The following is a 72089-nucleotide window of genomic DNA, read 5'->3' on the forward strand; positions in this document are numbered from 1 at the left end:
GGCATCAGATTGATCCGAAATCCACCATCCACTATGACGCCTGAGAATTGATGCCCAAGAATAGACACAGTGAGACGAGGACTTTTGTAGTCGGTGAGGGGAGCAGTTGGATATGAAATCATGTAGGACTCCAAGGGCTGCACAGGTAGGTGCCCGCCACTAGGCCCTGCACCACGGTACAGAGACTAGATGATGGAAAGGGTGTCACTTCTAAAATTTGCATCAAGTCGAAGCATGTCGTACAGTGACACTTGCTGAAAAGTGTTTTTCAAGATAGACTTTGTTGTGGGCTTGTTTCCTTTGATTAGAGCTTGCTTTTGTATCTTAAGCTTCTGCAAGTCCTCTACTGCTTCGATGAAAGCACCATAAATATCTGATAGAAGCGAGGTAGGTTGGCTCTTGACACTACCTGCTGGTTTGTCAGCTACTACTGGAGTTTGACTCATTTGTTGACAGGAGATGGAAAGATTGGACCGCCAGGGAGGCTGAGGCCAAGAGCAGCTCTATGTGCCCGTGTGAGCACCCCAGCCGGCTCTTCCACTTGCTTCAACCCTTCTTGAGAGGCAACTACAAGAGTGGAAGGTGGTGCCTGTGGAATGGAGCTTACTGTGATGAGGTTAAGCTTTGGAAATGTAAACTCCTGCTCGTTCTGGCTTGTGCTTGCAGATGTGGACGCTCGTTGTTTTGGAAAATCCTTACTATAGTGATTCCTTAGCTTCAGGGCAATGTCGGCAAGGAGGGGACCCTTTTGGTAAGGGACATTTGCTCTGATAGTGTCCATACTCCCCGCACCTGTAGCACAAAATTGGCCTATTTTGAGGGGCGAGGTGGTCTCGGCCCTTGCTGCATTCGACCGGATGTTGAGGTGTAGAAGCTTTGGGGAACTGAAGGAGTACTAGCATGATAAAAGTTGGGGGATGTAAAGTTGTTGTGCATACCTTGCATAGGAGGTGTTGTCAGCAGAGGTGGCATCGAGTTCTGATGGCTATATGGTGACACCAGGTTTGATGCAGGTGTAAGCCCTTGTTGGAGAGAAGGACCTAGACTTTGATGTATCTGCCGTAATCCCTTGATATAGTAGCAATCCTTGTCTTCATGCCCAGACTTCTCGCAGAAGTGGCAATAAGCCCGAAGGGGACAGTCCTGTGGAGGATGTCCTAGAGAGCGACATGAGTTGCACCATACCATAGCCTTAGTCTCTTGTTGAGACCGAAGCTCTTCTAGCTCTCTCTTGATTTGATCCAAAGCCTCAAGATGTGGGGGTTTCTCCTGACGAATCGAAGAGAGATATTTTTCTCCTCTTGAAGAGCGCGTTGTAGTTTTAGGGCTTCAAGTTCTCTACGTAAAGAAGTCAATGGATCAGCAGAACTTTTCGAAAACACAGAGGGGGTCTCTATGTGAGGGGAGTTGTTGAACAGCTTCCTAGCCCCCTCTATCCTAGGAGCAGCTGCGATGAACTCCTCCAAAGTGGCGTCGGGTCGGAGACTCTCCTGGAGTTTTTGTTGAGAAGTTTTTGGAAGCGCCTTCTCCACCCACTTCTTCACCATGAATTCACCGGGTTGCTGAGGAACCTTGGCAACCAGAGACTTGGTCTTAGTCATAAGCTCTGCAAAAGTCTCCTCTGGCTGGAGCACCATGTTGGCTAACTCATCCAACACCTTCTCCTTGTAGTCACCGGGCCTGAAAGCTGCACAAAACTGTTGCCTTAAGGCTGCCCAGGTTGCAAAATGGTTCTCTGTAAACTGGCTATACCATTTGTCTGCTAAGCTATCTAAGGTGGATGGAAAGAGTACCAAATAAGCATCTTCCCTGTTAAGACCACGACCCCTACAGAGAGATACAAACCTCCTTGCATGGTCGTAAGCATCTTTTGAAGAGAGTCCTTTGAATGTAGGGAACTTGATGTTTCCTTAGCCAAAATGCTAGCCAACGGCTCCATGGCCCCTTGCTGAGCCTGAGCCTGTTGCTCAGTAACCTGCTGTAGCGAAATACGAGAGAGCTTTATTGGAGAAGGTGATCTGGAAGATGTGGAACCGGATGAAAGAATGGGTGATGTATGTGAAGGTATAGGTAATGAGGTTGATGGACTTCTACTAGGTATCAAAGGTCGTCTTCTGATATAGTACTTCAGAGGGCTTCGTAGTGCGCTTTGACGCTCGACTGACCGTCTTGTATGTGTCATGCAGTGGCTGAAGACTGGTCTAGACTCTACTAGACCAGGCTGGACAGGGACGAGGACTAGACCGGGGTCGGGGAGTTCTAGACCAGGGACGAGGACAGGTGGGACCAAGGCCAGAGAACAGTTGGACCAGGCGAGAGGAGAACAATGCAAGGCAAGGTTTGCAAAGCTAGGCGAAGCTAGATAGACCCAACTAACTTCAAGATTTCCACCTCACAGAGTGAGATTTCAATTGAGGTCCCACCATGATCGTCAAAATGAGAGCACCTGTAGCGCAGATAATGTGTCGTGCTCTCTATAATGGGTGGTCCTCAGTGGAATGTGCGTGACAATCTCACTCAAACAGACTGAATAGAAAGGAAACAATAGACATCAACAGAGCTCACAAAGACACAACAACAGACCAGAACATATGACTCGCCTATCTCAAAGACTGATACAAACTCTGGCGTGGCAACACACTCGGCTCCAGCCCAGGACTCATAGTTACAATGGGGGTGTCGAGACTCAGATGTGCCGGGATGGTGAAGACGTGCTCTATGTATAGACTCACTCTAGACGACTACGTACAAGATAATACTAATGGCCCAAAACGACTACTCATATGTACAACCATAAAGAGCCACCAACGGCTCATAAATATCCAATCAGCTAAGTCTATCTCCAAACTGAGTGGTGGTGGTGACCTGGCCACGATGTCCACTAGACCACCGTCGGTACCCTGCCACGTGTCACTCCCCAACCCAGAGGGTCCGTCCAGTGTGAACCAGACCAACTGTAACTAACTGTCTGTCTGTCCTGTTAAGTGACACTGTAGCCCTACTACACTTGTCGTAAGAACAAGAGTGGGGGCATGCTTGCACTACGGACACAAGCAAAAATTGTAGCATTGTAAGATGGTTGCAACCACCATCTTGGCCCCAATATTGGCAAACTAATGGCCTATGCAATTTCATGGCCCAACTCGGGCACTTTGCAAGTCTTTGAAATGCCCTCTTCAAATCGCTTAGGATGTACTGTCTCCCCCAATTTTATGTCAGTGTCTACCTGCTTGGACACTACCACAACTTAAGGGTACAATGTTGAGGTTTCGTTCATAACCATACCTACCTGCAAAAGAGTAACAACAAGACTGAGCATTTCCTGTGACCCAAACAAAGGTCACTTTATATTCCTACCGTGCACACGGAGACCATAAACAATGCACAAACGCACATGGCTTGCTCTTGTACAAAAGCTAGTGACATTAAGTTTCATCGCGTGGGCTTCGATATTGCTTGGAGACTGACAAGTTTCATATGGTTCAGTGATTCTGGTGTTGGCAGCTCCATCTTTCTGCAAACCTCAACAATCTCCTCTCTTAGGTGTTCTTGCCAATCTGGATGGTTTGCAAGCAGCAGAAACATGAAACTCAAGAGAGTAGCTGTTGTCTCATTTCTTGCAATAAGGAAGGTCTTGCACTCATCAAGTCCCATGCCTAGGTTCCTTTGGTTTCCATGCAGCTCCCCTTTGTTGGTTGCCAGTATTAAACCAAGCAGCAGTTGGAAAAACCTGCACCATAGATTCTCACGATCAATATGGACTCACTTCAACCCTCATGAAAATTCCAACAAGGCAATAATGTGATTTGGTAGTCGCATTCAGCTTAGAAACTAATACTTGCTTCTTGCATTGCAAATCAAGCACTACCTTGCCTTCTGCAAAACTACTTCCAAATGCTTTGTGGATAATAATGTTAGTTGGCACAGTCCTAAACACTTTAACAGCATTGATCCTTTGCTTCAACTCGAGATTCCTGTCTCTTTGTCATCCCAACCGTTAATGATCCCAATAATTATTGGGGCCATGGCCTAAAGTTGCAAAGAACAACATGGCATTATCCTTAGCATGGCAATATAAAAAACAAATTAACTTGAACAGATTTAGGCCGCACTTGGCTTGCAACATGTTTGTGACGGCTTTGAGGATTGCAGAGCTAAGGCACAAAGAAGAGTTGAAGGTTGAGGAGGTTGTTGAGCAAAGGGCGGAGGGAGAGAGCGAGGAGGAGGTTGAGCACAGGCACTTTGTGGAGGGTGCTGCAGCAGGTGCGTGGGGTGGAGGCCACGTAACAGAGGGCAGTAAATAATAAGTAATGCATGCGACCTCTCTCTCTTGAAAGACAAGGCTTTCCATCATGAAATATACAATTAAACAAGCACGTGAGATGCAGGCACTCACTCCTAGAGTACTATATTCTATTTAAATTGTATGCTTGTTGTTTTGTTTTGTGATCAAAAGTTCTAGTGCTCAATTAATATCCGCACCAACTACAGGAATTTTCTTTGCAGTAATTACCGATCACTAGCTGCAAAGTCAAAGATATCACGTACCCTAATCCCAGGGGCAACAAGCCGAACACTTGGTAAAATCTCTGCAAGACTAGTCCCATTCCGTAACCTTGGCTCCTCATCATTTGTTGATAATTATGCTCCGCGGTTGTACTGGTGCCAACGAATGCTTCGTTCACGTCTCGTCTACTCCACGCAAGCCTGCGGCCCCGTCATTAAACTATATGGCATATATAGCAGGAATGCAAGAGTTTTAACTTCCCATCAACATTAAAGATGAACTTGCTAAAAGCTAGCCGTGTGTGTTGGAAGCATTGATCAAGAGGTAGTTAGTTGGAGACCGACTTCGAGCCGGATAATTACTAATTTCTTCACACAATATTAATAATTTGATTCCTAAGTGCTGACATATTATAATATGCTGTGAGGATAGATAATAAAGGTGGACTGATACCCTGGAAGTGGAGAGTGCACTTCTTTCCAAACTGTGTAATAGCTCCACCCAATTTGTTGGAGTAGCTGATGAGCTTCTAGCTGCTCATGAGCAGAGATGATCAATGGGAGATCAAAGCTGGCCGTTGCAAGACGATGATCGTTCGGACCAAACGCAGGGGAATCATGTTGGTGGTTGAAGGGATCCCCTGTCACCTTCTCCTTGGGCACATGTGTGTGTGTGTGTGTGTGTGTGAGAGAGAGAGAGAGAGAGAGAGAGAGAGAGAGAGAGAGAGAGAGCTTTCCTTCCAAGCTCGATACATGAGCGATTCCAACTTTTTTGAAAAGAGTGCATGCATACTTATAAATCATTCCCTTTACTCGGAGTCTCTCTCTCTCTCTCTACCATATCTACACCAATAGCAGAATATCTAATTTTGGGCAGATAAATAAAAACAAAACTTCTATTTTTCATTAGCAAAAAGAGAAACCATCACTAAGGCCTCACCTCTTTGGGACATGCCAAAAATTGTGTTTTTTGATAAAAAAAATCTATAGCATTCAACCTCTAAAGCTTTGAGCGTTTCGAGCTTTCAAAGGCAGCTCAAAATCCTTTCCTTGGTAAATGAACATACACTTCATAATTCAAACTCAAGACCTATCCGTCATTAGATTTTAACACTGTACATTTAAATGAGTGCCCACTATCTTATTTCAACCAATCACCATTTTTGGCCTATCAAAAAATGTTTGAAAATACAACTCATTCTTTTTTCTTTTCAACCAGAAGGTATCTCTATAGCCTTTGCCCTTTGCATAGGCCCAAAAAAAAAAAGCCCATTGTGACGGCAGTTGGGCCAAGTGATACGCGATCACGCACCCCCGGGGACAAGTGGCGACTAGTGTAAGAGTTTGCCAACACATCGTTGTGAAGCTCTCCACTCGTGAGAAGACGATGATGGTCGCGATGATGATGGTGGTCGCAGCCGCAGCAGTGGGATGGGGGTGGTGGCTCAGCTTCTGGAAGCCGTCGCAGCTGTTATACGCATGCACAAGACAAGGCATCTGCGGCTTCACCCTCTCTCCCCTTCAGGTACCACCAGAGAGAGAGAGAGAGAGAGAGAGAGAGAGAGAGAGAGAGGAGTTTCGTCTTTGAAGGTCAATTATGATGATCCATGGAACCAAATGAAACACGTCGTTCAGCTGATCAATGATTCTCTACTCTCAAACACTGTGGATATGAGGGTGCAATCTCGAGTCCACTAAGTGGCTTGGAGAGAAGTGTATATAGGGAGCGGTCATCGCTGAAAATCTGTGGAAAGCAGCTCAGCACTCGAGTAGAGTAAGATGTTTAGACTTTTGCAATAGGGACATAGTGTGCATATTGGAAGGAACTCTTCCCCGACCGAAGCTAAGCCAAGTAGTTTCTATGGCGTGGATGAGGATAAGGGGATAGGCCCAAGCATGTACGAGTGAGTTCTCGTAACTCGGAGCATAACTTCGTTTTGTAATAGGGGGTGATGTGATCGGTGTAATGAATAAAGTGCGAGCCTCCAAGTTTTTTTTTTTCATGCCATAATACATCGGCATTGTAGGAAAGCCTCATTCACTGTAGGGTCTAGTGATGCATCATGAAGCAAGCCTGCTGTAGTCCATCATCCAAACCCGAGCTCATTTCTTTGTTTCCATGAGTGGAACTTTTTTACTTAGCTCTCATGACATGGTAAGCTTTGGTGCATCTTTATCATGTACTCCACAACTCTCTTCATGCCCATAACCTTAATTGAAAGTGCTGAAGCAAAAGGAGCATGTAATGTGTTTGTATTTCACCTGGCAAAAGCTTGTCTGAAAATGTGTTTAAACAATTTTCTAGATGCTAAATGTTTTTACCCCGTACTTCAACCCCATAAAGAAGTATTTCTTGAGAACCCAGCATTTGATCTCCCCTTGCTGACACATGATTTTAAATGCATAGTAGGCTCTTTTCTTGGCTTCAAGACGACGCATAAGACATGAGAGAGAGAGAGAGAGAGAGAGAGAGAGAGAGAGAGAGACCCGTGATAGCAGCATCGAGTTGTGATTGTTGCTCTACAAAGAGGTGCAAAAGCTGCTCAATCTGGCAAATCTCCAGTCTAGGTTGACGGGCTGGTTTGTCTTTCTTTCTGCCTTTTTGTTTCGATTTGTTTTGTTTTTTTCCCTTGCTTTGGTTTTGTGTGTGTGTGTGTGTAGAGTCTGGTTTTTGCAAGTTTTGTTTCCCTTATGCTCTGGAAAAAGGCTTTGTGTGTGCGCGCGTGTGTGTGTGAAGTCTGATGTTTCTTGTTTGATTTCATTCGTTCTTTATTTTCTGTTTTCATCATTGTGTTTTTTGCCTTTGTAGATTTCTTGTATTCTCTGCATTGAATTGTTTGGGTTGCTGCTGTCGACTTGTTGCTCTGCTCTCTACTTGCTCTACTAGGTTTCTACATTAGGTCTCCAAAGGTCATCTTTAGAGTCTCCTTCACTATCTTCTTGGAGTTCCCTCCCCAACTTTGGGTCTTCAAGAGCCACCTTCAGCAAGTGGACTGGTTTCTATTTTGGCTGATAGCTCTTTGTCATCTCCAATGTAATTCTTTGTTGCTCATCTTCTGGCATTCTCCTACACTTTCTTGGTGATTTCAGTTGCTCATCTTCATCAATGACTGCTTTCCCCTTTTGTTTATCCATTATCTTCGGCGGTCAGATTTTACCAATTTGCGGGCATTGCCCAATGTTCGAATTCTTGCAGATGTTCCTTGTCCTTCTCACTGCTGGTGGCTTTTGGTGGTCTAGGTTTTTGATATGCAATAGCAGAGTACGCTTTTGGTGAAAGTGCCTATTTTTTAGATGCAATTGTTATCCTCTCTCCACTTAGCTTGCTAGCAAACTTTTTACTCTCTTTAGGAGAGGTTTTTTAACCCTGACGTTTAGTTTTTTCTACATTTTGCCATGTAGCTAGTTGTATCTTGTTTTACAGTTTCAAGTTTGTTGCCTTTGGGCCACTTTGTAATCAGTGATATACTTGCCCTCATAATTGTCACCATTTGGGCGTTCTGAGGGATTTTCCAAGTAATAGAAACTAGCCTCTTTATTTCTTTATTTCTTGGGAGAGAGAGAGAGAGAGAGAGAGAGAGAGAGAGAGAGAGAGAGAGAGAGAGAGAGAGAGAGAGAGAGAGAGAGAGAGAGAGAGAGAGAGAGAGAGAGAGAGAGAGGAAATGAAATGAAATGTTTATATTAACGTCTTCAAAAGGCCAGAATGACCTATGAGACCAAACTGATACAAAAGTGGTGAATCTGTTACAATGTCTGGGTACCTTAGTACTAAAGTACTAAGTGTGAAAAGTGTGAAAGTGTGAAAATAAATGTGAAAAACTAAATACAAAGTATTAAATAAACTTCTTAGGAGCATTCTGGATGTCTGGCTAGAATGCTTCTAATCCTTTGTTGTAGTCTCCTCCGGTGAAGTGTGCTTCTGCATCTCGGTTGTGGTCGTCTCTATTTCCTAAGCTCAATCGCCTTGTCAATGAGGGTGCCTTTGGTATGAATGTGGGTACTCCTTTGTGCTGGCTGCTGGCCTCTTGCTTCTCCTTCCACTCCTGCTTCTCTCGATCCGAAGAAATCTGTGATCTGCCTCTGAGGCTGTAGTGCTCTTTGTCTTCTCATTAGATTATCCCTGTGCCGATGTAGTTCCAGTAGGTACAAGCCTAAGCATCTTTGATCTTGGTATTGCATGACTCTATCTAGAGGTCCAAAGCCTTCTTTAAATAGGCAATGGAAATGCCCACATATCTCATAGTATACGGTGCAATGGCATATGTAGTGTAATTTTGTCTCCGGCTTCATTCTGCATAACTTGCAAATTCTGCTCTCAGGTGGGATTCCCCTAAATCTGCCAAATTCAATTTCCAGTTGGTGTGAGGATGTACAAATCTGACCAATAGCACATCTCAAACCATGAGACAGGTGGGTATCCATGTAGCTCGGGCGAATCACAAATCCATCTTCAGATAGCTGTAGGAAGTTTTCTTTATAGTCGGCCATCTTCGTGCCCAATTCTTGTGTAGGGTCTACCCATGTCCTCTTAGTATCCAACTGTATAAGATCCTGACGGATGATTTTATTAATCTCCGTTCGTGTAATTGCTAGTGATGGAGCCTCAAGAGAGTATTGGAAGGGGAGTAATCTTTCCATACCGAACCCGTGTCTCTGAAACCACGAGGACAGTTGCGCATACCAGCATGATGTATCCCCTTTCATTGCTAATTGTCGAGAGGATTCGATGGCCAGTCTAGTATATCGGCAATTATTTGTATCCCACAAACCATGTATAAAGGACACTGATCTTGTAAGAGCTTCAATTTCTATCGGAGGGGCAGCTAGTTCTGCTCGGGTAATCGCGTGTGGTACGGAGGCCTTGGCTCTAATCATTCTGGAAATCATAGATACCAAAGGTCTCTCCATTGACTTCCAATTATCCTGATCCACAGATGGTCCCCAAATCTGGACCCCATAAAGCACAGCCGAAGCCACCACAGTATCAAAGAGCCAAAGTTTTGTTCGTGGTTCCTGAAACTGCACTTGTGAACACATCCTCTCCAACCCTCCCAAGGCCGCAGAGGCTCTGGACAATCTAGCATCCGCTGCTTTCTTAAGAGTAAACTTCGGTCCTGCAAATACCACACCAAGGTATGTGTATGCATCTGTGTACTCTACCGTATCCTGGCCATATGCAAACGTAGGTGCCGATCTCCTAACCCACTGCGGTGTGGTGTTAAACACCATAACTTTGGTTTTACCCAAGTTTACCTACAGTCCACTGTCCTCTTTATGTAATGCATCTAGCTGCCTCTGCATTCCATCTGGTGATTTTGCTATCAATACAATATCATCTGCATACAACAACAAAGGGATCCATGACCCTGCAAGTTGAGCACCTCTGTCACCCTCTCTATCAATGTAATCCGATACCTCATCTATGTACATACCAAATAAAGTAGGGGGCAGTGGGCATCCTTGCTTTACTCCAAACGGTGGAATGAACAATGTCGGAATCCCCTTCTGGAGTACGTACATAACTAGTTACTGACCCATATAAGGCCATGATCCCCCAAATAATCTCTTTGGGGACCCCTAACTTTTGCATCCTACGCATCAATCTGGCCCTTTGTACTGTATCAAAAGCTTTCCGAAAATCCACAAAGCAACAATACATCCTTCTCCCGCTTGCTCTTCCTTCCTCAATAATGGCTGTGAGCGTAAGAATATGATCTAAAGTGGAATAACCCCTCCTGAATCCAGCTTGTCTTGTTGCCCTTATGCCCTCATTCTCTGCCCATCTACTCAATTTTTTTTCAAGAATGGATGCGTACAGTCGGGTCAATGTGTGACCTACCATAATGGTACGGTAGTTCCCGGGTATCATAGGATCCCCTGACTTGAAAATAGGTACGATAGTAGATAATTTCCAAGATTGAGGTAATCCTTCACACATGATTCGATTAAACAGACGAACAAGGACTTCTGAAAGTAGATCCCTGGCATGGATCAGATGTTCTGCTACTAAACCATCATGATCATATGCTCTTCTTGTCTTCATCTTATCAATGGCTTTTTTCACCATTTCCGTAGTAAAGAAAGTACTAGTAGCAAGGCATGGCTCTAGCGGATCTGGTAATGGAGGTTGTCCAGATACCATATATAATGATGTTACATATTGACCCCAAATCTCGGGAGAAGTAATCGTCGGAGGCGGTGAGTGCTCGTGAAATAAACACCAGGCCTCATGTGAGTCCTGACTCAAGAAAAGCTGATATAAATCCTTCTCCAGTTTGGCTAAAAATGCCCTTTTCTTGCGACGTACTATACGTCGAAGAGCAATCCGAGACTGCTTATATGTGATGATCCCAAGTGTAAGCTCTTTCTGGACCTGGGTTCTCGTCTCTCTGCATTCCTCGTCATACCAACTGTGTTCCCAAATCCTCTCTTCTGATCAGGTTGAGTATGTGGGTAAAGAGAGCAAACCTTGTAGCTGTGTATTCTCGGAACCCTAACCTCACAAAGACAAAGATATCCTTCATATGGGGTACTAAAGAGAAGGAAGCTTTTGAAAAGCTTAAGTTCCTTACAAAGACAAATATCCTTTATATGGGGTATTAAACAAAAGGAAGCTTTTGAAAAGTTTAAGTACCTTCTTACACATGGACCCATTATACCTAATCTACAAAGACCTTTCTAAGTACAATGTGATGCTTTAGGAGATTGTATTGGTGTTGTGCTTAACCAAGAAGGTCATGCGATAGCTTACAAGAGCAAGTGATGCGAAACTTCTTGCTTTAGTCTATGAAAAAGAACTCTTGGAGCAGACTTTATAATCAAGACAGATTATCAAAGCCTTAGATTTTTCCTCTCACAACGCAAGCTTTCTGAGAAACAGACGAGATGGGCCAATTTTCTCTCTATGTTTCACTTCCAAATCTTACACACTTCTAGAAGTAAAAATGTAGTTGCAGACACTCTTCCTTAACGATCTCAAGTAAATGCCCCGTGAATGACTAGTAACATTTGGAGAGCACTTTTTACGAATTAGAAACCAAGCTTAACATTTCTTCAATTTATTATTCTTAGATAGAGGGACAAAGCGAAATCATTAATTCTATAGTCTTAGGTATCTTAAATGCTATGGTTTAGACAATTAACGACAATGGGAAAAGTATCTACTTTTAGTAGAATTGGCCTATAATAACACTGTGCATTCCTGTATTGGAAAAGCTCCTTTTGAGGTTGATTTACGGCAAACCACATCTTCCTCCAATCCTTCTCACCAAGGATGAGATATTCACAGCTCATGAAGCTGTACGCGATCTTGATACTACATTCAGGTAAAATACGCTATCACTAGATCTCAAGAGAAACATACCAAAGCAACATACATACATTGTCGTGAACTCTATTAAAGTTTCACGGTGGTGACTTTAGTATCTCCTAGGAGCAGGTCAAGGAGTGAGGGTTTTTTTGTGGCTCTGCCCGACTGTACTCGAGATGGACATTCTTTCTTGGCGGTGCATTCCACGGTGTTTCCCACCCACCCGATAGGATGGCATGAGGCGAGACCCCTATTCCTAGGGATGTCGGGACAGAGTTTGGAGTGTTATGCAATTTCTCTGCTAAAATGTGAGCAATATGTCACTTTTAGTTGCTCCTATATATGCGGGGCCCTGGTGGTTGTATATGATCAAAGCTTCCTGCCTTAGCGCCAACACTCTCTGTCACAAACGGGAGCGCATAACAATATAAAATACATTCGGATAAATAGGATTTATCACTTATTACTGAAGCCAGAGGATATAGAGAGAAATAAATAGAGAGAGAGATAGAGAGTGAGAAGATCGACACAGTACTAGGGACCAGAAGATGGGCTGGTCCCCCCCCGTAATAGTATCTTTATTACTGAGGAGAAGTCTATACAAGCACTTGAACTGAACGTATTACCACGTTCGTTCTAGAATAAGACTTGATGGTTACCGGAAGCCTCAGCTTCCGATTCCTAGGGCAAAACCCTATTCCAAGGAACTTCCGTTCCTTATTCCAATTCCTCGAGAATCAAGGTTCTCGCCTCTGGATCTCACCTTCCAGACTCGGGGCATGGCATCCCTGCAACTCTTTTCCAACTCTCTTTCCAGAGTCCTCTTCCCGCAGAACAACTCTGCTTTCTCGGACACGAAGTCCTTACTTGGGAATCCCAACTTCCGGAGCACAACTTGAGAGACTACCTCTCTCCGATCCGTGGATCTACTTCCCAAACTCGGGTACGAAACCCTTGGGCTGATCTGGCTCTAGTTCCTCAGAGCGCTTTTCCCCTGCAGAGGCTCATGCCTTCCTCGGCTCCTACTCCCTCACGAAGAGGAAGTACACCTGCAATCAAATACTCAAAGATCAGAACATGAAAATCGTTACCTTCAAAGTCTCGACGCTCGAAACGCAACTCGATTCTCGAAAAGCAATTCCTCGGAAGAGATCTCTCCATAGAAAATCCTCTCTTCCAATTCTACACACAAAAGAGGTGTGTTCTCGGGTTCCTTCTCGTAAATCAGCCCTGTCTACGACGTTTATGGGCTGGAAACAGAGAAAAACAGCAACTTGTCGCGATGGAAACACGCTTCGTAGGCACTTCTTCGCGAGGGAACTCGCGCACTGGGTCTTGGCGACATCTGGTACACTTGGGGCAGCCATGGGCATCACCGGCAACGTCTTCTTTACGGCTGAAATCTGCAGTAGCATCTCCTCCTTGCAAAGATTGGTCCTCCCCTCTGAGTGAGGGCATGTGATGCTTTTATAGCTCCTAGCCACTAGCACAAATAGCTGCTCGCGTAGAGATCGCGGCATTTTTTTTTTTTAATATATTTTTTTTTCTGTTCTGCCAGAAAAAGAGAGAGAGAAAACGCTGGCTGATCTGTTGCCTTATTTATCAGATGGCTGCCCACTTATTAAGTGGGCGGCCGGCGTATTTTAAAAAATAGTCTGAACTTGCCCAAAAACTCAATAAAACCTATAAGTTAAAAACAATGCTTTCACAGCACTTCTCAGGCGTCCCTGGATGCAATCACATGCACAGTTGCAATGCAGACATAGACTTCCTCGCGGGAAAGCATCTGCTTTCCCGAAAAGCAATCCCGCTTTCTCAAAAAGCATCTGTTTTTCGTCAAAGTTTCCTCTGAACCCATCTTCATTCAAGTGCTTGCTTTTTTTCCTTGTGCACAATACTAACACAGTTCGGAATTTTCTCCCGACTATGGATATTCCCTTTCCGATGCACCCGTCACCCACCTTGTGACGCATCAGGAATACCCATCACCTAGTCCTTTCCTACCGAACTTACGATACAATCTCCTTCACGATGCTCTATGTCACCGATCCTATGATGCATCAGAGATGTCCGTTCCCGGATGGTCGGATACTTCTTTCTGATGCTCCCTGTCACCCATCCGATGTGATGCATCAGAAGTACCCGTTCCTGGTAGCCTTACAGATATTCCCGTTCTCAGTGCTCCCGTCATTACTTTGAATGACACACTAGGAATACTCTGTACTCAGGTGTCTCCAGTGAGAAAAGCCCTCTCACTTAAAATTCCAATAATTCATTTAGAATTATTTTTCCTTGGTGTTCCAAGCGAGAAAACCCTCTCACTTATAAATCCAATAATTCATTTAGAATTATTTTTTTGTAAGATAAAGCCAATTTAGCAACATCCCTCTCACTTATAAACAGTTGTCCTCAACTGTAGAGGTCCAACTGAACTGCCGGGGAGAAACCGGAAAGATTCCAAATCTTGCTCAATGGTGAGTTGAGCTAGTTCTTTCTCAAAAGAGAACTTTAAAATTAATTTTAACAGAAATTCAAAAATTCAAAAATTCAATAATTCAATACTTACCTTTACCAGTTCATGTCCTTCCTCTAGTACCTCGAGGATATCCTTCACCAATCATCAGACTTACGAGGCATGTAAGAACTCGTCATTCGCGTCTTTCCAACAGATCGGAAGTTTCCTCATCCGAGAATCTGTTAACTCAATTCCACCTTCTCAATCCCGAGAAGAATAATCCTCCTAGAAATCAATCTAGGTATCTGTCCTTGCGCATAATCTTGCGCTGTTAGTGTAGAGGGTATTAAATCTCTTGTGTCCTCCCACATAGGGAATGCTCAAGTCATAGAGCATTAAGCTCGATGTCTTTCTTTCACAAACAAAGTTTGCGATCACCTTAAAGAAAGTTCTTGTTTCAGGCCGTCGCTCAACGTAGGCGGACGGTTCCAATCCGAAGATTCTTTGTGCACGACGACACTTCCTTCCAATCTTTTCCTCCTGCGAGTTATTACCACCAGCAGTGATTTCCCGACGCCCATTAGCGTCTCTTCCTTGCAAAATCATAAAAAATGATTCACCTTGCGAGCATCAATGACGATTTGCAAAATCTTAGGCAGATAGGATTCTAGCCATAGCATTTTCTGAACGTACGTTCAAACCCGGTTCACAATAGAGCGAACCTTCTTTGATTCTCAGGGATGTTCTCCCATATGTAATTCTTACCATTTTGAAACGGTTGGCGAGCTATATTCTTATGAACATAATAGTTCGAATTTATTCTAGCAGCGTGTAAATGCTACTTGACCTGCTCATGGAGAAACATATACCGCAACCAAAAGTTGCTTCTGTAATGGTAAAAGCACATAGCATACTCAATGACCAATGATCATCAGAAAACCTCTTCTCCGTAGAGAAACTCAAATTCCTTCTACCAAACATATCTCAAATAGAGATTCTCGTGTCGGAATATCCTTGCGCGCAAAAAGACGCTCAAGAGAGTATAACAAACTCTCGTCCAGTTCCTTGGCATAGGTCTGCATCTTCGTGTGTTATCCATGTACTCAAAAGTGTACATAATTCTTACGCTGTGTTAGAGTTTCAATGAACCTGGGAAATTACCTTCCCTTTGTAAGATCCTTAGAGCGAAGACGCTCAACCTGACGATCTCTTGGCTCAATCTTAGAGCAAAACCCGCTCATCAAATAATCTAGGATTTCAATCCTTGGATTCCTCGAGCACAGGCCGTAGTTATCACTTGTTCCTTCCCTCGTAAAGAGAGTGTTCAGTCACTTGTGCGAAAAGCACTACCATGTCTTCCCGGACCGGGTAGGGGGTGTGGGCTTAAAGAGTATTCAAGCTTGATGAAAGCTTTTCTTTGCTGGAAAGCTCAGAATGGTTCCTTCATAATTTTCCTACCCGCAGTAGCAGGTAATCTATTTGGCAATTACCGGATACCAGATCAATAGTTGACCTTCTGGCTAGTTAAGCAAACCAATTCATCTCAGAAAACAATGTTTCAGTTTGATCCTGCTCTCATAAACACTCGAGAGTGGTAGTCCCGGTTAGAGATAACCATATCTTGTGCAAAAGAGCAAACAAGCACAATGCACTTTATGATTTCCTCAAAGATGTAACTTTGATTGAAAACCTGCCCTCTCACTTGAAGTTCGAGGGTCTTCTATTCAAGAACTCAGGAGTTAGATTGAATTCCCTTACTCCAAACTTTCTGTGTTCAATGATTCCCGTCCCACTGTGGGGATTAGATTCTATGTACACTGAGGTGTACACTTTCAGCTTGTATTGCTGTCTCCAACATCCACTGCAAAGTATCTTGCAGATGCGTTTACAAATTCGGACAAAAGTCCTTCGTTGAATTCTTCATCTTTCCTTCCTCAAAGAGGATCAAGAGTGGAGCTACCTTGGCAGGAGTAAACCACTACTTGCTTGTGTTCCTATTGGGCAAACCGATCCCAATCTTCTTGGATGCCTTCCTCAAAGCGTAGAGGAAAAAAAAAAATAAATTGTCGGAAAATTCAGCCTTGAATTAAATCCAAGTCTTGTTGTAAGTTGCTTGTAGAGCTTTGGTATACCACCAAGTACTTGCAATCCCCTTGAGGTGTTTGGTCATATGCCTCACCTTCGACACTTCTCAAAAATTGCCGTTTGCAAAGACAACTTCAAACTGTCGAATAAAAGCAGTAGCTTTCAGGACATCTTCCCTTCCGTCAAAAGTATCAAACCTGACTGGAGTGTTCCTAGGTCTAGAGACCTTCTTCATATCCTTCCCGAAATGACGGGATTTCTTGGCTATGGTTCTAGATTGATGTTCATGGATATCTTCTGGGTTCTGAAGTATCTTGAGCATTCCGCTCCTCAGATTCTCTAGGTTCTTGAGTATCATGCTCTTGTCACCTTCTCAGAGAATCCCAAGTCTTGTGTCGCCTTCTTGCAGAGAGAAAAAAATTTCCAACTCTGCGAGCTTTTCCTGCAGGACTTAGGTTTCCGCCTGCTTACTTCTCTCTTGGCTTGTCATGGCTTCTTCCCGTATCTTCCCAGAGTCGTCCTCCTTTACAGAGAAAGAGAGGAGACCATGCTCTGATACCACTGTCACAAACGGGAGCGCATAACAATATAAAATACATTCGGATAAATAGGATTTATCACTTATTACTGAAGCCAGAGGATATAGAGAGAAATAAATAGAGAGAGAGATAGAGAGTGAGATAGAGAGTGAGAAGATCGACACAGTACTGGGACCAGAAGATGGGCTGGTCCCCCCCAGTAATAGTATCTTTATTACTGAGGAGAAGTCTATACAAGCACTTGAACCGAACGTATTACCACGTTCGTTCTAGAATAAGACTTGATGGTTCCCGGAAGCCTCAGCTTCCGATTCCTAGGGCAAAACCCTATTCCAAGGAACTTCCGTTCCTTATTCCAATTCCTCGAGAATCAAGGTTCTCGCCTCTGGATCTCACCTTCGAGACTCAGGGCATGGCATCCCTGCAACTCTTTTCCAACTCTCTTTCCAGAGTCCTCTTCCCGCAGAACAACTCTGCTTTCCCGGACACGAAGTCCTTACTTGGGAATCCCAACTTCCGGATCACAACTTGAGAGACTACCTCTCTCCGATCCGTGGATCTACTTCCCAAACTCGGGTACGAAACCCTTGGGCTGATCTGGCTCTAGTTCCTCAGAGCGCTTTTCTCTTGCAGAGGCTCATGCCTTCCTCGGCTGCTACTCCCTCACGAAGAGGAAGTACACCTGCAATCAAATACTCAAAGATCAGAACTTGAAAATCGTTACCTTCAAAGTCTCGACGCTCGAAACGCAACTCGATTCTCGAAAAGCAATTCCTCAGAAGAGATCTCTCCATAGAAAATCCTCTCTTCCAATCCTACACACAAAAGAGGTGTGTTCTCGGGTTCCTTCTCGTAAATCAGCCCCGTCTACGACGTTTATGGGCTGAAAACAGAGAAAAACAGCAACTTGTCGCGATGGAAACACGCTTCGTAGGCACTTCTTCGCGAGGGAACTCGCGCACTGGGTCTTGGCGACATCTGGTACACTTGGGGCAGCCATGGGCATCACCGGCAACGTCTTCTTTACGGCTAAAATCTGCAGCAGCATCTCCTCCTTGCAAAGATTGGTCCTCCCCTCTGAGTGAGGGCATGTGATGCTTTTATAGCTCCTAGCCACTAGCACAAATAGGTGCTCGCGTAGAGATCACGGCATTTTTTTTTTATAATAATTTTTTTTTTCTGTTCTGCCAGAAAAAGAGAGAGAGAAAACGCTGGCTGATCTGTTGCCTTATTTATCAGATGGCTGCCCACTTATTAAGTGGGCGGCCGGCGTATTTTAAAAAATAGTTTGAACCTGCCCAAAAACTCAATAAAACCTAGAAGTTAAAAACAATGCTTTCACAGCACTTCCCAGGCGTCCCTGGATGCAATCACATGCACAGTTGCAATGCAGAGATAGACTTCCTCGCGGGAAAGCATCTGCTTTCCCGAAAAGCAATCCCGCTTTCTCAAAAAGCATTTGTTTTTCCTCAAAGTTTCCTATGAACCCATCTTCATTCAAGTGCTTGCTTTTTTCCTTGTGCACAATTCTAACACAGTTCGGAATTTCCTCCCGACTATGGATATTCCCTTTCCGATGCACCCGTCACCCACCTTGTGACGCATCAGGAATACCCATCACCTAGTCCTTTCCTACCGAACTTACTGTACAATCTCCTTCACGATGCTCTATGTCACCCATCCTATGGCGCATCAGAGATGTCCGTTCCCGGATGGTCGGATACTTCTTTCCGATGCTCCCTGTCACCCATCCGATGTGACACATCAGAAGTACCCGTTTCTGGTGGCCTTACAGATGTTCCCGTTCTCAGTGCTCCCGTCATTACTTTGAATGACGCACTAGGAATACTCTGTACTCGGATGTCTCCAGTGAGAAACGCCCTCTCACTTAAAATTCCAATAATTCATTTAGAATTATTTTTCCTTGGTGTTCCAAGCGAGAAAACCCTCTCACTTATAAATCCAATAATTCATTTAGAATTATTTTTCTGTAAGATAAAGCCAATTTAGCAACACTCTCTTTCTAGCGTTTTTGTGCCTGACAGTTCATTCTCTCTCTACCGTTTTTCCTCTCACCAGCGTTTTCTCTCTCTAGGGCGTTTTTGCCAATGATTGTGCTCTCTCTCTAGCGCTTCCTCTCTCCTATTTGCAAATCCACTTGCAGATCGGCTAGCCGTGTTCGTTCTGTGGGCGATACGCAATTGGTGGATGTTTCCTAGGAGATTTGTCACGATAGACTCAAGTTCCATTGGCTGCTCGGTTTTGAGAGGAGGTTTGCTCACGATTTCAAATGAGATCATCACCCGATTCACCTTGTTTAGCTACAACTTTGACATGGTATCAGAGCCATGGTGTGCCCTCGAGTCCGGATTGGTGATCTGTGCGAGTTTTTGGTGCTGAAATGTCGGGATGAAAAGAGTCTCATGCCGTGTACTGGGAAAAAACGAATCCCTCGGTGATCAGCTGAAACAAAAGGGTCCCGCCAAAACCACTCCCGAGGGTCCCACTGCACTCGTTACAAAGGGCGACTCTCCCGAGTCCCAAGCGCAGAGCCTCCAATGTCCTGTCTCAAAATCTGTCAGGTTGGATCCAGCACACAAATCCTCTCTCTGATGCCCACAATTCAAATCCGTTGAAAGTAGCATTCTGCTACCTCTGGTGCCTCATTAGCAACTCTATGGAGGTGACCTTCTCGCTGAACCTCAAAGAACATGCAAAGGCTTGAGTTGGAGCAGACCCGAACTGTGATGAGGACCTCAAGGCAAGTAAAGGCTCCCATCCAACTGGGAGCCGCCAGCTCGAGAGGTGTGTGCCACTCTGCTGGTATAGCCTCGACGATGTCCTGACACATGACCTGTACCCCCCTCATGCCGCACATCTGCATGCTCTGACTCTCCTTAGGGAGTGCTGTAAACTGCCACCAGTCTCCTAGGGTGCGTGCTGGACCCTCTGCCATGAGACATGGGGTCTGCTGCCAACCATGTGACCTTTCTGTGTACTGACCAACGGGTTCCATGTGAGAGGCTGCCTCAAGTGCTCTTTAATGCATGTGGGCTGGTGCTGCTCAAGTCCCCCCCTCAATTGCTCCCAAGACCGAAGTAAGCTCAACGCAAAACGGTCCTCCTTTCTCCTGCTCAGGCCCACTTTGCACATCTCTCTGAAAATCCAACGAGTGGAAGGGCTCCAAGGGCCACCGGCGTGTGGAACTTGACCTCTGATCCGATGTAACAAAAGCTCTTTCTAGGGCTCCTCCCCTAGAAGAAGACCCTTGACAATCTGCTTCCCAAGGAGGGCTCTACTCTAGCGCGCTGGATTGATGATACCCAACCCCCCCGAGAGCAAGGTAAGGTGATGACCTACCATGAGACTTTGGCCCGAGCCGACTGCGTGTCTCTCCTTGTCCATAGAAAGTTCCTGATCAGCCTCTCCAGTTGGCTGATACAAGAGCTCGAGAATATCGTGCAAGTCGGCCCTACATGCTTGAGTCTTCAGCAAACTCAGCGTCCAGAAGCTCCTCTCCCCCGAATGGGTAATTGTAGGCCCACACAAACCAACCTCCTATGAGGCCAAAAAATATGCTCATTGCCTTTGTGTAGAAAAGAAATAGGAAGGCGTCAAGAGGGCAGCCCTACTGTACTGAGCGTGTAAGCATGAAGGCATTCCCCTCGACCTCCTGCTAGCAACACGTGACTGTGAGCACACTTGTAGAGAGTAGATACCCCTCTGATCCATGCATTTGAAAAACCCATCCTGTGCAAAGTGCCCTCTAAGAAGTCCCAATCAACTCTGTCGTAGGCCTTCTCAAAGTCGAGAAGGAGCACCACAAGATCCTCTCCTCGCAGGCGAGCAAGGGCAGTCGCCTCCCAGAAGGTGAAGATGTTGTCAAGGATACTATGCTCCTTGACAAAGCTCATTTGAGTCTCATGTATGGTGCTCTCTAGTAGTGGTTGAATTTTCAAACTCAGAGCCTTTGCAAGAATTTTCTAGGCTGAGTTGAGAATGGTGATGGGTCGCCACTGCCGAATCTCATCAAGAGATCCCCCCTCCTTGGGGATGAGGTAGATCAAACCGTCGCTCATGCTCAGTGTCCAAAATGTGTTGGTATGCACTACATAGGTCCTATCCAAGCACCTCCCAGTACTCCAAGAAAAAGCTGGGAATCAAACCATTTTTTCATGGGAAACTACCACGAGGGAGTGCTTTGAGAGCCTCTTGAAGCTCCTCTGGTAGGAGAGGGCTCTCAAGTATCTGTCGCATCTCCTCAGTGATGAGGCAAGGCATCTGTGCCCACACTTGCTCTCTGCATGCATCCTTGCACTCGGACTGTAGCTCAACCGAGAGCAGCTCTCGGTAGAAGTTAGTAGCTACTACTGCCTGTATGTCCTCAGGCTCTGTGGCAATTGTCTCATCCTGTCTCCTCAATTGGTGAACACTGAATTCGCGTATGGCGAGGACCCACCATCTCAAAAAACTCTAGTTACTTTGTCGTCCACCTTGGTCCATTGAGATGCCTGTCGATGGTAGGCAAACTCATGACGCCGCTCCTCAATGCTGATAAGCTCCTGCCAAGCCTATTGCATCTGTTCCTCCATCCAGGGACTACCTGGGTATGCTCTTGTATCCTCTGTAAGGAGGCAATGCCTCGACGTAGCTGCTTCTCCTTCTCTTGGGCCGCAGCTAGTCGTGCTGTCAACTCCTGGAGAAAGAAGTGACTAAGCTCCCTGAGGCCATTGGCCGCTCTAGCAGCGACGTCCCCTGTGCGTCCAAACTCTCGATCAACATTGCAACAATCTGCTCTCTAAGCTCTGTATCTAGCAAAATCCTCTCAGGGATGCGTAACATAACATTGCCACTCCTCTGCTTGTTTGCCAGGGTAAGGATCACTGGCTCGTGATCAAAGAAAGTAGTCCCTGCCCAAATGCCTACTGAACCACCCAAGTCACATAAGTGACACTAACATAGAAGCGATTTATTTTGGATAGATTCACTCCTCCTACTTTGCGGTCAGATTGGAAGAAAAAGAGGCTGTCTGAGGACCGTGCAAAGCCAGCATGATGCCATACATCCAAAATCCGCAAGGTGATACATAACCGTTTCCAAACAGCCAACTCAGTCCCATGTACAGTAGCATGATTGCCCCCAATCCTGTCCGAGGGATCCTCAAGCATGTTGAAATCTCCCCCCCCCCAATGCACCACTGCTCTGCATGAGGTAGAGACTCCACCAAATGTGACCAAAACTCAGCCCGTGCACTGGCATGGTTGGGCACATAAATGTTCAGAAAACCCACAAGGCAGCCATGTATCTGCATAGTGACCCACTGGGCCGTGCTTGGCACACTGATGCCTCTGCCTGTTAGGTGCAGTGGAATGAATGTTTGAACTTTTCTCAAGGTGAGTGCTCCGAACTGTGCTCAAGGTTCCTTTTGTTCTTATGGAAGGGAGAGCCTTCCGTTCTTAATGAGAGAGTGCAACCTGTCGCCGAAGCCTGTTGTTCTCCTTGCTCATCTTCCATTTAGTGCTAAGCTTGGTTTGCTTATATATTATCTTACCCAATTTGCCCTAACTACTTTCCAACAAAAGTCACTTAAAAATAATAAGTAAAAAATGTGAAAAATAGGAAAAATAGGCTAAATGCACTGGAAAATTCCCCCGAAGGATTCTGATGGATTCTGATGGGAATGCTTATGGTCATGCTGTGTGCAACTAGAGGATATGCTAAGTGTCTGGACATGCACAGTCTGTGAACAGACTCACAAAAGTGACAGATCACTTCTAAATTTGGACTGATTTGACTGACTGAACCCTTGTTGTGCTGTAGCTTGTTCACGGACACATAGGGTTGGATGTGTCATGTGACTTCCCCTCCTTTTCAAAGTGAGGTACTGGTAACGAGCTGTATGGCGTCGAGGGAGATCGCCAATAGCATCCAGAATCCTGGAAGGGACTCTTCACCGGCCCACTATGATGTGTGGGTCGTGCGGTACTTGAATTTCATAAAGGTTTGCAACGTTTGCTTCTTTGGGCTGCGCCGAAAGTGACACAAAGTCTTCTGTGGCTCCTTCAATGCTTCAACTTCGTCGAGAGTCAAGCTTCTTTCTTCTTCAAGAATCTCCATGGCTGAAAACTCCTGAAACCATTTCCAACACAAAACCATGAACATACCTATTTCATGTAAAGTGAGTGGAAAAAATATTGTCTTCCTTGAAGACTGTGCATGCAATGTAGATGAACAAAGAGACGGAGTGCTAACCCGTTCACCACACACACGCAAACAATGAGATCGAATCTTGTCGTGCTGATCTAAATCAATCAACTCTGGCAATTCACAACGGAAATGCCCATGCTTGGTGCTCATACTTTCATGTGCTCTTTCTACACATGTGCCATGCCAATGAAGAGACATGGAATATGACGTCCTTGAATGCATACTTTTCAGCTTTTCATGAACAATCCGCATACATTCGTGCTCATTCATGAGTGACACGTGCTCAACGCACAATATGTCATGCCTAGGAAAAGAGATGACACAAAGACGTTGACGAAAATATAGGAACCGATCACGAATGAAACACTCGAACAATGCGTGCGTATGAATCATGCGAACACATAATACTTCCTATGAGGGTGCTTTGGACCTAGGCTTGAGAGCCAAGATCGGTTCTTCCTGAAGGGGTGCTTTGGACCTAGGCTCGAGAGCCAAAATCGATCCTTCGTGATTGATCGAATCTGCAACAAGGTTAGCTTCGCTAGAAAAAGCATCAACTAACACATCATCCTTGTGAACAATCACATCATCTTCATGCAACTCATCATGATAGTGAGAAATCACATCTTGATCATGCAAAATAATCATGCTTGTGAGAAATCACATCTGGATCATGCAAATCATCATTATCATGCGAATCATCATGCTTATCATTGTCATTCAAATCATCATCATGCAAATCATGTGTGTCATGCTTTGGAGAAGAAGAGACTGAGAGAGTCTCCTTTTCCCGAATCTCTTGCATCTGTGCCTGAACTTGAGAAACGAGTCGCAAGAATTCTTTCATGTGTTGGTCGCTCTTTTCTTTGATGGCTTTGTTCTCGCGATCAAATTCTGCTTGTCTTGCTTTGTTCTCGCGATCAAATTTGGCTTGACTTTCTTTGTTCTCGCGATCCAATTTGGCTTGTCTTTCTTTGTCTTCCAAGTCATACTTACGCTCTATGGCTGCCATGCTTTCTTCGTATTCATGATCTATGTCTGCCATTTCTTCTTCATAGGCCTCTCTGTCTGCTTCTCTTTCTACTTTTCATGCTTCGCGTTCGAACTTGTTGTCCATAAACAACTGCGTGAACTCCTCCATAGGAGTTAGTGCAATCCTTGGCGTAGATGGGGAAGGGGGAGGGTCGGAAAAACCTCCTGGTGGGGAAAATTCTTCTTCGCCTCTCTCATGCTCATCACCTCCAAGCGAAGTATCCAATCCGCTTCGAGTGATGACCATCCACTGAAGTCGTGGGTTCTTGTGGGTTCTTGTGGTCTTGGGGTCTTAAGTTCACGAGGAACTTGGGTTCTTGGGTTCTTGAGGTTCTTGAGGGTTTTCTTTCGCTTGCAATCTGAGTTTGAGAAGGATCTTCTCTTCACCGAGTTCTGCTCTTTTCCGCGAGCACACCCCTTGGCGGCCTTGTGCTCACACCAAGGTTGCTTTTTCCCACCTCACGTCGATTGGCCGGCTGCTAAGTGCACGGTCCGCTCTCAATGAGTGAAAAGAGGCACAAGGGGAGGCTGGACAAGTCCTTCTATCCTGGGATTCCTGTCACTTTTCAAAAAAACGATTAGGAATCGACACGCCCAAGCGAACTTGGGTTCGTGCGACCGCAACAAGCAAAAAGATTCTTGTGATTCTTGTGGTTCTTTCCTTGAGTGGTATAGAACACTGCCAAAGCTCTGATACCAACATAAGGTGGAGCGGAATGAATGTTGTTCTTTTCTCAAGATGAGTGCTCTGTAATGTGCTCAAGGTTCCTCTTGTTGGAAGGGAGAGCCTTCCGTTCTTAATGAGAGAGTGCAATGATCACTAAAAAAGTGAATGGACACTGTGCATGAGAGTGTATGAGACTGAGAGATAGAGAGAGGAGAATACGACACTAGACCATTGTAAAACCCTATTCCGAAGGACCCACTCTCGCCAACGAGAGTGGTCTACTATTGATTGCACAAACTGGTACAAACTGAATGCATGTGACTGACGCAAGTCTAGGCTAGATCGATAACGACGATGGGGATGGCGAGACCGATCTAAGGCTTAAATCTGACGCTTTCTATCTGCTGTCCAAAAACGCTGATAGGCTGAATTCTGCTGGCTGAAATTGTTGAAGAATCTGCTCCTAAAAACGCTGATAGGGCTGGTTCTTAATGGCTGAAAACTGCTCGTCTTTAGGGCTGAAATCTGCTGGTCTTAGGGCTGAAATCTGTCGGTCTTTACCTGCTGAAAAACGCCATGAATGAGGGCTTTAATCATATGATGCTGAAAAACGCCATGCAAGGGGGGAACAAAGGCCTGAAGGAATCGCCCAAGGCTGAGATCTGTTGCGACAATGCTTGGATCAAAAACGCTAGGGCTGGGACTGTCTGTCGAGGATGCTTGTTAAGGAAAACGCCAAGGCTGAGGGAGTCTTTTGCTAGCGATGCTTGATGAAAAACGCTAGCATGGGGAGTCTTCTGCTTGGAGGGAAAACGCCACCAAGGGAGGTCTTGCTGAGAAGTTGTCTGTTGAGCGCTGGTGCTCCTGCTGCCTCTTCTGCCAATTAGTGCTAGTCTAGGTTTTCTTATATACAAACTTACTCAATTTGCCCGACCTACTTTCCAACAAAAGTCACATAAAAATAATAAGTGAAAAATGTCAAAAATAGGTTAAATGCACTCGAAAATTCCCCTGAAGGATTCTAATGGATTCTGATGGGAATGCTTATGGTCATGCTATGTGCAACCAGAGGATATGCATCTACACTAAGTGTCTAGACATGCACGGTCTGCGAAGAGACTCACAAAAGTGTCAGATCACTTCTAAATCTAGACTGACTGAACCCTCGTCGTATTGTAGCTTGTCCACGGACACATAGGGTTGGACTTGTCTCGTGACACTGCCCATAATAGATTGCTGCCATGAGTCTGCAGTAGTCATACATACACATCCCTCAATGCTACCTGGCCCAAAAGCAGCTGACCAAAAGGTCTCATAGCGACCACGCAAGATCCGTCCACAACACCTGATATGACTCTCACACAAGTGGTGCTCCTGGAGCATAAGCATAGCAATCGCTCCGCCCACAAGGCATCTCTGAAGCTCCTGTCGGAGTCGACATCTCTGACGTAGAAACTGGTGTCCACCTAGCCCCTACACATTCCATGAGACTATCCTCATGGAGCCAATGAGAGAAAGCTTGTCACGAGAGACGAGGACAGGCACCACGTGCCAAAGAAAAGAGGAGACTGAACAAACTTTTAGCACTTCAATAACAACTAAACTGAAAGAGATGCACAACACACGAGACGGGGAGTGGCGGAGTTCCACCCCAAGAGAGCACTGGCCCAAACCTTGGCGCCCCTTCCGGTATTTTTTTATATTGCTTGAACAAGGTACAATGCCGATACTCCATCCTTTGCACCTTCATACTGAAGCGTGCCAGAGAATGAGCCCTTGGCTCATATTAAAAGGCCCTTGGCCATAAAAAGCAGTTACATGAAAAGCTTTTAAACTCAAAAGCATATGATCCCAAAAATTGGCTTAAGAAGCTGCCAACGCATTTCACGAAAATCCGTACAACTGCCGCGTCAATAGCGCAAAGCGTGGAAATCCGTACTGTTTGCCACGTGGCACTGCCAACGCAAATCGCGGGCGTCCGTACAACTGCCATGTCATCATCTTCTATGCTTTTGTGTGTGTGTGTGTGTGGGGGTCCCGCTTTAGTTTATTCTCTATAGGTCCCTTGGGCCCCATCGAACGGGGTCCCATAAGTTGACGGGAACTTCTCTTTAGTAATAGACCACTCGGCAAGACTTTGCAAGTTGGTAAAACTTCTTTTGCTGCTTCTTCTAGGATTTAGGCTTCTTGGCCGGGATTTGCAGGTTGGATCCGTTCTTCAGCGACTTGACACGTCAGCAATTTGTGACAAAGACGAAGGTACCATTGCAGCCAATCTCGCAATCTTCGAGGCAGACTTGGATGGGGAGTTATCCGCATCCGAGCTATCTCGAGAAAGCTGTGACTAGTGTCTGTCGGACCCATATCTAAGCAGGGCATGCAGTCCGTAGAGCTACATCCTCTGTCCAAGAGTCCTCATGAACATATACATAGCAAGGTGCACTCTGGGTGTCTGCAAAAAGTGTACCACAATGTGTGTTGTATCTGGTGGTGTCAAAGAGAACTTCGCCAACGGTCACAACGTCTGTATCAAGTTTGTCACTCCCAAGTTTCCTGTGTGGTGAGAGAACTCGAGAGCCTCAACATGGAGCCAGTCAAGCACTGTATGCATAGTCCACTCAGTTTGATCCCTGCCACAGTGGGGAGGAGAAACCCAACGCTGCGTCTATGGCCTCTGTCCCTCTGGCTGCTAGAAAAAGTACATGGACTCTGAAGCAAGGCCTCAAGGTTGGGAGAAGGGTCGCCAAGAAAACGTGTGAAGGTGTAAAAGAAGTCCCAATGGTGACAGATATCAAAGCTGGTCAGCCCACAAGGGACTGCCGCAAAAGGAGATGCCTACACCGACAGGGGCGTCCGCAAGTAAGGCTGCTGCTCTCGTGCCAAGCAGCTCGTGGAAAATGCACTGCCAAGAGACCTCTGAGCCGCTGAAGAGTGGCCTGTCCCCTGGGCCAATGGCAGGGAATGGGAGGAGAAGGTGATGGAGCGGGGGAACCAACGGGATGGATGGGAGAGGCGGATGGGGTGGGTGTAGGCAGATAAGGGGGAACGACAGGTGGAGGGGGAGGGGCTGTCGGTGGCGAAGCCGAGGTGGAGGGGGTATCCGCCGGCTCATCCTACTGTATAGGGTCAAAACGGTTCCTTGTGGGAACCCACTGCTGCTGGCTTGGTGCAGGTCAATCACTAGGGGCGCCAAACTGGCGTGTTTGTCCTTGGCCCCGACGGCCACGAACCTACTCTGAGCCCTCCTCTGCCTAGGCACCTGCCTCGGACGAGGTATCCGTTTAAGCTCCCTGCATCTCTGCCTGCTGAGCCTGGCTAGCCTTAGTAGGCTGGGTCTGTGTCGCGGGTCAAGGCCTCCTCCTTGTGCAGGCCTGCACAAGATGGCCCATGTGCCTGAAAATGAAGCACTGATTCAGAAGCCCCGACCACTCGATGCTCGAAACCCATCTTGGAACACGGTCCCAATCTCGGAACCTATCTTGGAAAGTAGCGGAGGTTCTCTCTTCAAGCCAGGGAAGCAGACCAAAATGGGCAACTCTGTCTCCTTGACAAGAACATCGGTAGCTGGGTCGAAGCTGTAACAAACTGCTGACGTGTCGACCTATTGAAGAACGGAGCTACCGGCCGAGGGGCCTAAACCCTAGAAGAAGCAGAAGCAACAAAAGAAGCTACAACAGATTTTCGAGAATTTCGCAGACTGATGACGTGGCAGAGCTGTACGAATTTTCGCATTTTGTGCTGGCTGATGACGTGGCAGGTTGTACGGATTTTTGCAAATTACGTTGGCAGCTTTTTGGCATTGCTTTTGGACCAGAAGCTTTGAGCTTTATAGGCTTTTCATTGTAACTGCTTTTTAGGCCAAGGGCCTTTAAATATGAGGTTAGGGCTCATTCTCTGGCATGCTTCTTGGAGAAGGTGCAGAGTCTGGAGTACCGGCTTGTACTGTGTTGATGCAATATAAAGAAATACCGAAAGGGGCGCCAAGGTTTGGGGCCAATACTCTCTGGGGTGGAATTCCGCCACTCTGTGTCGCGTGTCGTGTCCAGTTGTTATTGAAGTGCTAAAAGTCTGTTCAGTCTGTTCTTTTCTATTGGCACGTGGTGCCCGTCTTGTGACAGTGGTCTCAGAGCATCAGGCGTGTGCTTTTCTGAAAGCGTACCGGTCCTACAAAAGAGCAGACAGAGCTATTGGAATTTTATTTGAGGTATCTTCGGCCTCTGACCCCGGACTTATTAGCCACTCCCACCATTACTTCATCGCGCATCGGGCGCGCTCTCGTCCACCGCTAATGTCTTATAGGGCATAAGCCATTAAGATCACTTGCAAGAGAAGGATCCAAGATTTGTTTTGAGCTGTCAAGAGGACGTGGCAACTGCTAACCTTAGTTGTTGGTTTCTTTCCAATGATTTTTGTTTAATTTTTGAGACCCTCTTTTTGAAGTTGCAAATGGTCGGACATTGTATGACCAATGTGAACGGTAGTTTCACCCGCAGATGGATAGTGGTCGGCACTGGAATTTGTACAGTAAGAGGATGTCTAGGCTCAGAGCAAGATCATGTAGGTCCCCCCGTCGCACTTAGCAAGTTGGTGGATACTAGGAAGTGAACTCAATAAAGGCCTAAAGTCAAGGTGTGACTACCAACAGAAAGTATCCGACAGTTGGGCCACATTGCACTTTTGGATGCGGTCCCAATGAGGATAGATGGTCAGATGACCAGTGGGAGCCCAACGGAAGCATCTCCTAAAAATTAGGGAACTGCTATTTTGGGCCGTGAAATGTGTTCGCATCATTACCTTCGGTATGACAAGGGGAATATTTTATTTCTCTGCTGCAAAGTCAACTGATGCACCAGTTGAGAGATTTTTAAGCAGGAAGCCCAATGCGGGGAAATTGCATGCACTTTTTGGTCAATTTACCAAGTTTGGGAGAAGAGAACTCGTAACTGACTTTCTGGAGTAGTTTTGGAGGCTGACAACTCTGATTTTCAGCCATTTCTCTCCATTTTTGAGCTTCCCATGACTTTACCTGGACCAAGGAGCTCATTTTCAGCATTGGAAGGTATCAGATGCGTGTTTACAGGGTTGTTTTGCTGCGTTTTCAGCGATACGCAGGTTTTGGTAGCCATGGAAATCTTCCCCTTTTTGCATCTATTTGTTCACAGATGCATTACAGGTCAAGGGCAAAAGAGGGGGCGCTCGATTTATGTTGGGGGGATGCTTCATTGAGAGCCCGTCACAGGTTAAGAGCTATGGAGTGCTTCCTTTCCATTCTATGTACAGTGTGGTGCCAGGAGTGATACCCTGCACGCTACACATTGCTCTCTCTCCCCCCTACGTGTAGTTATGTGATGCCCCACAAGAGGGCTCTTCATTTGACTGACGTACAGTTGTGTGGGTTCATGCTTTTGTGCTGAGGCAAGAGCCTCCTTGTAAGTTTATAAGAGCTCCTTGGGCCTCACTCTGCAGAGCATCTGGACGCAGATTCTGAGAGCAGAGGTCCCTCGGGAGTTGTACTTTGCAATGATTAATGATAAAGAAATACCGAAAGGGTGCCAGACTTTGGGGCCAATACCTCTGGGCACGGAACTCTGCCGGTCTCTCTCTCTCTCTTAAAGTTCAGGGATTTTGAAGTTTCTGTTCAAGTGTTGCTATTGATTTCACGCTTGGAGTGTCCAAGCCTGTTACACATGTAACACTAGGTGGTTAAGCGTCAGAATAATCCTGCTGCTCGGGAGTTATCCAATTCAAACACTACAATTTGGGAGGAGAGACCCCTAGTTGAGGTGTAGTATGATCTAGTGGCGTGGAGCCTACTGGAGTGGTTGTGAACGTCTGGTATCCTCTGTTGTATCCTACTTTGTTTATCAGTTTACGGAGAGATTGAGGAGTGCATGCATACAAGAGCGCCTCATCGGGCGTGTGCAATGTGAAAGACTATGGGATATGGGTGGACCACAGAAGACATCATGCCTTAATTGTGGCTAGGTGGCCCAAGATGGAATGCCAGGGGACTGCATTGGATGCAATATGTAACCGGCCCGTAGGGCGGTAGGCGTTGGCTTTCACCCGAAATTCTTTACTTTATACACACACACAGAGCACTTTGCAAAGAGAACCTGTAATGGGAATTAACACTTCAACTCACACACGGCTCGGAAGCTAGAATGCTCCGAGCAGACGCCGACAACCTGTAGGCCCCAAGATTGGCGCCCCTTTCGGTATTTCTTTATTCTTTAGGAGGGTAAATTACAAGGTAAGGTCCTGGGAATCCTTCACGTGTATCCACCTAGATACCATTTGATTTGGCCAAATTTCGGCAGCATAACAGCCCCAAAACTTGCGCGAAACCAATTCCCCTGCTGGAACTCGCTTGCACTGGCGTATACCCTCTGATTCCTGTCCAAAAACAGTAAATTCAGCACGCTGTATTTACTGGTTTTTGCCCTGTTTTCAGCCCCAAACAGTCCCCTAACTGTCCTTTGCCAGTGGGGCACGATTCCCAGTGATCCTGGCGTCCGTACGGCTGAAAAACAGTGAATTTACAGCGCATACACAGCGCTGATTTTGCACCTGTTCGGTGAGGTTATGACCCTCACCAGTGCCTGCTTTGGAGCAGCAGTTAGCTACCCCTGTTCCTGCTCAAGGAGGCTCTTGCCTCAGCACAAAAGCATGAACCCACACAACTGTACATCAGTCAAATGAGTAGCCCTCTTGTGGGGCATCACATAACTGCACGTAGGGGAGAGAGAGAGCAGTGTGTAGTGTGCAGGGCATCACTCCTAGCACCACACTGTACATGAGAGGGAAAGAAAGCACTCCATAGCTCTTAACCTGTGACAGGTTGCAAATGAGGCTTCTCCCAGCTTAAAAATCAGCGCCCATTTTTCTGGAAGAGGCAAGTCCCTGAAAATGTGACACTTGGCGCATTTACAAGCATTTTCCCGTTTCGGGTTCGCCGCTTAAAAATATCCCAACCGACGCGTCAGTTGACTTCGCGGCAGAGTTATAAAGTGTTCCCCTAGTCATACCGAAGGTAATGACGCGAACACATTTCACGGCCCAAAATAGCAGTTCCCTAAATTTTAGGAAATGCTTCCGTTGGGCTCCCACTGGTCTTCTGACCATCTATCCTCATTGGGACCGCATCCAAAAATGCAATGTGGCCGAACTGGCGCATACTTTTTGTTGGAAGTCCCACCTTGACTTTACGCCTTAATTGAGTTCACTTCCTAGCATCCACCAACTTGCTAAGTGCGACGGGGGGACCTATATGATCTTGCTCTAAGCCTAGACATCCTCTTACCATACGAATTCCAGTGCCGACCACTTCCCGTCTGCGGGTGAATCTACCGTTCACATTGGCCATACAATGTCCGACCGTTTGCTACTTCAAAAAGAGGGTCTTAAACAAATAAAATAAACCCCATTGGAAAGAAACCAACAACCAAGGTTAGCAGTTGCCACATCTCTGTGACATGGTTAATAACTGCCACGTCCTCGTGACATACCCCCCTCTTGAAATCGCAAACGTCCTCGATTGCATACCATAAATACACGCACTGATGATCTTGTGCTATTAACACTCTTTTATCATCGCATGTATCCGCAAGAAAGGTCGTAACATACATAGATACAAATGACTTAATGAGGCCTTCATACTTTTGCCATTTCCATCTATGGCACTGAATTCATATGTACATTTGATGTACTAGCTCTATCATTACCCCTCCTTTGCACACGTTGGGTTGGGGCATAAGTAGGCTGTAACCCAAAGGCTTCAAGGTAAAGCTGCAATACATTTGGTGACTCTGACAGTTCATGCTCTTCCATCCACTTTGCATCCATAGGCGGATAGTTCTTGAACTTCACCAAATAGCGTCTTGCAACTTGTCCTTTAACTTTTCTGTCCTTATGTGCCAAAACTTGCTCAGGTACCAAGATCTCATCAAGTTCTTCAACTTCTGGCTGATCCTCAACTGGCATATCTTCTGGCACATCACCCACGAAGGGTCTTAGAAGACTCACATGAAACGCATTATGAATCTTCCATGCATCAGGCAATTTCAGCCTGTAAGCCACATCGCTGATCTTGTCAAGCACTTGAAAAGGCCCATAGTAACGCATGCTGAGCTTAGGAAACAGCCGTTCCTTGCCCTTCATCTTCTTTAACCTTGCCTTTTCGAACCTTAAGAGAACCCAATCACCAGGTGATAGTAGCAATTCACGACGGTGACGATCAGCAGCCTTTTTCTGTTTTGCCTGAGTCTTCTCCAAGGCAACTTTAATCTTCTTATACATCTCATCCATGTTCTCAACATATCGATCTGCCTCAAAGATCTTGTCCTTTGTGTGCAAAATGGGAGGAACCTTTTTGCCGCCTTCAACAATTTCAAAAGGTGCTTTGCCAGTAGACGAATGCACTGTATTATTGTACGCATACTCAAGCATAGACAAATACTGTTCCCACTTGCCCTTATTATCTGACACATAGCATTTCAGCAGATCTAAGACAGTAGAATTGGCCTCTTCTGACTGTCCATCAGTTTGTGGATGAAACGAAGACGAGAACTTGAGCGTAGTACCCATGTTCTCAAACAATCCTCTCCAGAACAAACTGGTCATGCGAGGATCACGATCACTGATAATCGATTGTGGCATACCATGGTACTTAAACACATTGTACATGAACAAGCGTGCCATCTGATCAGATTTTATCTTCTTCCTGACAGGGATAAAATGGGCCTGCTTGCTGAACCTGCAGATAATGGTCCATATACCATCATTCCCTGTTGGCGTTCTTGGAAGATCAAAGATAAAGTCCATAGCAATGCTTTCCCATGGCTTATCCGGAATCGGCAGTGGTTGTAACAACCCTGGTGCCTTTTGCCTGTCAAACTTGACCTTTTGGCAAACTATGCATGCTCGCACAAAGGCATCCACATCTCTCCTCAAGGTAGGCCAATAGAAGAACGTCTCTACCGCTTTAACTGTTGCATCAATGCCACGATGCCCTGCATACGGTGGGACATGACTCTCTTCCATGACCTTATGTCGCAGTGGCCTAGTGACACAAAGTCTGCCATGCATCATCATAAAACCATCTCTGAGGAGGTAGTGCTCGTGATGTTGCCCCTCTTGTAACTGTTCAAAGATCCTTGCAAAATCTTCATCAGCAATATACTGTTCCTTCATGTCATCAGCAATATACTGTTCCTTCATGTCATCTAACTCATGATGATAAGGAATTGACACAGCTGAAATTTGTGGCTTTCTTGATAACGCATCAGCCACAACATTCTTCTTGCCTTCCACATGCATAATCTGGAAGTGGAACATGGAAAGAATGTTTGCCCATCGCATATGCTTTTCGGATAACTTTGACTGTGTCAAGAAGTATCGCAAGGTCTGATGATCTGTTTGGACAACAAAATCAGCACCTAAGAGGTAGTGCTTCCAGCTAGAAAGCGCATGAATCACGGCCAAGAGCTCTTTCTCATAGACTTGCATAGTCCTCTCTGGCCCTTGCAAAATTCGGCTTTCATAGGCTACTACCCGTCCATCTTGCATTAGCACTGCTCCGATGCTACTGCCGCACGCGTCACACTGGACCACAAATGACTTCCTGAGATCTGGCAGAACAATAACTGGATCTGAAGTCAACTTTTCCTTTAAGAGACTAAAAGCTGAAATCTCTTTTTGGGTCCATCTGAAAGTGACCTCTTTCTTTTGCAATGCGTGAAGAGGCGATGCTATCTCTGCAAAATTTCTGATAAACCTTCTATAGTAGGAACACAATCCCAAGAAGCCTTTGACATCGTGCACAGTCTTCAAGTCTGGCCATGTCTTGATAGCTTCGACCTTTGCGAGATCCATTCTAACACCATCCTTTGAGACTATGTGGCCCAGAAAGTGGATCTCTTCAAGGAAGAATTCACTTTTCTTAGGATTGACAAGTAACCTGTGATTGCGCAGCTCTTCGAACACAATGGTCAAGTGACGCCTATGCTCCTCTTCATTCTTCGAATACACAATCATGTCATCGAAGAATGTTCCAACAAACTGTTGATACGAGCGGAAAATCCGGTCCATCATTCTGTTGAACGTGGCTGGAGCATTTGTTAGCCCAAACGGCATCACTAGAAACTCATAAAGACCAAATGTCGTTCTAAACGCAGTCTTGTGCACATCCTCTGGGCTTATACGAATCTGATGGTACCCACTCTTCAGGTCTATCCTGCTGAAAATTGCAGCACCCTCTAAACGATCGAGAATATCATCAATGCGAGGAATAGGAAACCTATTCTTGATGGTATTCTTATTCAACGCACGGTAATCAATACACATGCGCCATGAGCCATCCTTCTTCTGCACTAGGAGCACTGGGGAGCAAAAGGGTGAAGAACTAGGCTGAATCAGCCCCTTCTCTAATAACTCCTCAACCTGGCCCATAATCTCTTTCTGCTGCGCCGCACTAACCCTGTAGGGAGGTCTATTTGGTGGGCTACACCCTGGCACCAAATCTATCCGATGGTCCTCAGGTCTCTCTGGCGGCAATTGCGACGGTAATGAATCAGAAAAACAGTCACTAAACTTTTGCAAAAATGCTGACCTTTCTTTATCTAACACAGATAAATTTGACTGATCACTATCTGAGACATCACGTGCAAAAATCAAGTACACAGAAAGATGATTCTTTATTACAGAAGTGATAGCAGAAGCAGATACAATAGGGACTGACTCTCCTTTAAGCTTTACATCCAAGATGTGAGTTTTGCCCCTATGCTGTACAGTGATCTTTTTGTTGTAGGCATCCAAGACTCCATGCACTCGGAACATCCACGGGATCCCCAACAAGGCGTCACAACCTTCCAGCGGCATGATGTAAAACTCTTTAGTGTCCACATACGACTGAATATGCAGACGCAGTTTTCCAATGATGGGAGTAACACACTCTGAGTGGCCAGGACATGCCAACCCTGCCTCTGCTGTGTACCCCATCTCTTCAGCTTTGATGCCGAGCTTCATAGCTAACTCTGGTGAGATAAAGTTGGCTTTGGCACCTGGATCAAAGAAGATGAGTGCCGTCTGATCTCTAACTTTACCCCATGCCCTGCATAACTCACTGGCATCTGTGCTGGGCCTGTCACCCACCATGTCTGGCACTAAACCTGCCGTGGGTTTTGGCTTCTTGCCTTTCTGGTCTTCTTTATCCTCTGAGTCAGCTGGCCTTTTCCTTTGTGGACAATTGATAGAAAAGTGACCAGGCTGCTCGCATATAAAGCATTTGTTCTCAGCCATTAGGACCTTCTTTTCCTCGAGCGACTTGCGCACAAAAGGCTTCCTTTTCTGTTTCTTTGCCTGCGCTCCAGAAGTCCCAGCTGAATCCTTGTCTTTGGTGGCCTGTTCAGACCCCTGTGACGCATCAGGAGCCGTCTTCACAAAGGGCTTCTTCGCTGAATTTTTCTTTTGCTGCCCTCCTTTATCACTGCTCGGAAATCCATTGTCCTCTCCTTTCAACAGGGCAAGACCAGTGTTCGCAACTTCCATAAGCTGAGTAAGGGTAGCCACTCTATTCTTTGTACAGTAATCGCGAAGCCCTTTAGGCAACCCACAACAATACTTCTCTATCTGCTCTGTCAGTGGCACAAATTTGTAGGAGGTCACTGAGAGTAATGCTTTACAAAACCTCCTATTGTACTCCAGCAAGCTCTTGCACGAAGCTGCCGTAAGCTGGTGCCAATCTGTCAAGACATCGGCTTCAAATTCATTTGATAGCCAAGCAGATGCAAACATTTGCTTGAAGTAAACCCAAGTGGCGGGTGCCTGTCCTTGCATTAACAATGTCGTCCACCATGTCAGCGCATTGTCCTTTAAGAAAGTGGCAGCTTTCCTAACCTTCGAGGCCTCTGTAAAATTCCCTCCCGCATAAGCTGTATCAAACTGCTGGAGGAAAGTGAGTGCCTTTGTCTTGTCCTCGAAACCACTGAAGGTACTGAACTTTACTGCTGCACCACCTTCTTTGTAAGCCTTCGGCTTCTCTAGTGCCCCCAAGTTGTCATACGGGATGGTCTGCAACATGGGCACTATAGTAGGCATGATCGGCACGTGTTGGCCATTCACATTTTGCGTCAGAGGTGCGATATCTGGCTGCTGTCCAGAAAAACCAGCCATGCCAAAATGACCCTGTGGCACCCCAAACTGGCCCTGGTTGCCGTGGAAACCTTGCTGCATGCCGATAGTACCATACATGGGGTTTGGCATGATGCCTTGCATACCCCCGAACACTGTTCCTGGCATGTACGGCTGACTTCCAGACGCATAACCAGCCATACTTTGGAACACTGATCCACCCCCGAAATACCCAGGATGTACCGTGGGTGGTGGAAAAACTGAGTGCATAGCCTGGTATCCAACTCCCTGTCCATTCAAGGCAGCATGCTGGCTCTGAAAGGTGGCGGGCTGAACTGGCATAACCTGTGGAATAGGCGTTCTAGCCACCTGTTCAAGCACGGGAGGAACTTGCTTTGGAGCCCCCGACTCCGCAACATGCGAGTGTTTCCTTTCCTCCTGCGCCTCATGAAGTACCTGGGCTTGAGCTTCAACAAGCTCCGTACGCGGCGTAGGTTGCCTATTTTGATGTTGCACTGGTGGCGCTTGCAAGAATTCCATAAACCTCGGATTCTGCACCAGCTGCGAAAAGACATTCACCGCGGCAACTAACTGAGTCTTAAACGCATCATCCTCGAGTTGCCCTGTCATAAAGCCCTGTACTACTGGAGAGACATTCACGTTGACAGGAGGTACAGACTGACGTGGCCGTGAGCTCTCGCCAATCTCAAAAACCATAGGAATCTCCTGCCTGTCCTTTGGAGAGGAACCCTCTTCCATAATTCCCTTCCCCTTGTCGGTCATAGTGTAATCCCCGCGTTCTTGCAATGTGTGTCTTTACCCTGAACAATCCAGGCTCACTCTTTGAGGAAAAAGTGATTGATATCCCGGCAACGGAACCATGTAACCGGCCCGTAGGGCGGTAGGCGTTGGCTTTCACCCGAAATTCTTTACTTTATACACACACACAGAGCACTTTGCAAAGAGAACCTGTAATGGGAATTAACACTTCAACTCACACACGGCTCGGAAGCTAGAATGCTCCGAGCAGACGCCGACAACTTGTAGGCCCCAAAATTGGCGCCCCTTTCGGTATTTCTTTATTCTTTAGGAGGGTAAATTACAAGGTAAGGTCCTGGGAATCCTTCACGTGTATCCACCTAGATACCATTTGATTTGGCCAAATTTCGGCAGCATAACAGCCCCAAAACTTGCGCGAAACCAATTCCCCTGCTGGAACTCGCTTGCACTGGCGTATACCCTCTGATTCCTGTCCAAAAACAGTAAATTCAGCACGCTGTATTTACTGGTTTTTGCCCTGTTTTCAGCCCCAAACAGTCCCCTAACTGTCCTTTGTCAGTGGGGCACGATTCCCAGTGATCCTGGCGTCCGTACGGCTGAAAAACAGTGAATTTACAGCGCATACACAGCGCTGATTTTGCACCTGTTCGATGAGGTTATGACCCTCACCAGTGCCTGCTTTGGAGCAGCAGTTAGCTACCCCTGTTCCTGCTCAAGGAGGCTCTTGCCTCAGCACAAAAGCATGAACCCACACAACTGTACATCAGTCAAATGAGTAGCCCTCTTGTGGGGCATCACATAACTGCACGTAGGGGAGAGAGAGAGCAGTGTGTAGTGTGCAGGGCATCACTCCTAGCACCACACTGTACATGAGAGGGAAAGAAAGCACTCCATAGCTCTTAACCTGTGACAGGTTGCAAATGAGGCTTCTCCCAGCTTAAAAATCAGCGCCCATTTTTCTGGAAGAGGCAAGTCCCTGAAAATGTGACACTTGGCGCATTTACAAGCATTTTCCCGTTTCGGGTTCGCCGCTTAAAAATATCCCAACCGACGCGTCAGTTGACTTCGCGGCAGAGTTATAAAGTGTTCCCCTAGTCATACCGAAGGTAATGACGCGAACACATTTCACGGCCTAAAATAGCAGTTCCCTAAATTTTAGGAGATGCTTCCGTTGGGCTCCCATTGGTCTTCTGACCATCTATCCTCATTGGGACCGCATCCAAAAATGCAATGTGGCCCAACTGTCGCATACTTTTTGTTGGAAGTCCCACCTTGACTTTACGCCTTAATTGAGTTCACTTCCTAGCATCCACCAACTTGCTAAGTGCGACGGGGGGACCTATATGATCTTGCTCTGAGCCTAGACATCCTCTTACCATACGAATTCTAGTGCCGACCACTTCCCGTCTGCGGGTGAATCTACCGTTCACATTGGCCATACAATGTCCGACCGTTTGCTACTTCAAAAAGAGGGTCTTAAACAAATAAAATAAACCCCATTGGAAAGAAACCAACAACCAAGGTTAGCAGTTGCCACATCTCTGTGACATGGTTAATAACTGCCACGTCCTCGTGACACAATATATGCAGCATTTGAGGAATATTGTTTGGACTCGCAAAGCAACATTGTCTATCTGGCAAGGATGTCGTAGAGAGACTGAAACATGATATTCATATGGAGTATGCAACCATTTGATTCCTAACTTTCGTAGGCAGAAACCAGCCACATCCACGCATATCATTCCTGTCGCTTTAGAGGAACTACATCATTGAAATTAACTTTACAGCCTTTCTTTTACCAGGTATAACTTTTCAAGAATCAAACCTTTCAATTGAATTATCTGAAGCAATCTTGCTTTCAACAGAGTGTAGACTGTGCTGAAGGACGGAGCTGGATTTTGTTGAACAGCATTCAAAGGCATGGGAAAATGTTTTATGTCAAGTTGGGGAAAGTTGTGAGCTTGGTAGTCCTTGATCCTTTATCTGTACAGCAACTTCTCACTCAGAATGCTGATTGCTATGCCAAGGGCTTATTTGTACGTGCACTGGGAATCCTTGGTAATGGTGTTTTTAGTTCAAGTGGCAGTGAATGGATGGATCAACGTCAGCTTCTTGGCCACTGCTTTTTCATGCGAGAGCTGAAGGTTGTATTGCTATTCAAAATTTTCTTTGAATTCTCAGTCATAAATCAAAATGTGCTCAAAGAAGATGATAAGTTGAAAACTTTGTATATTCTCAGGATCATTTTGAAACCATACAAGAGGCTGCAAAGAATCATGTGGAGTGCTGGAGTGCTCTTGCTACTGAAGTAGTGGATGTACACAAACTATTTCTAGAATTGACAGTAGGATTGATTTGTGAAATAGCAATTGGCGAGAGCATAGAGAAGAAGATTGCAATCATGATCTTCGAAAGGTTTAATAGCTATCTTAACAAATACAGGCAGAGAGTCTGCAGTCCTTTCTACAGTTTCTTCGGATACAGGTTCGTGATAATCTTTTGGATTATATGCTTGCTTGTGATTGTTATAACAAATAGCAGGCTTTTGTGAATTTACAGATCAATAAGCATAGACGTCTCTTAATGGTTGAACCGTGTCTTGTACAAATCTGCATGTATTAGAATGAACATAATAAAAGAACTCTCATGGGAAAGTTAACTGTATGTCGGGCAGATCATACTCCTGTTTTATTTCTAAATTGTGTAGGGTACGAAGCTTGTTCAATTTGGAAGTTGAACATGCTTATGTGCATGTGGGGGGGGGGGAGGGGGGGCGGGGGGTGTTGGTTTGGGGGTTGCACCAATGTGCATGTGGGTATTTCTCTGTTTGAGGTTTTCCACAAGTAATACAGCATTACTCAGTAAATGTGGGTGTGCAACCACACCCAAAAGTGCACCCCTGTCTCTTCGTCCTAATGATGAGTCTATCAGAAAGTCTCCCTTTTTTCTTGCGATAATGGATGAGCTTGATGTCCAAAACCACTGCTTTTCCAAGTCTGTTTTGAAAGCATGGAGTTGGTGGGTTGCGTTAGAAGGTAGATATCAAAATTTCCCTGAGCATTTGAGGTACAGAAAGTCTAATTGATATTTTTTGTATGGGCACAGATGGAAGAGCCAGTATATCATGGAGGATGAGAAACACTTATTGACCACAATCAAGGAGCTGGTATGCAAAAGAGAGCAGACATTGAACTCACGAAGCAGTAAGGAAGGGCTAGCAATTGACCTGTTGATTGAGAGGGCCCAAGGCAAGGAAAATTCAAATCCTAGTCTGGTGATTGATAATACTTCAACACTTATTTTAGCAGGCCATGAAACAACAGCAAACCTTCTAACATGGACAGTCTATTTGCTTGGCACCCACTTGAACTGGCAAGAAGAAGCACGATCAGAAGCGCAGGGAATCATAGAGCTTGACATGAAAAACATGAGCCAGCTTAAGATACTTGGGATGATACTTTGGGAGTCTCTTCGACTGTACCCCCCACAACCTATTATCGCTCGCCGATGCATGCGGGAGAACACTGTCAGCGACATTATCATCCCCAAAGGTTTAGAGGTGATAATTCCTGTTTCTGCGATGCACCGCAACAAGGATGTGTGGGGACAGGATTCGGAGGAATTCAAGCCTGGTCGATTCGCCAATGGTATCAACAAAGCTTGCAAAGTTCCTTCATCATTTCTTCCTTTTGGGTCTGGGCCAAGGACTTGCATTGGGCAGACTCTTGCATTGTTAGAGGCAAAAGTCACCTTGTATCATATGCTCAAGAATTATTCTTGGGAGATTAGCCCAGGCTATCAGCATTGTCCAGATGTGACATTAACATTACAACCTCTATTTGGTATGCCCATTATTCTTGTGAGGCAATAACTTGGGATGAGGATGCTCCCTAGGTTTCTTTTGCCTCAAATTCATGAGAGCATGATTATTTAAGTACAAGGAGGAGGGTTTCACTATTGGGCTATCTTTATAGCCAAACAATTATAAACTAGCAAAGCATTCAAATTTTGTTAAAAGACAACCCATCGCATATTGGTTCCTATTTTGAACTATTATGTAAACATTATGACCTTTGTACACCTTGTACACACAATGTAATGCCCACTCTCTCGTGCTCGCTCTTGCATAGGATATAACCAAATAATTATATTCACAAGGGAAGCTTTGTCAAAGGTGGCAGCGGAAGATGCAATGAAGACAAGAATTGGCTTGTGATCTGACACCTTGACTCCGATCTAGAACACCTGCATTGCCAAACACAAAGAGACAGGACATCTGAGAGAGAGAGAGAGCGAGAGAGAGCGAGAGAAACGAAACGAAACGAAATGTTATGTAAACGTCCAAAAGGCCAAAATGACCTATGAGACCGAACTGTTACAAAATTGTGAATCTGATACCATGTCTGGGTACAAAAAGACTAGAACAAAAGTACTACTACTACTAGAATCCATCCTCATCTGCACTCTGGATGTCGAGAGAGTATGGCTCGAATCCTCTACCGTAGAGAGAGAGAGAGAGAGAGAGAGAGAGAGAGAGAGAGAGAATCTGGGAAAGGCTCTCCATGCTGATAACAATTTGCTCATACAAGTGACCAAGGGTGGTCCGGCATAGAACTGACATGTCCACTGGATAGACCCGAGGTACACATAACTACGACTGCTATTGATACTGCCAACTGGTCCTACACACAAGATCACTGACACAGCCACAACATGGGTTGGGCTCCCCAACACTTATCCATCTCCCGACAAAGGAAGAACTGGAGGGAGAGAGAGAGAGAGAGAACTACGAGAACTGGATCTCTGCTCTCCTAGGGCCAACACACGAGGCTAGTGCTATGCCTCTGATTGAGATGCCCACGGGATGGGCTGCCCTAAGAGGATCATAAGAAGGGGAAGATCTACTGCTGCCCATGTCTCTCCTAGCAAAGGAATCTCCTGCACGCCAATTGGACATGGAACCAAGCTTAAAACCCAAGGCTAAACATGGCTAGACACAACCCGACATGCGAAACCTGAAACCTGCCTCACGTTGGTCGGGCACAACCACAAAACAACCCTCACTGCCTAGCACCTCTCTGGGAGAAATTGGGACCGACTAGACGAATCAAGAGAGATGATTGAAAACACCCCCCTTCCCCCGCCCCCCCCCTCCCCCCCAACAAAGCTCCTAGAAAAGAAGTCGAACCAGGAAGCTAGAGTGAGCAATCTACCACTGTAAAGAGAGGGTTTCGTAGATGAGGATATTTGCTACGAAACTCCAAGGTTGAACAATACAAGGCTCTATAGTATCATCCAACAACTACCCCCGAAAGACTTTTGGGAAGTAACATGATGTCTATTGAAAGTAAATCCAGCTCTATCAAGAATCTCCTCAAGTCGACTGACTCACAAGTCGCACAACCAACATCTGCAGAAGGTACTATTGTTGATTGCTCCAAGAGAATGCATCATAATTGAGGGTAAAGGCATAAACTACGGGTATCCGGATCGTTTCCCAACTCTAAAGTGTTCCACCCTCGAGGAAAGAGTCGAAAATCTACACCTCCAATCATATACCACATGCCAGAATCTCCAAGTTGCTACAGGAAATTCGAGGAAAGGGACCACTAAGGCTACTAAGGAATTATATGTCCTACGACGAAGAACTAAAGAAATGCACCAACTACCATATATGAATGATGAATTGGAAACTATATTTGAAGGAACTTCATCGGAAGTGAGAGTAAATCTATAATTGATCTTCAACTGTCTGGAACACCACCCGAGAGAGTATCACTCTACTCTTGGAGTGAATCGGGAGTTAACATCCAGCAAAAAGGAAATTACATCAACATTGAGGCTACAACTAACACGGCAAGATCAAGAGAAGATCCTACTCCCAAGCTCTGCAAGAGAAGAACAAGGTGTTGTAGAAAGCCACCAAATAGACTATCAATCTTGTTTGCTACACATGGAACCACAAGAGTTGTATGGAAGTAGTGTGCACAAATTGACTCCCAAGCTGGCTCCACATCCCCCTCTGAAGGGAGAACACCCGAACCATGGATAACTGTCATAACTCTCCAACAGTCTTTGCCTGTGTAACTAGATCACCCGAGGTAGGGGAATCCGAGAGGAAAATAATATACTTGTGGAACCTCGAACCAAATTTGGGAGAACCAAGAAAACTATCTCCCCTCTTTGAAGAATGCCATGGCTAACTGAAAGTGGTTCCTAGTTCGAGAAGGACCACTATCCACTTGTATGAAATAACATGCCAGTCTAAGGAGAAGGGAAGTAGGTGTGTCTTGAGTGGTATAGCCTCCAGGGATCAATCTGGAAGACGAGGCATAGATGACATGCCCATTGGATAGACCGAGGTACACATAATTGCGACTGCTATTGACACTGCCAAATGGTCCTACACATAGAGATCACTGACACAACTGGTCCTACACATAGAGATCACTAACACGGCCACAACATGGGGCTGGGCTCCCCAACATTGATCCATCTCTTGGCAAAGGAAGAGAGAGAGGCTCATGACTCCACAACCTTGGAAAAGGGGAGGAAAATGGGAGAGAGGCACCAAATGCCTAGGAAAAATAGGGGGAGTGTGGGATAAAATATCCCAGGCCTCCAGGAGCCACTTGGACATGGAGCCAAGCCTAAAACCCAAGGTTAAACATGGCTAGACACAACCTGCCATGAGAAACCTACCTCACACTGGCCGGGCACAACCACAAAATAGCCCTCACTCCCTAGCACTTGTCCCTGGGAGAAACTGGGATCAACTGGATGAACCAAGAGAGATGCTTGAACTCTAACAAGCTCCTCCTTGAGAAAATCTTCACCAGCTAATGATGATGAGTGTGCAGAGGAGCAAGCTGACAATGCGGGTATAGCATGTGGAGATTGCAAAGCATTGGTTCTTTCTTGCCCAATGAACCAAATAGGGCATTCAAAGAAACCTCATCAGTGTTGCTGCTTGTTGCTCAACTATATATTCCCTTTTATATTCCATACATTTACATTGTTTGCTCAACGCACACATTTACTATGATTTCAATACGAAGTTAACAAAATGATCAGAGGAGGCTTTGTGAAGTAAAAATGATTTCCTATCTCATGGAATTTTTAATGCAAGAAAAGGCACTAGAGGCCATCCAACAATGGCATATGTAGCGAAGGAGGGGGGGTTTTTTAAGTTTCAAAGATAAGAGGCTATAAATAGAATTTCAAAAAAAATTACAAGTTTATGAGAAAGGGGGAATTTTAAAATACCTCTTGAACACACGTGCTATAGGTGATTTTCAGAGAGTGGACTCCCTAGGGAAAACAAATGTCAACTATCTCTCCATACACAAGTCAATGCTTTGGCAATAGCCGGATAAAACAATTGCATCATAAAAAATAGCAATCAAACAATAGCCTCCCGTGAAGTCCTGACCTACTGTCTTGTTCCAATTGCTACCTCCCATGAAGTCTTGACCTAGTGCCTTATTCCAATTGCTATTTCTTCTTATGAAACAATATTAAAAAAATTCAGAATCACATTTAGAAGAATCATCAAGACAATGAAACCTCTACCTCTAATGCAATAGCATCACCACATTCTACTCCCTCACCTTCAGGTGTATGTCCATCATTATTATCTTCCAATGTGCTAGATGGGGTGCTAGGTCCACCTAGTACACTATTATTGATGTTTATTTGTGAGGTCATCTTCGTCTAGTACAAGACTTGGGGAATGCACTTGTGGGTGAATCATTGTTGTGCATGCAAAATTTATTTAATCTTCCACTTCCATGGTTTTGGGGCCTTCAATGCCTCCTAACAACATAAGTCATCTAGACCTCAACGAGCTCAAAAACATTCATGAATGCATTAGGATTGATTTTTGACTAGCACCCATGACTTTCAAACTTGGAGGAATTTATGGTCTGTTTGGCATTTTAGTGTACTTTTTGGAAGGATAGCTCATATTTTCACTCAGGCAAAATATCGGAAGTGGGTAAAGTGCCCATCAAAAAGAAACCCAATTACACATAATCATTATCTTCCACAAATTCCTTTTAATGTCCCATATGCATGCTTTGACGATGCTCCCCCCCCCCCCCCCCCCCCCCCCCCCCCCCCCCCCCCCCCCAATGCACCTGAGGGCCCATAGGGGGAGGTGCTTATCCCTTCCAAATATTAGCCATGAAACATGGTCGTGCAAGTGCCGCGTACCATCAGGCAAGAGCCACACATAGGCATCACCATGGCTGCCTAATTGATGCACCACGTGCTAAGAACGACGAAGAGAACTCGTAGCAACCAGCTAGGAACCTCCTCCTCGGGTGACCCACCCCAGGAGGAGGATGCACTTGCATGTCCAAGGGCAAGAGCCCTAGCAACTTGAACACCACGTGAGCACAAGGTGTCTCTCAAGAGGTGACCCAACGGGGGATTTGAACCCACAATCCGTAGGTTGAGAGGCCAAAGTCTTATAGTTCGACCAACTCTTTGGGGACTTTAATGATGCTTTTTCTCAACCATATGCATTACTCCATGCTCCACAATGTGATTTGCTTAGTTTTATTATGGAAACATAGAGACCTAGCATGAAAGATTTTGAATTCCCATGAAATTTGTCATCAGATGCATTGTGCTTTTCCTTCTGGATTTGATAATTGTCTCCCAAAAATTTATCTCTTCCATTGTGCTTGGTAGGTCCCATACATGCGGTGGGCACTTGTGGCAAAGCCTTCTTAGACTAGCAAGCATTGTGCCTCGCATCCAATGAACCTACCAAGTGTGCAACACCAATAATTCATGGCAATTGTGCTAAAAACAAAAAACACCTCTCAAGGTTAGCTTGCAAGTTTCATTTTGAGGCTATACAAAAGTACAAGGTATATATTTAGGGTAACTGCCTCCAAGGGACCCTTGATTGGTGATATTGTTGCATATTAGTTAAGATTTTAAGTGAATATTGTATTATCAATGAATCCATCACTCCAAAGACACAGGGTGCCATGCATAATCATGAAAAACAAATTAGGAAGATCACCCTTGGCATTCACTTGAGATGCATAAACTTTAACAATAGATCCTCAAGGGCTCATAGGCAGCCACGACAGGAAAGCTTATGCTACTAAATTATGTAGCCGTGTAGCACCCCCATCACGTTTTGTTGTAAGCTCTTGTAGCAGGAGACTATTGAGATGTGTTTTAGTATACAAGCATGAGTAGTTTCCTATTTATGGGCAATGAGTCCAATGTAGAAATAATTAGTGGGGCATAGTGCAGATAGAGTTAGAATGGAGATATGTCAACTAGATATGTTTAGCATGTAAAGGCTACAAAGGAGTCGTGAGCCCTTTGGGGATAATTACACGTAGGTTCATTAGCCTATGGAAAAGAGTTTTTTTATAGGCTTCTTTAGGTTAAAGGGCCAATGAAAAAGCGGTCCCTGTCTTGGAACCCGTCGGCCCCCTAAAATAATGCCATTTTGCTCCAGGCCCGAGACATGTTCAAGTAGGTGTTGGACTAGTTAGCACAAAACAAGATTGAATACTTCCCATCGGATCCTGAGTTTAAGCCTCATTGGCTCACTAGCTCAACTTACACCCCTTGTTGTCTCCCTACTCACGGCCATTTTTGTTACACACAGAATTTTGTTCGACGTCATGCGTCTTGCATACCTCACATTTTGCAATGCTGCTTCTATCCCGGATAGCCCTTGGGCTCAGTTCTTTAATGCGTCCTCCCAACAAGCGCAAAACAGTGCAGCATAGTGGTCGCAATTCGTCAGCTCTCTTAGGTGGCTCTCTATCAGGTGTTTTACCCTAGATGAAGTAGAGATGTTAAGCTGGAAGAACCTAGAACCTAGTAGAAAACGCTAGAAGCTTCTTGAGGTATTCTTTAATATATGTTGTTAGCATTATATATGTTATTGGCATCCACTATATTTTGTGAGGATAGTATATTTCATGGAACATAAAATATTCTACTAAAGTGTCTTTTTTCACATTGAACATGTATGTGCCATTTAACAATCCTCGTGAGAAGTGGCAATGGAAGATGGACAAATATGGCTTTAAATAGTGAAAATAGGTGCACCTCTCATCTTTGATGACGAATAACAGTAACCTCCAAATGTGGACCCTCCGAGAGCAACCATGTTCCAGTGATCTCCTAGATCTGCAAGGTACACATAGTTTCTAGTGCAGGAGGGCACAATAGGAGAGAGGACTTGCAAAAAATGCAGAGGCATAAGAGGGAGGGCTTGGTGGTTTAAAAAAACGAGAGAGAGAGAGAGAGAGAGAGAGAGAGAGAGAGAGAGAGAGAGAGAGAGAGAGAGAGAGAGAGAGAGAGAGAGAGAGAGAGAGAGAGAGAGAGAGTATAAGGCGGCCCATGTGGAGACCATGCCGGTGGTCTTGTGTTCAACAGTAGTTGGCACTGTGAGTCGCAGTCACAGTTGTGTGTGCACATCAGATCTATCCATTGGGCATGTCACTTCTATGAGCATCTTGTTATCAGCATGGAGAGCCTTCCCCATCTCTCTCTCTCTCTCTCTCTCATTCCCAGATGTCTCTTTCTGCCTCAGTAATCTCTCTTCTCCATAGGTGTGCTGTTCATGTAATTGGCATTCAAGATATTCTAGATTTGATTCGAGGTGTCCAACAAATCGTAGGCCAATTCTTGTCTTCATTGCATCTTTCGCTTCCACCTTTGACATGAAGATGGCAAACCAACATGTCTATGGATATCGGAAGGGAAGCAATTTTAGGCAAACACTCTGGTCTTCTTTGAGGGTGTGTAAGTTATGGCTGGCTTGTTGTGTTTTCGTATTGATGATTGTGTCAGTGCTGCTATGGTTGCCAGTAAAAGGGAGCAATTTCTCTTTTATGGATTCTAACAAATAGCTATTTTACCCGAATCTCACCAATGGGATATGAATGTTGTCTTTTGATTCAGAGAAATTTCTCTTTTCTAGATCGTTGATGATATGTGGTGGCTATGACTTTTGAAGTGGGTGGATCCAAAGATTTCCAAAAGCATATTCACTATGGTTGTATGATATTGGATACATGCTATTGTGTTATACTGTTTGAAGCATGCATAATAGACTTGCTTTATGGTTTTTTGATGCCATATATTTCTAAAGGGTTTTATCTTGATTTTGGGAAGTTTCTTTTAAAGCCATTTGACCCACTGGATATTATGCTATTTATGATCTATGGCAATTGATCTCTATGTTGTTTGATGCATGAGGGTACCATGATGTGTGGTAGCTTACCTAGATGTGCTATGAAGCACGGGATTTATTAGTTATTGGATGCCTATGCTATGTTAACAAAAAGTTTTTATGAATTCCATACAATCCTGGAGGGGCTTTTGTTTACATGATCACCAAGATTAGGTGTTTATTGCTGGCATGTATACATTGGGGTGATGTTTGTATGTTTATAGATTTTGTGTATGTAATTTTCAATAAAGAGGGCACATGCCAGAGGATGTGCAAGCTTAGAGGGGCTGAATGTCATGTTGTTTTGCAGGCATGGTAAGAAAATAAAAAGCTAGATAGCATTTGAGCATTTTTGCTAAGTTGGTATGGTTCGGTGCTTCAGATGTGTGCCAAATGCGGCTACAAATAGTGGGTTAGAAGTTTTTAATGTGAAAAATAGTGCCAAAATGTTGTAATTTGATTTTGAGGTTAATTCAATTTTTTTCGAGCTCCATTGGGTGTAGCACAGGGCTAATACAACCAATTTCGCTCTAACTATGTGGGTTTTAGGATTTTCAAGCAACTGTCCATGCGAGTGACTTCAATGCAATGATTGAAGTTTTGCCAATTTATAGGCCCAATCCAATGTTTTGGCAAATCTTGACAAGCTCGAGATCCAATCGGGAATTATTGCATTTGAATTGGATCAAAATTTGCCAAGTTATGCTCAAAATACCCTTTTGGTTCACTTTGTACAGGTGGGTTTTTAAGTTCAAAGGAGGGGCTTCACCTTGAGCTACCATGTGGCATGCTAATAAGTTCACATACTATTTTTGACATCTTAGAGAGAGGGAGGAGATAGAATATAGTAGAGGCAATATATGTGTATGTGTTGCCACCTCTCATTTTTGCAGGTGGTATTTTCTGATAGTTCCCTTGTGTGTTGGGGTATAGGCACATGGGCCTTGCCCAGCCGCCTAGGTCTTGGGGAAATAGGGGGACGATCTGGGTAACACCTGAGGGAGATGAAATGCCACCACTCGTACCTTTAAATATGATAGAAGCAATGCATATAGCTTCTGTTGACCTACAAGCTGAAGGCTTGACTGAAATTGGAACAAGTAGCGTCTCACAAGGCTATAGCCCATACGATTCAAAGTCAAAATCATAAATTGAAATTGACTCTGAGGACGAAGAATCTGAGTTAAATCCTAGTGCAAATGTGGAGACAAACCATTCAGGGCCCAGTGGTACCCTAGATGACAATCTATTCAAGGGAGCAGAAGACACATAGTGATTCATCTAGTGACTCTTCACTAGAGATCGGCCGTAATAAAAAAATAGACAAGAAGAGTAGGAGATATAAGAGGCGACGCTATCGAGCAAATGTACGTGCTAGAATAAATGAAAAGAAATCTATCGCAAAATGGCTTAATTATATAGGGGCATACGATGCTCATCAAAAGTTGGTAGATAACTGGGGTGAATACCTTCAAAGTGTTATGTGGTGTAGTCCACAACCCATTAACATCGCAAAACTAGAGGCTATAGAGAAGCCATACCGTAAGGAGACGACAAAATATAGAGTTAGCTCAACAACAAAAGGAAGCATAAGTGAAATCAGAGTCCACAGAACAACAAGACCTCACAGACTTACACCCTGCACCTGAACATTTCAAATCGTACACCACAGAGGAATGTAAGGTTGTGTATACAAAGGCTCGAAGAAAACCTATCAATGGAAGCAATGGAGTTTATGACGATCCAATGATAGTTAAGGAGATAGAGTTAGTAGACCCAGGAGAAGAGTCCAAACCTGTTTTCATTGCCGAAGATCTGACATAGAGTGAGGAGTATGTACTTAAAGAACTTCTAAAGGAATTCAAGGATATATTTGCTTGGACATATCATGATATGAAAGGTGTTCCACCTTCCGTGGTACAACACACGATCCCCATGAATAGCATGGCTAAACCAGTTTAGCAACGAACCTACCCAATGAATCCTAAGTATGCAAAGATTTTTCAAGAAGAGATTGAAAGCTGGTCAAATGCGGATTCAAATACCCTATTGAGCACTCAGAATGGGTGTCTCCAATAGTGATTGTGCCGAAAAAAATGGGAAACTTAGAGTGTGCGTGGATCTCAAGAAGGTCAATGCCGCCACTAGGAGGGACCATTACCCCTTGCCATATTCAGAACACGTGCTTGAAAGAGTTGCAGGGAAGGAAGCTTATAGCTTTTCGATGGGTATTCTGGCTACAATCAAATCACAATTGCGTTAGAGGACCAAGCTAAAACGGCTTTTATAACCAAATTTTGAGTGTTTGTATTTCGTGTTATGGCTTTTGGCTTAACCAATGCCTCTGCTACCTTTCAAAGATTAATAAACACTGCTTTTAGAGAATATTTGAGAGAGTTTTGTGAAGCTTTCTTAGATGACCTTTGTGTTTATTCCTCTTGGAAGGAACATCTATCATGTTTACAAAAAGTGTTTGAGAAGTGCAAATTGTATCGCATCTCCCTAAACCCTTTCAAATGCCAATTTTGGGTTAAACATGGAGTCATTTTAGGGCATATAGTGTCCAAAAATGGGATTTCCACAGATGAGGGAAAAATTAAAGCCATTGTTGAATTGCCACCACGTACAAACTATAAAGGAGTTCAAAGGTTCATGGGTCATGCTGGTTATTACCGACGGTTTATTTTAAACTTTGCCGAGATAGCTCGTCCTTTGTACAAGCTTCTTATTAAGTTCCACTAGACCGCGGAGTGTGACCATGCTTATGAGTCATTGAAAAAGACCTTGACAAGTGCTCCCATTCTACGAGTACCCAATTGGAATGTAATTTTCCATGTGCATATTGTTGCATCCAGATTTGCTATTAGGTGTGTTCTAGCTCAACCAGGAGAACATAAATTGGACTACCCCATTAGCTTCGTGAGTCGTCAATTGAATGATGCTGAGAGAAACTACACCACTACAGAGCAGGAAGGTTTAACTATGATTTACGTAGTGAAGAAATTTTTCTACTACCTTCTTGCCAACAAGTTTGTTTTCTATGTGGATCATCAAACCTTGTTGTATCTAGTAAATAAACCCTGTTCCATGGGAAGAATTACATGATGGTTGTTGATTCTTCTTGAGTTTGATTTTACTGTTGTGTGGAGACCTGGTAAAAGACATGTGATGGCGGATCATTTGTCTCGCATACCCAATGGTGAAGCCCCTACTGGAGTTGATGATGAATTGCCTGATACTTCCTTATTTCTAGTCGAGACCATGCCTGAATGGGGTGAGAAGATTGTGAACTTTCTAGTTAATGGTTTTCCACCCAAAGAGCTTCGTATAAAGATATAGCTCAAAAATTGTTAAAAGAATGTGAACCTTATTCTCTCATTGTAGGAACTCTCTACAAGCTAGGGAAGGACAATATTCTTAGACATTGTGCCCGTGAGGATGAGTATTTATACATACTGCAAGAAGCCCACATGGGTATAGTCAGAGACATTTCTCAGGGGAACTAACTGCTAAAAAGGTGTTGCAATCAGGCTATTGGTGGCCTACCTTATTCAAAGATGCATCACTTTTTGCAAAAGGATGTGATGAATGCCAACATTACAAATTCACACAATGAAAGGATAAGATTCCCTTACATCCTGTTAAAGTGACTCAACCATTTGAAAAATGGGGTTTAGACTTTGTAGGCCCAATTAGTCCGGCAGCTCGTAGCACTCAATCTCAATATATTATCGTTGCCACTGACTATGTGACAAAGTGGACGGAAGCCATGGCGACGCATAAGGCTGATGCAAGGTCAACTGCCAAGTTTCTCTTTGAGAACATTATTACAAGATTTGGTTGTCCCTTTGAGATTGTGAGTGACAATGGCACTCATTTTATAAATGGAGCTATAAAGGAACTCACGACAAACTTCATGATAGCTCACCATAAGTCTACACCGTATTACCCGCAAGCAAATGGCCAAGCTGAGAGCACTAACAAGACCTTAATTTCTATCTTGACAAAAACAGTGGAAGCTCATCACAAACATTGGGATTTGAGGCTGACATAAGCTCTATGGGCTTATCGTACTTCTTACAAAGTGGCTATTAATTATACACCATTCAAAATGGTATATGGCCAAGAAGTAGTTATGCCATGGGAGTTTGTAATTCCTAGTCTACACGTAGCTTCACAAGAAGGTTGGGATGGTAACCCTTTAGTTGAGTGCTTATATATCCTCGAGAGATTAGATGAAGAAAGGCAATTGGCTGTGCAAAATTCACTTGTGGAGAAAGATAGGAGGAAGAAATGGTTTGATCGTCATCTAAAGGACAAAGATATCAACGTTGGTGATAAAGTCCTTATGTATGAAGTGTGTAACGAGAAGAAAAAGTTGAAATATGCGGGAAAAGGACCATAGCATGCAAAATCACCCCAAGGTACCATTTGGGTCTAAACTCTTGATGGAGTAGAAATTGGATTCCTCAATGGGAGTAAATTTAAAAGATATTATGATCCTTTAAGCCAAAAGGAACTATGTGCCATCCATAAAAAAAAACCAGCCAAGGCACAAGCCAAGTTGAAGAAGATACAAGCTCAAGCTGAGGCTAAGGAGCGACAACAACGTATAAGATGCCAACGAGAGGCCAACCTGGGAGTTACACATGCATTCCACGTTGAAACAGAGGATGAGTGGTTAGAATCTGACACACCTAAGTACCATGTGGTCTAAACTCTATGGAGTAGAAATTTTCCTCATTGGGGAGTAAATTTAAAAGATATTATGATCCTTTAAGCCAAAAGGAACTATGTGCCATCCATAAAAAAAAACCAGCCAAGGCACAAGCCAAGTTGAAGAAGATACAAGCTCAAGCTGAGGCTAAGGAGCGACAACAACGTATAAGATGCCAACGAGAGGCCAACCTGGGAGTTACACATGCATTCCACGTTGAAACAGAGGATGAGTGGTTAGAATCTGACACACCTCTACGATACCCTATTCAGCTAAATAACACCTATGGAAAAGTGCTATATAACGCCTTATTGGACATGGGTGCTAAGTATAATCTGCTATCATATGGAGTGTGGTGTCAGTTAGGAAATCCATCTCTATCTGAGAGTATTATCCAAGTCAAGTGTGTTAACAAGAAAAAAACCACGATTTTTGAAATCTGGCACACTTTTGTCAATTATGACAACGGGGTTGTAGCTCAAGACTTTTTGGTCATACCTGCTGGAACTATGTAGGGTAATATAAACCTATGATGCACATGGATGATAGCAACCAAATGCACTATTGATTGGGGGAATGGGGGTGTCGCAACGCAAAAACCAACTCTTAGCCCTGCCACTCAAGCCCTAGTCCCTGAGATATTTCCTCTTAAGGAAATAAAACCCAGAACATTGGATGTCCAGGAGGTTGAACCATATGTCTCCATAGCCCAACTCTCTAGAGCTTCAACTTCTGTAGTTGAATAAAGCTTGAGACACACAAGACCCATCCTAATATAACAAAGAAAACATACAAGTGGGTCCCTAAAGATTCTTTAGCGACCATTGCTAGTGCTAAGAAATAGGAGCCTGGCAAGAGACGTCTCACTCGCCCCAAGAAATGTAAAGAAAAGCTGCATTGGATTCCTAAAAAACTATTGAAAGCCCAAGTCTACTATGAAGGAAATAATCAAATCTGGGTGCCAAAACGTAAATTGTTCTCTTACTTGTCACCTGACCCATGTGAGCCCAATCCTGTAGCTCCAAAATGAATTGAAAATCGCAGAAAGGAAAAAATCACGGAATGCTCCGCTCCGGAGCTAGTTTGGGTATCGAAGAAAGAACGATTTGTTCCACTTAGCTCAGGAATAGGGAAGTCAAATGAAGCTTTTTGCTCTTCATGTAGTTCATATACGGAAATAGAAGCTTCGACACAACCTCCACCTACCATTGTACATATCCATACAAACAAAAAAGAATTTTCACCTCCCCTTGTAAGTTCACCACCTACAATAACGTTGCAAATAAAATCATGGGAGAGTACTTTACCACCCTTGCAACTAGATGAAACGCATAGGGCGGTCAAAAACTATTGGTTAAAGCCTTCACCCATAACAACTTGAAACAATTGGTTTCAAAAGGTGATGACATCATTCCAAAATGTGTAATCTACCCAAGGAAGGGGGGAGTGCTCGCTGACAGTCATCACTCCCCTCTCAACCTTCTTGCCTGACCTCTCAATCTTCCAATCTTAGGGAATGTATATATAAAGCCCTATACACACAAAAAACAAAAATAAAAAATTAAAAGAGCAAGAGCCACCAAACAAAAATCTGGAAACCTACGAGTTCTATACATAACACAAAATCATAAAAACATATTATGCACAAAGACACGATCTTTTGACATGACCCTTATAATATTTGCACTCTAATCATCATCTATCTGTGTGTATATATATGGCTAGTACGATAGAGCATCCACTCCTACCTTGGCGTGAGAGGTACCCTCTTTACTTTGCACAAGTGTTTCACATAGTCTACCCGGTGCTTGCATGTCAATGGGATTTGGTAGATACGCTAGCGTGTGAGAGGAATTTCGAGGAGTTAGAATGGATGATACGTCTCTTGACCACAAATGATCCATAAATAATAGAGGACGTCTCTCCGATTGCACAAACTTACCCTCTTGACCAAGATGACCATAGGTGTTTAGTGATGTTCTTAGTGAACATTTGTGCCTCTAATCATGAGGAAGAGTTACATGATTACACGGATGGCACATATGGTCTCACGGATGATGAGTTCGTTTTTCTTGATGATAACGAGGATTGGGGTTTAGCCTTAGGATTTCCCCCCAATCTCTACAATATCCTATTCCCTTGACTCTCTCGGGGGAGTGCAAATAATTAGGTTAGAGTTCCATATGTTGTTTGATTGTGTTCGATAAGGGTTGGTGCCTCTTCTCACTGATGTGCCTCCTAGAGGTATTCTTTGTGTTTTCTAGTGTGTACAGGATGTTAGGACTTTGAGCTTCAAGGAGTCTTTCTCTTGTTCACTCTTCGAATCAAGCGCGATCATCAGCACGAACATGTGTTTCTTGTCCATTAGCATTGCCCCTTGTCTTTTTTGCATCCATGTTTGTCTGCTTTAATTATGATTGGTAGCATAATATTCAGTGCATTTGCCTACTATCAAACATTGGATTCAATGTAATTTTTTGTCATAACCCCTTGTCTAGGTTTAAAAATCAAGCAGTCTGACTAAGCTAGTTTGACCAAGTTAGGAGTTAATGATCTTCTCTTAATACCATGGGTAATGCCTTCCTAATAATCAATGGTTACTTTAGGTTCTTAATCCGATTTAGGCAACATTGTGTGCAATGTACTAGGGATTTCTAGTAGGCTTAGTCCCTACTGACCTTTAGCTTAAGTATTATAAAGGGCGTTTACTAGTGTGATGAGCCTGGGGAGGGTAACAGTGTTATATGACCCCCCAAAGTTACAAAATTAAAATGCTCAAAAAAAAGAGACAAAAAAAATCAATCAAAAGTGCCACAATGTAAAATCTTAAGCTGGAAGAGAAATCCTAGCTTGATTTGGTACTTCACTCAGATGTATCGCCTATGGTACTAGAGCCCTAGAGGTTCCCAGTGTGGTCGCTCTTCCTTGAAAAGCAAAAACCCCAAGGCATACAAAATAAGCACACACATCAAAATTCAATCAATGTGAAAAGACTTTGGGGGGTCAAAGAAAAGGAAATAAGTCAGGCAATGATTTCATGAGCAATTCCTTTTATCGTAGCTTAACTACAAGGTCTTCTAGGTATAGCCTCTAGCCAGTCCTCGGACATGAAATACTTGGCTCTCGCGATTAAACAGCTTAATTGACGAGAGAATATTGAGAAGCTTGCCCATGGTATTAATAGTTGACCTCTATTGCCTTTCGACCGTTAAATTAGCGACCCTAGACTTGTTTCGGTTTTGACCTTTACAATTGTTTATGCGTTTGATTATATTACAGTTTAATGTTTATTGTTGACAAATTGTTTAATATTCTATTACCACAATCAATTTGTCTGCCTACAACTGTATATGCTTTTTAATTGTATATGCGAATGCAATTACTGTGCCAATTTTATTTGATTTTGCAGTGACTAAAGAAGGCTAAGGACATTCATCTCAAATTCTCTTCCACCTCGAGAAACGAGCTTTATCTCAATAGCTTCCGAGGACGGAATCTACATCAGGAAGGGGGGCATGTTAACCCTCATGGACACCCTATCACCTACGACAGACGTCGTATTATTTATTTGGTAGAGTCATGGACCGGGCTTGTCGATCCAATAGATGTGTAGGTGATCGCCGATGAGAGTTGCACCACCTATCTTATTTTTATAATATTTGTGCAACGACCGGCCACTGTTGGCGTCCATGTGTGAACGGACCAAACTCTTATAAAAGGTCCATTTGACCTAAAAATCCTCATTCTTAGAGGTGTAAGCTAAGAAGTGCTTTTGCTCCATCTCTGTCTTTTTCTCCTTTGTGTGCTCACAGGTGTGTGTGTGTGCGCTAGAGAGAGAGAGAAGGAGAGAGAAGAGAGAGAGAGAGAGAGAGAGAGAGAGAGAGAGAGAGAGAGAGAGAGAGAGAGAGAGAGAGAGAGCATTTGCAGCAGCATTGACGGGGGCGAGGCGGTTGAGCGCGACATCGTTGGTGGCTCCTTCTTCTTCGTAGCACAGGATCCTTCACGACTGAAGCATTGAGCAGTGAGTGACACACCCCTGCCCCTTTGAGCTTGCTAGGATCTTCTAGTTGTGTGTTTGCAGCCTTTTGAGGCTCGCACACAATGCAGAGGAAACTTCCCAGTCTCAACACGTACGAGAAAGCGTACATTATGGGATGACCAAGTGAACGTTGGCCTGGTTCGCGTGCGTCTAGTGTAGGAACCATCTCTATGATAGCTCCTATTCACTTATATAAGACATCAAGGAAGTTCCACGGGATATATAAGCTCCGCTCTTTGAACTTTTGACCATTCAAGATTTTAACGGTTATCACCTCTCTCTCTCTCTCTCTCATCAACAAAGGTGGCAAATTTTTTTGGTTTCAACAAAATTAGAAGATAGAAATGCACACTTTATTTTTTTTTTGTAAATCTGCTTTGATTAATTTACAAGTGGGAAACCTCAAAGCAAGGAAAACCCACAAAAAAGATCAAACAATGGGAAACCTCAAGGCGAGAAAAACCCATAGAAAGTATTACAAACTGTAACTCAGAAATAGTCAAAGTAGAGTTGGTAATGGCTAACAAGGAGCTCGTCCAAGTCATAAACTTGAAGAGACTATCTAAGAGATATCTTGAAGAAAGAAACATATTCCACTTGAATCTGCTAAAACATGAGGGAATTCCATGGCCTCCACACTGTCCACAGTACCCAGAACCTAACCAAGCCGAAAAAGTGTGCATACGGACGAAGCAAAGGCAGAAGCACTCAGAAAAATTTACCAAATTGTAAGCCAAAAAAACGCGAGCAAAGAGCTAAAGGGATGCTATCCACAAACTTTCGCATACGAGAACAAGACCACAATAGATGTAGAATATTCTCAATGCTTGCCCCACAACGAACACATCGCAAAGAGGCCAATATCCTAGAGCACAATAATTTGCCAATGGGGAGAACCCCAACAATACATCTCCACATAAACAATCACTCCTTGAGAGGTAGCTTGCCATGCCAGATTTTCATAATTTTACTCCGCCACCAAGTAACACTCTCTTATTCATATTCCATACCTTGTTACAATGTTCTTGGATCCAGGAAGATGACTGCAAATGACAATACACTTTCTTTGCAGATATCGAACCAATCGAAGAACCAGCATAGAGCCAATCGCCAATTCGATTGTCTTCAACTAGCGACAGGATGAAAGATATAGAATCTACCAACTCTTTAATGGTTTTCCACATGCGCTTGTAGTGTGACCCAAATCCAAAGGTAAGAGCAGCCTGTCTGAACGAGAGCACCCGTCCTTCAACGTCTATCACATCTGCTATCCTGTCAATACCTTTGTGGGAGAGAAAGTAAGCCTGTCTAGGAGAGTGTTGAACAAGAGTCTGAGCAAAAACTCTGCTCCAATGCAAACTCTCCAATCGAAGTGAATTTCCACAGGTGTCATCTCTACCATTCCACAACAATTCATTCGTTACCAACTTCCAATCTTCCATTAGACTGGAAGCAAAGGGACATTCCGGATTTGTAGATTCAACTTTATCAAAAACCACATCCCAATATGACGACTGCCAATGGCCGAAGGCCGGCGTGGAAACCATATGAGAGCACAAAAACGCAAGCATCTATGTCCAAGACTGTTTTTGCTCAACCAATACTAACAACAAAGTAGCCTTCCTTGCTGTAACATCAGAACACAAATGAAGGATATTCAGACCACCACAACGTTTTGGAGTGCAAAGCTTATCCATCTCAAGAAATCGCAAGCCTTTTTTGTGAGAGGAAGTGGACCAAAAATGCTCCAAAATTCGAGACATGAAATCCCGAAGACGACGGGGTGGCCAATGCAAGAAAGGCAAAAAAAATTGCATGTATGCCACCAAAATAAACTGCACTATTCTGAGTCTTACATGGAGCGGCCAGGTAGACAATTTCCAATAATGCAATTTAGACCTCAGTTTATTCTCAACCCATTGCAACAACTTTGCATTGTTAACCGACCAAGCCAACGGATAACCAATATGCCTTACAATTTGATCACGCTTCACTATCTCACCTGGCCATAACATAGCATGCCAATCCATTTGATGCAAGGGCAACAATTTGATCACTTGGAGACCTCCAGCCAACCCATAAATACGTAGTGCTTCCATAACACAACGAACATCCTCAGGTTGATTTCTAGGCCTGAACATGGAGTCATCTGCATATGCTTGTGCCACAAAATGATCATGAGCTGGCAGTTGCAATCCATGCAACCGATCAGATGCTGTCAAGGAGTCGAAATACAACAATAGAGGATGTGTAGCAATAGCATACAACATAGAACTCAAAGGACATCCTTTCCTGACCGATAGACCAAGATCCTAGAGCCGAGTCAGCTCGTTGTCAAGAATTCCGGTAGATTGATTGTTATCATAAAGGAAATAGACTACCTAACGCATCCTGGGCCCAAAGCCCAAAGCCATCATGATTTGAGCAATGAAGTCCCATTGAACAGTGTCAAATTCTTTCTCTATATCAATCTGCATGATAAGCACATCTTGTCCAGTGTATTTTTCATACTCAATTCCAATAAAAGCGTTAGCGATATTATCCATAATTTGCATGCGAGGAATAAATCCATATTGAGCTGGATGTATCCCGAAGAACAAATGGTCAGTAACACGAGTAGCTATCATTTTGGACGATAATTTGTAAACTACCGTCATAAGCATTATTGGACACCAATGTGAGAGTATTCACACAATGCTTGCTTGGGCAACAGTTTCACAAATCCTTCTTTCCACGATTGCGGCAAAGATTGCGTGGTCCATGCGTGATTTATCATGAAAAGAAGAGGTTGCTTAAGGAATTCCCAAAAGAGATGGAAAAATTCAATTGTAAGCCCGTCCCATCGAGAAGATTTCCAATGACCAAGATGCAACAGATTGTCGTGCAACTCGTCCTCAGTAAAACTAGCCTCAAGGGTAGCCACATCATTCATTGTCAATATAGGATGTACATAAGATAACAATAAGTGTCTGGCTTGCAAAACCTCAGTCGAGGGAGCCTTGGCTTGGCAAAAACTCGTTGAAAATGATCCCATTGAGTCTGCCAATTGGCTTTTCTTGGTCCTCTATTGCCCAGCCTCATCCTTAACCCTTTTGATAGAGGCAAATGTCCTTGAATGATGCAAATGCTTAAAGAATTGTTTTGATGAACAAACTTTATCCATAAAAGCGTATTGCCTAGATCTAAGTTCCATGTTTTAAGTTTTCTCTTATCATTATGCATCAACAAAGTTTTAGCTACACATAATTCCTCTTGTTCTGAATCAGTATGCCTTCTAGAATTTGCAAGACTTCCCAAGGCTTGGCACGTCTCCTTATCTTTTTACACTTTATTTCTCAACTTGTACATGTACTACGAACCATAATCCTTTATGATTTCCTGGATGCACATGACAAAACGATACCAGGCCACATCCACATCAATAAACATATGAGAGAGAAGTGAAGGAATCACCACTTCAATCAAAGTTCGAAATGCTCTGTGTGAAAGATACACATTATTAATATGCAACAACCACTTATGAAGGAGCGGAAAATCTACATCCAATGCCTCAAAATAGACCCAGCGCCAAAGAGGAAAATGATAAGATAAGGTGAAAGAATGATCAATCCTCATATCATATGCAAACATATCATATTGCGGAGTGCCCAATATATACCAGCGATCTAATCGTGCTATATATCCAGAGTGAGCATTATGAGTAAATGTATAGCCCCACTCTGAAGACTGCATGTTGGCCCATAGATCTAAGACACCCGTATTACTGACCATGGCATCCCAAGAAGAACATTCAAAGTTCAACATATGCAAATGATTAGTTGTGTTGTTCGTGTTTGCAGGTGCATTATTAAAATCCCCGCACCAATAAGCATGTGAACGCCAGGGGTATTTGACCAACTCTTACCAAAGATGACTTCTTTGTGCCGAGTCAGTATAAGTATAAATACCAACAAATTCTAGAATATTCCCTTGGACAAGACCTTGAACCACCATCCAATGCCCCGCCGGATCATTATGAACCGGCTACAGTTCATGACGCACCATCACCAAAACAACCGAGAAAGCACCAGTACCAGCATAAGCAATCCAGAATCCTGCTTAATATGAAGATTGCCCTACAAAATCATGCTGATTATGCTCTTGTAACACCACTATATCTGCTTTATTTGTATGTACATAATGCCAAAGTAGCTTCCACTTATCGTGGTTCCACAATTCACGCACATTATATGTAAAGCATCTAAGAGGAGAATGCATCTATACAATATTTACAAGAGAAGCATGAGGCACTATCCTCAAGTTGTATTGCCCATGGGCACATCAGCTTCCATACTAATAGTCAATAATGTAGACTCCATATGCGTTCCTTGGTAGGCATCCTAATGCAGAGATGTTGAACCAAGTAGAGCATCTTTATATGAGTGTACCCCTTTGTCCCACACTTCAACTAGCAACTTGTGGTCATGAGATATAGATGTAGAAGGTCCACCACTTCTCGCATCCAAAGCAGGCACATAATTTCTTGAAACAGGCAAAACACGAGGCTTAGTTGGCTTCTTTGGAGTTTGTCAACCATCAATAGAATCTGAAATTTTGGCTTTACCTTTGGTATCTGTCTTTGCAGCAGGATGCACATTAGGCATGCTTTTATTTTGATCTTTTCCTTGTTTAGCCTTCATGCTTCCATTAGCATCCCCCATCTTTGGTCTCACAAATGAAGACGAGGGAGAGGCAACATGGGTTCCAGATGCAAGAACAACAGAGGGTGGTAGTTTTAGCAGAGATTCATGGCATTTAGACTGCATATGACCAAATTTTCCACAACTGAAACATGCACTTGCAAATTTTTCCAATTTGAGTTTAAACGGCCTTTTACCTACCATTGGATCACCGGAGTCAATCGTTATTCCTGACGGTGTCGGCTAATCCATATCCCACAACACACAAAATCTGTTGGGATTAGTATCCAAATTTGGGGGGCATATCACTTTGCCCCACTGAGCCGCTAGGAGAGGCAAGAAATGCTTCCAAGCTCATGGAAATCCAATTATTTCCACCCAAACTGGACACCGATGTTGAACAAGCTCTAATAGTCTTTAGTAAGCGCCCATGGCAATATATGTGTCATTTGCATATTGAAAAACAAGGGCGACATTTCCATGTTTGCCAGTAACACCTCATAAAAACCACGGGCACCAAAATACACTCCTCGGACAACTTGTCTTTTCAACAGGAAATCAACCCATTAACCTACGTCTTGTGCCGAGGGCATCTTACCAGGGAAAAACAAAATAACTACATTGAACGCATACAGTGCAACCGGATCGATAAGCTGTCGAACCGGAATAACCACTTCAGGACCTGGCTGCTGACCTTCCCAAGCATTGTGAGCATCAACAAAATCCTCTGACAAACATTCTTTGATGATGTTTGCAACATCCATCGAGGAAAGATGCACTTGCTTCCTACGCTTAGAACTTGACAGAAGCCCCGCTGTAGGTGAAAACTATCTTCAACCACCGGTGCACTGAGAAGGGTATGCGTATTTGAAGTTGCACAGGGCAGAGTCGCGTGAAAAACTAGTGACAAAGAATTCACCACACTCGAAACCCAACCGTCCCCCCCCCCCCCCCCCCCCCCCCCCCCCCCCCCCTTTATTGGCAAAATAGGGCCCTCATTATTTCACCGTGCCACCGACTTTTTGATATGGGACAAAATATATAAGGACTTTCTTTTATAAAAAAAGAGCAAGAGGAAATCCTCAGCCATCATCACAAAGGGGAGGCGGCCCCTTCCACCCTCGGACCATGAACTGGCGCTCTCTCCCCAGGCAATAATATCTTCTGACGCTTGAGGAGCTCTCACAGCAAGGGGCGGCTCTGCTCTTTCACTTCGGGTGCTCAGGATGCGTGCAAACCAACCTATAAATACTAAGGTGAGGGCACTCCTTAGCCCTCACTTAGCTTGAGATTTAGTTTATGGTTGTTGTTATCCCGCTCTGTGTCGTTACTGCTTGAACTTCCTAAAGCTATGGAGCTTGCAGCTCAAACGTCTCAGGTACTATGGTCTACCTTAGCTCTCGTTTGCTTCCTCTAAAAGACTAAATATGTGTGTTTTCAAACGAAACTGTTTTTATCCGAGTGCTTGATATGGTAACCTTGGACAAGGTACCCCGTATGTTGTAAACTAACAAAATTTGGATTATCCACCATATATGTTGCCTCTAAACCTGGACGGGTTAGGACGCCTCTATGGTTTACTGTCGGGGGCCGACTGGCTTTACATAATGGGATCGACTGGCTCCTCGTGGGCTAGGCAATGATAAGGAATAGATGTAATACTATGGCATATATTGGTGGCTAATGGTTGTTCTGCTGCTTTGTATGGAAAGAAACTATGAATAGTTGAACTCATTAACTGCATATGATCTTAGGAAGGGGTTTTTTGTTAATCCATGTGCAGGAGAATACCATATACAGGCTTTTTTCATAAAAAAACAACAGTCGGTACTGTTTTTTCTGCATCATAGTCGGGTCTTGCCACAGGTTTTTTTAAAATGGCTCTATAAAAAGCAGCCGAAGTACTTCACCTCTGCATAAGGTGTTTATATGAGGTAGGATGTATGTGTGTATAGGGGTATGTGGATGGAAGCATGATGGGTGGCTTGGCTTATTGGCCGTTCTTAACATCTGCTACAACAAGATATTTGCATGGCGGTTCGTTTGGAAGCAACATTTGTTGTGATGACCTACTGGTCACTTGGATCTGACTCTAAGCCGCTACCGGATATGAAGAAAACCAATGTGTTGAATGGTTCTGTCGCTGTTTTAAAACTATTTTTTTTGCCAGACATTACAATCCTGTAACTTTTTTGACTTTGTTGTAGCCGCTACACGACGGTGCAGGTTTAGAATAGCCGGACAATACAGTTCTTTATGTAATGATAATTACTTGGGATTCTGAAGGTAAGTATATGGGTAATGCATTCGGCTTTGGCATGAAGCTATAAGTACAATTGATATAAAAAGGAACCATGGGTATTGAAACCTTGTTTTTTGGTGATGATCTCTATCGAAACACTTACACGGATACTTTTAGTGCTTTCTTTGGTAAACTATGGCCACACTTGAACTTGTGTAAAAGCACTTTCCCTCATGATTTCATATGAGGAGAAAGTGTTGAGGTTTTCTAGCCCATCTAGTACCCATGGCTATGGAATCATGAAGGTATCTTAACCCAAACAGGGCCGAACATTACCGTACTGTATGGGATGCTAATGACTTAATTCTTGGGAGTTTGAAGGTAAGTATAGGGTTGATACTCTTAGCTTTGGCATAAATACTGTGCTATGACTTGTAACATAAGGTTCCACTTGGTAAGAATGGAGTCTTTTTGATACCATATTTTGGTAAGTATATGGTTGATATTGTGGGCTTATACATAGCTACCGAGCTATGGCTAAAACAAGTTAACTTCATTATAGTAAGGTTTCTTTTTTGTGGACTTCACCACTCAGATCAGAAGGTATATTACACCACTCATTTTGGAAGAAATAGATAAAGATTGCTAAAACATACAAAGTATATATAAAAAAAACCCTTAAAGTAATTAAATTCTGTAAGATGGACATGGATAACAAGTGATATGATCCATTGATACCTGTAAAATACATCCAAGGCTAACTGAATTGTTGTCTTGTTTGGATGGATGCAGGTAAGGACTCTATCTTATCTTGGAGGGTTACTTTTCTTTGGCAAGCAACATTATTGTTATGAAATACCCACTGAAGAACGGGAAAGTTTTTTTACTACCAACCCCACTGAAAGAGGACCTCTTTCTTACAATCATTGTACTTAGATAATTTTAATACTGAGTTTATTTTGTACAAATGAGTTCATTGTTCCTTGGACAGTTTTCTTTTGAATGTAAAAGTTCAATTATGTCTTATTAAGTAAGATTTAAACAGCTCTACACACACACACACACACACACACACACACACACACACACACACACACACACACACACACACACACACACACACACACACACACACACACACACACACACACACACACACACACACACACACACACACACACACACACACACACACACACGTTGAATTTATGCGCGACAACCCATCGGGGCACCCGTTTTTTGTTAAGGGGAATGTAAGCAAAGCGAAAAGAAGTTGGGAGGAAGTCAAATGTAAAAGGTGTTCAACTTGGAGTGGAAAAGAGGCGTGAGGTCCAAGGATGCTAGCTCGAGGGGACGCGCGGCATGCGAGGGAGCAAGGCACAACATTTAAAAAACAAAAGCAATACAAGACAGCATGCTTGCCGCGACCCACTAGCTCAAGGAGTGTTTTATTCATTAGTTTACATGATTCCTCCGACCGGAGGCTCACCCCCCACCTCGAGATTCCTACCCTTCAAAAGGTAAACTTAAAATCCGTACCCGCATCCGCCTGTACTTGAACTTTTGTGACGGCCCCGTAACCAGTCAAATGAACATACGCAGCTGCAACAAGCAGCAATCATTTTAAAAAGAAAAAGCATGTTGACCCCTACCTCGCTATCTGCTTCGCTCGATGCCACCCGCCTCGCTATCGGCTTCGCTCGATGCCACCCTACGCCTTCCTGGACTTCACCTTTGCACGATGCCATCTGCGTGCCTCACCTTGCCTCCCGTATCGGTTGCCACCAGCTTGCAAGCCCGCCTCCTTCCCTTTTCTTGTTGTTTGCCAAAGGGGATCTTTCCCGATTCTCAATAACAAAACATTAAGAATGATTGGTTCCCCCTACTGGGTCTACGCTGATCTTATTAAGTGAAATCTCACCAGATCCCTCCCCCTCAAACAAAAACACCTAAAACAGTCCCTCTCTCTCCTCTCTCTTTGATCTCTCTCCTCACCATCGCTTCACGCTCTGCACCCCCGCGTGCTTCGCCAAGTTTATCGATGTTTGGCTGCACTGCCATGGACAACAGCTCCATCACCAGATGCCTCGCCCCCCTTTGTGCCTCCACCGTGCTGGATCGGCCCTCCCTCTCTCCATGTTCACGCTCTACCTGGAAGACAAACACACAACACCCTGCATTGCACCTGGGCCACACACACAGTGGACCAGCTCTTGCAATGAGCTCCTCTCTCTCTCTCTCTCTCTCTCTCTCTCTCTCTCTCTCTCTCTCTCTCTCTCTCTCTCTCTCTCTCTCTCTGTGTGTGTGTGTCACTCTCCGACTTCCTGGTGATGGCAACCAGAGAAGAGCTCGGGTATACAACCAAAGCTCGCATAAAAGAACACATACACACAGAATCTGCCTTTTTCTCTCGCATCCATGCGTCTCCTCCCCGCTTTTTCACTTCAAACCTATCGAACGTATCTCCCAAGATACCCCTTAATCAACCTGCTTCCAAAGTTGGGGCAACCTATTGGCTTAACTTCGATGATTGTTTGTAGCCTGAGATGGCGAGCTCAAAGCAGACCAACGTAGCTAGTGATTGTTTTGAGTTGAAGAATCATAAAAGTGCAAACATAAGTTCTCATATTTTTTTTTTTGTGTCACATCATAAATTTTACAAACCAACCTCAAGCTCAGGGACAAAGCCTTGAGGTGCTATAAATTACAAGTTGGATGTCTATCGCCTCTCATCGAGGCTTATCATCGTCGGCTTAACAAAGTAGGTGAACTATAGCTCTAGGCTTTACTTATCGCATGGGTAGCCCTAGACCAGTCTTGCTTGGGTCCTAGCATATAGATCACCACTCTGCTTTCTTGTATAATCTCTGAGAAGCTTGCCATGTCAAGATCTCCTTCAAACACGCGATGGTTCCTCGCTCGCCATATATGATGAAAGAAGAAGTACTTGATAGTTTGAGTGCAGATGAGCAGAGCATGGCTTCCCAACTTCTTGCCACCAAGGAACAAATCAATCTTGAAGAATCCGATCTGCCATGTCCTTTGGACCCAGTTGCAGATTCTCCCTGCCAGGCGTCTGATTACCTAACATTCCATGAATAGGTGGGAGAGATCCTCACTAGCTATCTTGCACCCCAAGCATGAACTCAACCCAATGCCTTTCTTTTGGATCTTTACACCCGTTGGTAGGGCACCCTACATAACCTTCCTTCAAAAAATCTTCATAAACTGCGGCCACTTTGGTTTCCAAATGTTCTCCATGAATTTCTTCCACCGTTCTTTTGGCCATTGTCTCTTCCATATTATGTTGCGGGGGCTAGACCAATTATTCTTGTGTATGATTGCATGATATATGCCTTTAGATTGGGGTTTCCATAAAAGACTATGTCCGGTCCATCTCCATGCATTCCACTCAAACTCGGATTCACAAATTGGCATTACAACATTGTCAAGCTCTTTTATCACTCTATTGACTAATAATATCTCATAGCCATTTAGTTGATACTGGGTTGCCATAAGGTCAATGGTTTTCCATCTCTTACTGTTACTATTCCAAACGTGAGCTAGCCAATTCAGGCCCTTATTATTCACTTTCCTGGCCGTTTCTATCCAATAGGGGCTTTGAGATGGTCCTACAACATTAGAGAGCCAGGGGGACCATTGCAAGATGGAATTCTTGAAGCACTTGGTTTCTTTCCCCCACTCCAAAACCCTAGCTTCTCTTTTGCACTTCCTTACCAGTTCCCCTGAGATGCCCCTAGGACTTAGATTAGACCGCATAGGGGAAATTCTCATATTGAAACTTCACATGAGTCACCATTCAGCAAGTAAAACTATGAAATAACCACAAACTAAGAGTAGATCCACACAAATTTGGATTTAGGCATTTGCACTCAAATGACTTATTGCTTAAGGTAGACAAACTAAGAGTAGATCCACACAAATTTGGATTTAGGCATTTGCACTCAAATGACTTATTGCTTAAGGTAGACAAACCAGAGTCTCTATGGTTAACATGTCAAATCATAATTTTACATAATATCATAAAATGACACTATTTTAAGCTAACACTATTTTAAGCTAACACATTTATGAAGGAGAGAGAAATTCGAGAGGGCTCAATTGCCACTTGTGTCTGGTTGGAGCCCTATGGTAGCTTCTCAGAGGAGATGCGTCTCGTTGAAGACCTGCAGTGCATAGAGTGCGAAGTCCTACGTGCTGCATGCACTACAAAAAATGACACAAAGCAAAGTTTGTAGATCATACAATGGGATGAAGCCTCATTTAATGCAGACCTTTGTGCTATATGCCCGCTGTATGCCCCACATCCAGCGGGACACATCTCTCATATTCACAAAGAAAAGAACTTACTAGTGACCCAATGTCATAGCCAAACACATTAATTAATCTAAAAAAGGGCCCATGTATAGCATGACATGAAATTGATATTGGTTACCAATATCCTTTCAACCATCCAAAATAATAGTGCAACTATAAGTAGCCCACAACTTGCTATGCCCACCAAATTTATCTTACCATCTACACTTGGCAAGTAAGTCTAATGGTAAGATAAACCCCCTTCTTCAAGCTTGAAACCCGCACATCATGTAATTTAGTCAAGCATGCTTGTGGCCACTTCTTTAAAGTAGTTGCTCTTTGTCGCTCTTCCAAAGGTTGGCTAGCTCAATTATGATCCATAATGCTATCACAAAGTGTATTAGCATTTGCCTCAAGTGGCCCTTGATCATCATCTTATCAAGCCAGCCTCAGCTTCTAGCGTCTATCCGAGTCTTATGATCAAACGATGGAGCTCCTTTGGCAGCCCCTGTTCAAGGAGTTATTGCACCAATAACATTAGGGGATGGTTGCAATGCTCAAAACATTTGTAGGCCATAATGATTTGCTATAGATAGGTTTGTTCTTTCTTCATCAACAATAACTTGAAGTTTCTAAGTATCAACATGTGTTTGAAGGTGGCCCATGATGCTAAGAAACCTTTGACCATCTCCACCATGAGCCAACCTTAAGTCATGTGTAAGAGCAATGCATGCATCTTTGCCTAGAATTCTAGTAAACATGTAATGATTTCTGATTCATGTCACACATCCAGGCAACATCATTTTGCAGTACTTAGAAGCCACTTGTCTAGAACATGTTTTATAATACCTCTCTATGAAAATTATGCTCTCCCAACAATTGAATTGGCTCATTGCCGTTGTTTACCATTTGAAATCAGAGATTAAAATGAGAGAGAGAGAGAGAGAGAGAGAGAGAGAGAGAGAGAGAGAGAGAGAGAGAGAGAGAGAGATTTTTAAACTTCTATAAAAGGCCGAAGTTGGACTATGAGACAAATCAAAGTACATGAGGTGAGTGTCCTCCGTGTATCCATAAAGGATAAAAGGTACAAAAGTAAAAGTGACTATGCTATATGATGACTGGGGAGGAAAGTGATACAAGGGTGGAGATGGAGCTCCAAAACTAGGGGAAAGATGTAATCCTATATGGTGGGGTAAAATGTACAATCATAAGATGAAATGCTATCCTATCTCTAGCTCCATCGAGTACCATAATCTGGGTGTAGTACAGGATGCATGGGTGGGTAGGGTGTGAGCAGTCCTTGTAAGATGGCTGTTGGATCTGCAAAATCCTAGAGGCATCTCTCCTCCATAGGTCTATAGTAGTGCTCTTGGATCTCCTAGATCTCACTCTGGTGTAGGCAGGGTGCCCTGTGTCCATGGGTACGTGGGCGTCTGCGAGCTCGGACCTCCTTAGCCTGCTATAGAGTCACTCTTCTCTGGATGGTCGAAGGTGGTGGAGCTGCTATGGTTCTATGAAAAAAGTCTGTGAGCCGTGTCTGGTGCTCATCTCTCCCAGCTGATGCTACCTGGAGGAGAGATTCCCGATGCTGTTGTATCTCGAGAAGAAAGCGGCCAAACTGTCCCTGGTCTCTGGACTAAAAAATTTGATGTAGAGTGGGCTGATCTGCAAACAAGGTTGGGTATCTGCCTTTGATCTCCTCATGTGCTCTACATATGCAAACATAGTGCTCCTCGCTCTCAATCTCTACTATGCAAAGTCTGCATACCCTCTCTGCTCTGGGACATGTGTAGCTTGCCCTATCTCAATCTCTAACTAGTGTGAAGACACTCGGAGCTGTCCAATGGCGACTCATGCTCTATGTGGCATGTAGATATCCATGTATCTCGGTCTTTGGATGAACCCATATGCTAGGATAGTCAGGAAGTGATCTCTGTAGTACTGCCTCTTTGTGGGGAGAGGCTCTCTGGGTGTGATCCATGTCTCCCTAATGTAGAGCTGCCAGAGGTCCTATCTGAGAACACGATTCCTCTCAGTGTGTGAGAGGCGTATATGAGGAGAGTCAGAATCATACTGAAAAGGAGGCAGGTGTGTGATATCCAAACCATGGGATGTAGACCACTCTGTGACCTGTGAGTACCACGCTCTCATGTCATCCTTCTGATGCAGTTGTATTGACGCCTCAAAAGCTCTACGGGTGAGTCTGTCTGGTGAGATCTCTCGCATGCGCTGAATGAAACAGATCGTCTGAAAAAGGGCCTCTACTAGCATTGGTGGTGTGGCTAGCTTTGCTCTGATGATGTCATGTGGTACTAAGGGGTTGCTATGGAGCAAACGAGAGATAATAATGATATGTGGATGCTCTATCTGTGTCCATAGAGGTGATGAGAGTCCTGGTGCCCATACTGTCGTGGCATACATCATGGCAGGTGAGACTAGAGTGTCAAAGAGCCACCCTTGGTGTGGGGATCTGGGAAGTGGGCTTGATGGCATCTTCACTCTAGGGTGGCCAGCACTGCATATCCCCATGTAATCCGGTCTCGGCCTACCTGAGCCATGGAAAATCTTCCAGTGGTGCCAGTAAAGGTCACCCCCATATGAGTCAACCACCTCGACTTGTCTGCCTGCTGTGTTGCTGTAAGTACTGCTCTACTACGAATTGTCCTAGAGGTATGGAAGATCATGACCTTGGTCTTGCCAAGGTTCACTGTGAGCCCTCTGTGTGTGCAAAAATCATCTAAGGATCGTAGGTGGCTTTGTAATCCCTCTCGTGTCTCAGAAACAAGGATGATATCATCAACATAGAGCATAATGTGGAGTGGTATACCTGCCAACAATTCTGAGCCCGCGCCGCCTGCTTGTAGGATGTAATCTGAAATCTCATCGATGTAGAGACCAAATAGAGTCAGGGAGAGAGGGCATTCTTGATTCACACCAATGGTGCTAGCAATGGGATCCAATAGTCCACCAGGGCATCGCACTCTACCTGTGACCTATGCTGGAATTGGAGCTGATCTCTTTAGATAGCTGATTCCAGTGTTAGAATTTACAACTACTGGAAGTTGTCACTTCAGTCAGTGAAATTGGAATGGAATATGGAAGCTGAACTGGAATTAGTTAACTGAACTGAAATACTCTACTAGGACTAGAAACAGAGTGAATGACTGG

General features: G+C 44.3%; 2 protein-coding genes across 2 annotated transcripts; one reads left to right on the forward strand and one right to left on the reverse strand.

Annotated features, from left to right (window-relative positions):
• Window positions 1–2613: 2613 nt before the first annotated feature.
• LOC147446018 (cytochrome P450 716A67-like) lies at window positions 2614–4248 on the reverse strand. The gene is made up of 2 exons (XM_086526149.1): window positions 3869–4248; window positions 2614–3730 (listed from the first exon to the last, which is right to left on the reverse strand). The coding sequence occupies exons 1-2, from the start codon at window positions 3946–3948 to the stop codon at window positions 3433–3435; spliced, it is 378 nt and encodes a 125-aa protein (XP_086382275.1). The 5' UTR covers window positions 3949–4248; the 3' UTR covers window positions 2614–3432.
• A 1543-nt stretch (window positions 4249–5791) lies between these two features.
• On the forward strand, window positions 5792–41731 carry LOC147446019 (cytochrome P450 72A13-like). Its single transcript, XM_086526150.1, has 4 exons — window positions 5792–6031; window positions 39575–39853; window positions 39949–40193; window positions 40815–41731. Exons 1-4 carry the CDS (start codon window positions 5894–5896, stop codon window positions 41578–41580), a joined length of 1428 nt encoding a protein of 475 aa, XP_086382276.1. The 5' UTR covers window positions 5792–5893; the 3' UTR covers window positions 41581–41731.
• The last annotated feature ends 30358 nt before the right edge of the window (window positions 41732–72089 follow it).

Source organism: Adiantum capillus-veneris, chromosome 12, assembly GCF_014529385.1.
Source record: "Adiantum capillus-veneris isolate H3 chromosome 12, ASM1452938v2, whole genome shotgun sequence".
NCBI lineage: Eukaryota > Viridiplantae > Streptophyta > Polypodiopsida > Polypodiales > Pteridaceae > Adiantum > Adiantum capillus-veneris.

What these genes read in the sequence shown, in the direction of transcription:
- LOC147446019 (XM_086526150.1), top strand. Translation starts at nt 5,894, where the DNA reads ATGATGGTCGCGATGATGATGGTGGTCGCAGCCGCAGCAGTGGGATGG. An exon ending in TCACCCTCTCTCCCCTTCAG is followed by an intron (nt 6,032 to 39,574) that starts GTACCACCAGAG and finishes TGCTTTCAACAG; the next exon opens with AGTGTAGACTGTGCTGAAGG. An exon ending in TTTTCATGCGAGAGCTGAAG is followed by an intron (nt 39,854 to 39,948) that starts GTTGTATTGCTA and finishes GTATATTCTCAG; the next exon opens with GATCATTTTGAAACCATACA.
- LOC147446018 (XM_086526149.1), bottom strand. Translation starts at nt 3,948, where the DNA reads ATGCTGTTAAAGTGTTTAGGACTGTGCCAACTAACATTATTATCCACA. An exon ending in GTAGTTTTGCAGAAGGCAAG is followed by an intron (nt 3,731 to 3,868) that starts GTAGTGCTTGAT and finishes TCTATGGTGCAG; the next exon opens with GTTTTTCCAACTGCTGCTTG.